The sequence below is a fragment of the Petaurus breviceps genome, unplaced genomic scaffold, assembly GCF_028583685.1.
Source record: "Petaurus breviceps papuanus isolate PSGF00001 unplaced genomic scaffold, PetGlider_PUasm1.0 582, whole genome shotgun sequence".
Lineage (NCBI taxonomy): Eukaryota > Metazoa > Chordata > Mammalia > Diprotodontia > Petauridae > Petaurus > Petaurus breviceps.
In genome coordinates, this window is record NW_027186390.1 from 3,677,825 (window position 1) to 3,749,913 (window position 72,089).

Genomic DNA, 72,089 nt, shown 5'->3' on the forward strand with positions numbered 1-72,089 from the left:
GAAATGATCAGTATCTTAAGAAAAACAGGGTGACAAAATAAATCAAGGATATTTAATTAAGTAGTCATACTTTTGGCACAAAAACCACATAGCTATCCTTACCAAATGATTGTTCCGAGGGACGGTGCACTACCCTCTCCCCACCTCCTGGCCTCTTGTACCCAAACTCACAGCCGTAGCTGTCAGAGGTCAGTATCTGCAGTGTCCTCTTTATTTAGATACTTCCCATGCCATTTTTCTGCAACAGTAAATCTTAGGAGCAAATCATAGCATAGACCCTAATTGAGCAAACTCTTCTCAGTACAGCAATGAGGGACCTTCAAGGAAAGTAAAAAACTCAGGGTAAGGGAAAATAGCATCGAGGCCACATATGTGCCCCTAGTTCGATTGCAGCCCTTTGACTGAAACCAAACTTCACAGATGTTTGATTCAATCAAAGGACTGCACTTGAAAACCTAGAGGGTCACACGTAACCTTGATGCCACAGGTCAAACTTCTGCCACCCACATTACACCCAACAATCATCTCTTCTTGTCTCCTCTTTCCCCCATGTCAACTTCCAAAACACTCCCCCCACCCCCACTGCTTAAAAAGCAAGAACATGAATTTCAAACCTACATATACCCAATTAAAATAAAGATGAATCTCTCCTCACAAAAACAGGACTCAGTGAAGAGGGAAGAAGCAAGTACTTGTTAAGCTCCTTCTATTATGTGTCAAGCATTGTGGGAAGCATTTTTCAAATACTATCTCATTAGACATCACAACCACCTAGGGAAGAAGATGCTATTATAATTCTTATTGTATAGTTGAGAAAACTCAGTTATGAGGAAGAGAAAAGTTAAGTGACTTGTCCAGGTTCACATAGCTTGTAAGTATCTGAGACCAGATTTGAAGTCAGGACTTCCTGACTCTAAGCCCAGTACTCTATCTACTTGTCTACCTAGCTATCTCTCTCTCTCTAGGAGGACATGCTGCAAAGAATGATAGTGAGAATTCATGGTTGACACTAGGAAAGGGACCACACTGCTCAAAGGAAGATGAGACAAGTATTTGGTAACTTTCTATAGAGGATACTGCAATAATCCTATCTATATAGAGACTGCAATGAAAAATGAAAAATTGGTAGGTATAAGGTATGAGGCATACTCTTGTTTTAGAATGCGTATCTGGTACCTGGTAGATAATCTTTAAACATTTGTGAAACCAAACTGTTACTCACTTTGGGTAACTGATGTAAAGAGTTGTCCTTAGTGACCTTTTTAAATTGGTCAATGTTTTGTGTGACTATTATGGATATCTTAGGATTTGAGGTGATTCTATGTATGTATTTAAATATGAAATAAACCTACAGAAGTAAATCTTAGTGATATAAAAGCCCCTGAATGGAATTAGATTCATTTATTTCTCATTTTATATTGAAAACACAAGAAAAACATTCAGTTAGGAGATTTCCATTTTTAGTACAAGAAATATTTGTATTAAGTATAATTTATTACAATCCTTTTTCTTGCATATTAAGACATAATTTCCTTTGAAGTATAATTCCTTATAATGTCAAAGTCTGCTTGCTAAAGATTTGACCAGTTTTTCTTTTATAATTTTTGCTTTGTAAAATCCTTACTAAGTCAACTTTATACCACCACCCCCAAGACAACAGTAGGTTCTTCAATTCAGGGCTTGATTTATTTTGTTGATCATCTAGACTTAATAAAGTGATAGAGAAAATGTTAATAATGAAGTTTAAACCTACAAAGGTGTTGTACATACTTTTGGTGGGGTGGGGGTAAGGGAAGAGGAGGGAAGGAGACCATTCAATTGTTAAACATTTACCAGCACATCAATGCATACATTTGCCAAGCCAGTTATCAGAGGAAGTATCATGTATAAAGAAAATCATTGAAGTGATTCACAGAGAATTCACAGGTGATAGTATCCAAGAACAAGGGCAGTAATAACACACTCTGATTCAGACATTTATATACAAATGATCAAAGTACAGATAATAAACAAAATGGCCTAAAGAGATAGATACAAAAAAGCAGAATTTACCTCCCCACTTTCACTGAGACATGGCAGGCTGTGATTTATGACTGGAATATAGTTGCAGAATCATGTGCTTTATTCAAAAGGAACATATTAGATGAAAAGAACCATAGATTATCATTCACAGGATCAAAGAATGTTAGAACTGGAAGGCACCTTAAAGATGATTTGGTGAAAATGCCCACATTTCAAAGAAAAAGAAACTGAGACCCAGAAGGGGAAGCAATTTGCCCAACACCATGCAAGAAGTTAGTAGCAAAAGGAAGGTTTAAATCCAGTTCTCCTTGACTTCCAGTCCAATGTTCTTTTTTTCTTATTTTTTCATTGTAAATTCAATACCTATCGACATAAATATTCATATAATGTTAAAAATAAAATCTTACATAGAATAATGAACATATTATGCTTCCATGATAACTGCCAAATATTTCATTCTATTTGATAAAGATAGGAGGATTTTAGTAGGATGAAAGCTTAATATGAATCAACTGTATAGTAGAACTGCCAAAATATAATGATTTCATGCTGTATTGATAGAAATCTAATATCCATAATGACAGAAGTAACAGTCCAATTGTATTCGGCTTTGGTCATACCATATCTTTAGCATTGTGTCTGCTTCTAGATGCTAGCAATGATAAACTAAGATAAATCCAAAAAAGAGGAGGTTGAGAAAGCCCTATATCTGGAGTATTTTCTTCAGCTCTGGGTCCCACAATCTCAGATGGACACTGATAGTCTGAACAGGTTCCAAAGGGACAGTAAAGAGCTGAAATTAATGTCACAGGAGGAGTAGTTTAAGAAATTGAGGAAGTACCCTAAATAAGGGAAGACTTGGGAGATATGATAGCTATCTTTAAAAGTCTAAAAAGCTGTCATACAAAAGAGAGATCAGATGTTTCCTGCTTGAGCCCAAAGGGTAGAATTAGGAACTATGACTTTTGTTGTTCAGTTGGGTCCAACTCTATGTGACCTCATGGACCTTGTCCATGAAGATTTTTTGGCAAAGATACTAGAGTAGTTTGCAATTCCTTCTCCAGCATGTCCTTATTTCACAGATGAAGAACTGAAGTAAATAGGGGTTAAGTGACTTGCCCAGGATTACACAGCTAGTAAGTATCTGAGGCTGGATATGAACCCAGGTCTTCCCAACTCTAGGCACAGTGTTCTATATACTTCCCCACCTTGCTGTCCCACGAGCTACAGTTAGAAGTGGCAAAAAGGCAAATTTATGCTTGATTTCAGAGAGAATTTCCTAACAATTAGAGATACTCAAAGGAAATGAGCTTCCTTAATAGGCAGTTTGGACTCTTTAAGCAAAGGCTAACTGACCATGTCATATATATAGTAATCCTTTTTTTTCCAAATTCTGTGAAATTTAAGGTATTGCATGATAAAATGAAATCAAAGGATTTGGGTTCCAATCCTACCTCTAATGCTTATTTTCTGTGTGATCCTGGGAAGTCATTTAATCAATCAAAAAGCCTTTACTAAGCACTTACCATATACCAGGTGCTGGGCACTAGAGATACAAAGAAAAGAAAAATGCAAAACACACACACACACACACACACACACACACCCCTAGCTTCCTTGGGCCTCAGTTTTCTCAACTATAGATGAGAGGGTTAGACTAGATGACCACTGAGGGCCTTCCCAGCTCTATATCTAGGACCATAAGATAATGAAGTTTCACTTGGAGAAGAGCAGACTTAGAGGAATGATCTGGTAGCTACCTTCAAGGGCAATCATGTAGATGAGATCATATAGAAGAATGACTGGAGCCAAGAAGAATAAATATAAAAGGCTGAAGAAGGAACAATGGATGGAGATTAAGGAAAATTGTAGGGCAAAGTAAAGAGAAATGTGTTAATAATTCGAAACCCTCAATGGAGGTAATGAAATTATTTATATGGTCACTCAATCCAAATGTTCTGAAGGGGATTTCTGGTCAGGCATGGATTGGATTTGATAACCTTGGCTATTCCTTTCAACTCTGATGATCTATGATTCTGTATTTATTTAAAGTAGATGTTTGTTAATGGAAAATTTAAAAAATAAACATGAATTTAGAAGAAAGAATTAATGATCAAGTAAACAAAAGGAAACAATTCCAATGAAAGAATAAAAAAAAAAGGAATAAACATTTATTAAGCACTTATTATACAATAGGCACAGAGCTAAATTCAGATAAAACCAAAAAGAAAGATAGTTTACAAAAAGCTTACATTCCAAGAGGGATAGGGTGGCAGGCAACATACAAGAGGGAGCCAAAAAGTTGAGGAGGGAAAGGCAGTTGCTAGCATAGGAACCTATTTATTGAGTCCGGAAACCAAGAACAAGGTCATCAGGAGAATGAAGGCTAACTTAAGTCCCTGAACAAGATGAAGGCTCCATGAGGAACTCATCAATGGGAGGAGACAGATCTTATAGAGGACAAACAGGGAGTTGTCTAAAAATATGACAGGTATGAGAAGGGGGAGGTGGGGCAAGGCGGGGGCAGGGTAGGGAAAAAAGTAAAAAGAACACAGCAGAGAACAAAAGAAAACCTAGAAGAAAGCAAAGAAAAACTGGATAGCTTTGAAAACAATGTGTATGTAGTATTCATTACTTGAAATGGAAATTTATTGTTTTATAGTGAATCCTCTCTTATGTTCTACTGTGTACATTGAAGTGTTCTTTTTTCCTTTTCTTATTTTGTATTTAAGTTTACTTTTTTTAAATCACCAAAAATGTATCATAAATTATAATTATAAATATATAATATTTAAAATTCTAATAATATATTATCATTTATTGTATCAGGTATTGTCTGAATTATTTCCTCTCTGCATTTTCATAGTATTTCTATTTCTTCATTCTCCTCCTACTTGTCTGACCATTCTTTTTCAGTCTCCTATTACTGGTTCTTTATCTATATCATAGCTACTATGGGTGCCCCCCAAGACAATATTCTGAGCCCTTTTCTCTTTTTTCTGTACTTGATGACTTCATAAACTCAATTGCCATCTCAAAGCAGACGCCTTCTAGCTCTAATCTCTCTCCTGAGTTCCTGTGCCATATTTTAAACTGCCTGTTAGACATTTCAATCTGGATGCTTCATTGAACATCTCAAACTCAACATGTCCAAAAGAATTTGTGATATTTTCCCCAAATCCTACCCCTCTTCCAAATTCTCATACTACTCTCCAAAGAACCAGCATAATCCCAAAGACCGGGCTTGCAACCTTATTATCATCTTTGATTGTCTACTGTAGCTGGTATTATGTATCCAACCAGTTGCCAAATCTTGCAGTTTCTATCCCTACAATATCTCTCCTCTACATTCCATTCCCTTCATTCACTCAGTCATGACCATAGTTAAGACCTTCTTCTCCTCTTGCCTAAACAATTGAAATAGCCTCCTGACTGTTCTCTCCCTACTCCACAAAGCTTGCACAGTAATTTCTCTTTTTTTTCTTTTTTCTTTTTGGAGGGTAATTGGGGTTAAGTGACTTGCCCAAGGTCACATGGCTAGGTGTGGTGTGTGTGTGTGTGTGTGTGTGTGTGTGTGTGTGTTTTGTCTGAGGCCAGATCTGAACCCAGTTCCTCCTAACTCCAGGGCAAGCCCTCTATTCGCTGCACCACCTAGCCTCCCCTACAGTAATTTTTCTAAAGTTCAGTCAACTACTGTGGATCCCTATTACCTCTGAGATCAAAGATAAACTCCTCTGTTAGGCATTTAAATCTCCTCTCAACCATGGCTTTTGCCACCTTTCAAGACATTACTCCCTACTTTACTTGCCCCTACACATTATGAAGTACAGTTACACTATTCTCCTTGATGTTCTTTACACATCACACCCCATCTCTTACCTCTGTACCTTTACACTGACCGTCCCCCATTCCTAGAATGCTGTACTCCCTTACCTCTGCCCCTTGTAGTTTCAGGGTATGCTGGGTTTCCAGACTCAGTTCAAGCACTGCCCTTTGTCAGGAGGTATTTCTAGTTCCCCTAGCCTCTACATCAGTACGTTCTCACTATGAAGCACATGGGTCTGGCTCCTCGCTCTAAGTGGATGGCTCTCCCAGAACCTCCATTTGAGAAGGGTGCCCAGGCCAGCAATGTCTCTTTCCTCTCCAGGCTACACTTTGGACCTCTTCTACAATTCCTCAGCTTTTCATCCTCACTCCAGCCTTGGAATTCATATATTATAAGTTCCTCTCCACCACCATCCAGTCAGGGAGTTAGCTTCTCACTCTGATTTGATGGCTCCTCTCAAAATCTCCATATAAGAACCATGGCCAGGTTGCCCTTCTTCCACTATGACCTCACCCCACTCCCATCCTTCTCCTTCCTCCTCACCTTTCAGCTCCCTTTTGTGTATTATTCTCCTGCATTAGAATGTAATTACCTGGAGAGCAAGGACTATCCGTTTTACTTTATGGTTCAGTCATTTTTTCAGTTGTTCCCCATTTGGTATTTGGGGGTTTTCTTGGGAAAGATACTGGAGTGGTTTGCCATTTCCTTCTCCAGCTCATTTTAAAGATGAGGAAACAGGTAAACAGGGTTTAGTGATATATCTTGCATATGTCCATATATTCACATGTTGCCTCACCTCTTTGGATGTAAGCTCTTTGAGGGCAAGAACAATTTCATTTTTATCTTAGTAGCCACTGCTTAGCACAATGTCTGACACATAGGATATGCTTAATAAATGTTTATTGATTGATTGATATAGGATTAGTATAGTAGCTATTTGCGAATATTTGAGGATTGTCAGGTTGAAAAAAAAAAGAATAAACTTGTTCTCTTTGGGCCCAGAGGGCAGAAGCAGGATTAACGCATGGAAGACAAAAAGAGGTCAATTTACTTTTAAACTCAAGGGGGAACTTGCTAACCTTTACAGCTATCCACAAAATGGCATGGGTTTTCTTTTGAAGTCTCTCATTGGAGTCATTCAAAAGGAAAACTGGATGACAACTTGTCAAATACATGTTGGCATAAAGGGTTACTGAGAGCTCTTCCAACTCAGAAATCCCAGGGTTCTAAGATTCTGTGAAGTGATAATGACTGGGTATTTTCCCACATGGCTCACTGAAGTTATATCTGTATTTTTATATGTACATAGTCTTCTTTCTCCACAATATACAATTCTTTATAGCCCTACCTTCATCATCTCACACCAAATATTAAATATTTTTTTAAAAACCTCATGGAACTCATTTTATATCCTTGCAACAAAATGCACAAGATCATCTCTTCTATTTCTTCTATTTGTCTCTACTTCTACTGTATTACAGACCTTGTTCTAAACCACCCTAAGCCCCAGTAGGGTTTTTGGTATCTTAAATCTGTTAATTCTGAAGCTTGAAAAAGTGACACATTCACTGAGTGACTGCCACATACATGACGCCCTCTACTAAGCATTATGTGGAAATAAAGAGCATGGAAAACTGGTGCCCTCAGGCTTCTTCCACTAGCCCCACCAAGTTTTACTTTTTCTTTTCCTTCCTTCCTTTTTCCCTTCTTTCTCACCTCTCCTCTTCTTCATTCCTCTCTTCTATTGCCTCCCTTCCTTCTTTTCTTTTCTTTTGCAATTTTATAGCACATGTTCTAGGACTACTACCCCAACTCCTGCTCCCACTGACAAATATAGCAGAGTAAGGCTAGTCCTAAGTGCTTAGGGGGGTCTTTCTAATGCCATAGCTCAGGAGCCCCCACTAGTGGGCTTGCCCCATAATGATCAGTTTTATCAATTAGTCTCCCTACCACTTAACTTTTAGAAAGAGGTATTTATTAAGGGGGTATAATAAGGACAGTTGGCATAAAAACAAGCTCCCAAAAGTCTGTGGCACACTCTCCCACCAGTACCTATAGAATCCAGTGGAAAGTGAGGTTCAAGCTTAAAGAGTACATATAGCAAAAAACCAAGACAAAACAAACAAACTCCTCACAACTTCTAGAGAATCAAATCTCTGAAGTGGCTTAATATTTTATAGAACTCACAAGACATGACCAAGTTTCCTCAGCCAGTCTGATATTTCCTGAGCACCATCATTTCACTTGATAAAGGTCTAAAGTCTTGATTAGTCTAAAGTCTATGATTGATTGATTGATCCATCGAGAAGTACTCTCATCAGGTTAAGATATAAATACTTAGTATCTTTATACTTAATTTAAGTGGGATGTGGTCATTTAATTGATCTACTCAGGTGATTCACATTATTAGACTTCAACTTCTTTCTTTGTCTTTTTTTTAACCTTCCTTTTCTTATTCCATTGTTTACCTCCTTAATATCTGTGAATCTTTTGTTCAAGAAGTTGGCTAAATCAGACATGGCTCAAAATATAATCATATGCCATAATTGCCCAGAGAATACATGTGATTGAAGATAAAAATACACTTTCATGACTTTCCACATATTACTACAATGTTTCAATGGATGTTATCTCATTAGTGTGAATACTCAGTCCAGCAATGTGGTATACTGAAAAGCTGGATTTGGATTCAAAGGATCTGCATTCAAATCATGGTTTTGTTCCTTCCTGACTTTGAAATCCTGGGCAAGTCACCTCACTTCTCTGTTACTTATTTTCCTCAGATGGGAAATTAGGGTGTTTGACTAGATGACTTATAAGATGCCTTCCAACTTTAGACCAAGGATCCAATAATCTATAATCAAAACCCACCCCTGCTTGCTCTTCCTGAAGGATTCATAACCCATATCTTTCCATAAGTCTTCCTTAGATGACATACTCAACATGTTGGGAGCCTTCCTCTAGGTCAAGGGTCTTAACCTGAGGTTTATGAACTTGTTTTTTTCTCATATCTTCATAACCGTATTTCAACATGATTGATTACCTTTGTAATCTTATTGTTTTATGCATTTAAAAATATTTTTCTGAGAAGAGCTCCATAGGTTCTACCAGAGTGCCAAAGAGTTACATGACACAAAAAAGTTTAAGAAACCTTTCTATAGGCTTCACACACATATACATATCACATATTATATACATATAACCTATATAATGCATATATGTATGTGTTTTAATAATATATGCACATATCATGTACATGTATACATAAATACATCTTTATATGTATATATGTTTTATCAGACCTTCAATTTATAGTTGTAGGAAGCTGACAATTAGGAATTTCCTAAACCAATGCATGTAGGAAGCTCATCTGCAATTTATAACTTTGGACAACTGCCTAGGACATTAAGAATTTAAATGACTTGGCCAGGCTCACACAGCTAGTATGTACCTAGATCTCCCTGATACCCAGGCCAGATAGTCTCCAGTCTCCATCCATAGCTGGTGGCACAGTGAATAGAGTGCTCCACTTGGTGTCAGGAAGACTTCAGTTCAAATCTGGCTTAGATAACTTACTAGCCGTATGTCCCTGGGCAAATCCCTTAATTTCTGTGTATCTCAATTTCCTCAAGTGTAGAACAGAGATACTAATACCATTTACCTTGCAGGGTTGTTGTGAGGATCAAAAGATATAGTTCTTTAAAAGCACTTACCACAGACCCTAGCACATAGTAGGCACCATATTAAAATGTATTCTCTTCCCTTCCCTACCATAATAGCTTCCTTTCCTTCCCAAATAAAGCAATGTTTCATTCTCACCCTCTCAGGATTGAATGTCCAGTGTTCCTTGTTGCCATAAAAGACTCCTGCCTAAAAGTATTCCAAAGTAATCTTTGAATATTTACTGGAAGAACAAGTGTTTAGACCCACCTAATAAGTTGTTAATATCTTTTTCTATTTATAATCATGGGCTGAAATTGTACATTTTAAACAGGGAAACAGGATGATGTGAATTCTGTCATTTTCTATTTATTTCAGCATTTTAAAATATCTAACCTTAATCCAAAACATTGAGTACCCTGAAAGCATTACAATGAAAAGCTTTAGAGATTAATTTCCTCATAGAAACTTTCCCAATAAATTCATTACTGAATCCTTTGTTACTCTTTCTGATTGTGGATAAGAGTTCTTGGTTCAGTGTTGTTGGTTAATTGGAGATTTTCTTTAAAAGTATGCAAGACAACCAGCAAATAGTGCATTTATGTATGTAATAGAAATGGTTAGTAATATATCATTAAGACACTCCAGGGCATGTTTTATTGGTTCATTAATACAGTACATGCCTCAGGTGCATTCAACCACTTGAGGCATATATTAATGGACCAATAAAATGTGCTGGGGAATGCCTTAATGCTACTCTAATATGGCTAAGTTTAAATTAATTTTTTTAGACTTGTCTTTTTAAAAATCATTTTTCCCTTCTTGGAAAGATATATTCGATTACATGAGGGGAAAGTTCATAGTGACAGAATAGAAGGAAGAAAGGTAATAAAATAAAAGCTTTTAATTCCATTAATTTACTTAAATGTTTAACTCTGTTCTATATTCGTTATTTTAATCTTCTATTTATTTTACTCCCATTCTCCTCTCCTCTTGCACCCTCTCTAGATGTTATCCCAAGCCCGGTTGCTTACAAAATTCTGCGGGGAATAAGCAAACCAGAAAAGGCAAGGCTCACCTCTTTTTGAAGGTCTTACACTACACTTAATATCCTACCACCAAAACAAACCAGTGTCAAAGGAAATCAACTCGCCCTCCATTCCAACAGACACTCACACAGAAGTACTGTTCTGGGCACTGGTGACACAAAACTAAAAAACAAAAACAAAAGTAGTTCTTGACTCATAGGAACTTATATTAAGTCAGAAAGCACATTGCAAAACAAAATTGAGGAGGAATAAATAGGAAGATAGACATCAATATTTTTGTAAAAATATATATGTAGATATATTTATATACTTACACACACAAAATACATATATGTATATGTGTACCTACATATTTATACATGCACACACATATATGTATAAGAGCATTTGTATATTTAAATATATGTGTAATTATAGATGTGTGGGTCTATGTACAGGTATATATATTTAGTTACATTTATCTACATACACATAGATAGATATCTCTCTATATACATATACATATATAAACAGGTCACAGCTATTTTAGCTACATCCATTTATCTGTAGATGAGCTACCGAAGATCCATTAAAAGGATAATTAATAACACGGGTTTGCAATGTAAGTGGGACGAACAAAAGTCACTGTAAGATTTCTCAAAGGGGAGAGATCCTGATAGTCTGGTGCCATTCGTAAATGAAGGTTTCTCAAAGGCAGTGGTACCTGAACCTGGCTTAGAAGAATGGATAGGATTTGGGTAACTGGAAAGAAAGGGAAAGGATAGGATAACATGAGCAAGGAAAAAAGAGAGAATACTTGCGATCCATTTCATAGCAGAGACATAGACTCAGAGATATATTTTCAAAATCAACATGCTGCCCGAATTAAAATATTGTGTCCCTCATATAAAACAGATACTGATGGTCTTGCCCAGAAATGTCATTTTGCAATAGCCTTCTTGTTTAGTTTATGTTCATAAAAATGTTTAGAAGTACATTCTACACTCAATTTTGTAGGTAATACCTACACAGAGATAGTCATGTTATTTTTAAATTTCAAGTTGGAGAGCCCAAGTTATTCACAGTTTCATCTGCATGCTTCAAAATTATCAAATGATTGCTACTTAAAGCCAGAAGTTCCTAAAAGTCCTTCATAGATTTCTGAGAATGAGCAAACTAGCTCTAATTCTGTAACTATTTAAAAGTCATGTTTATGTGAATGACATGAAAGCAGTGTAATTTAGTGGTGGGGGGGGGAGAATACTGGAAGGGAATCTTCTAAGAGACTCTAAACCCTGGGTTGTAGTCTTACCTATGACATTAATTTGTTTCTTACCTGGAACAACTTAGAAATTCTATGATGCTCGATTTCCTCATTTGTAAAACAAAAATTATGGGATGGATGATTTTTAGTGGGGAAGGTATGTCTTATTATCACCATTTTATAGTTGAGGAAACTGAGACAAACATCAGTTAAATGCCCAGGGTCACACAACTAGAACTCAGGTCTTCCTTCTACTGTCCCTGAGGCAGCCTGGGATAGATCAGCAAAGACTGATTTGGGATTGGATACTTGGGGGTCCCGGAGACCTTTCAGGAAATCTATGAGGGCAAAACTATTTTCATAATAATATCAAAACATTCTGATTTCTAACACTTTACATATATATACACATATACATATGCATATATATACATATATGTATGTATGTATATATATCTACATATAGATATAGACATATCAATAGATGTAGCCCACACAAACAAAAGTTCTTTGGGGTCCTCAATCATTTTTAAGAACACAGAGGGGTCCTGAAACCAATAAGTTTGAGAAATTCTTGTATAGGGGATAAAGTGCAGGAATGAAGTCAGGAAGACATGGATGCAAATCCTATACTTCTTTTTGTTTTTTTGCTTTTTGGAGGGCAATTGGAGTTAAATGACTTGCCCAAGGTCACACGGCTAGTTTTGTGTTAAGTGTCTGAGGCTGAATGTGAACTCAGGTCCTCCTGACTCCGGGGCCGGTGCTCTATTCACTGTGCCACCTAGTCACCCCAAATCCTACACTTCTAAGCTGAGTAACCATAGGTAAGCTATTTAACTTTTCTGGGCCTCAGTTTACTCATCTATAAAATGGGAATAAAAACACTTGCTGGATACTTCATACTGTGCTGTAACTGTGACCATAGGGAAGAATGCTGGATATGCAACTGGAGGACCTAGATACAAATCTCTCTTCTTCCACTTACTACCTGTTTGGCCTTAAACACCTCACTTCAGGTCTCTGGGCCTTTGTCTGCTCATCTTTGAAGATAAATGGGCTCAATGACCCTAAAAATCCCTTTGTGGTCTACATCTGTCATCCCATGAAAATGTTAATATGTTATCAGTTTCTTTTCTTGCTATAGCATGATATTCTCTGTTATGTGATTTGTGAATAGTGATTCATATTCATAATCATTCATATTCAAAGATATCTATTTACCTGAACTATTCAAATATTTGAGGGAGTGAAAGGAGCTTGAAATCTACAGATCAATAATATATCAACTCACCATTTCACCCACAGCATCTCTTTATTTAAATCAAGATTTACTATCACTATTAAATACTTTATGTTTAAATGGAATGCAGTACTCTAAGAGCATTTACTAAATGTACTTCAGAATAAAGCACATAAATGATAGGCAGGAAGTCACCAGTGTTGATGGTGAGAGGAATTTTGCCCTAAGTGAAGAAAATACTTCATAGATAACATATACTGGAAATAGGAATTTCAAGGGTCAGATCAGAAAAAAGAGATAACTTCAAAATAATGGAATGGATGCAAGGTTGTGTGAGAAGTGATTAAAAGAAACCTCTTTGTTTTATTCCTTTCTTGCACAGCCTTGAACTATGACAACAAAAAGTGTAGTTTCTACTTTTGTTCAGCTGTTTCAGTCATGTCTGACTCTTCATGGCTTCATTTGGGGGTTTTCTTGGCAAAGATATTGGAGTGGTTTGCCATTTCCATCTCATTTTACAGATGAGGAAGCTGGGGCAAATAGGCTTACGTGACTTGCCCAGGGTCACACAGTCAATAAGTGTCTGCGGCTGAATTTGAATTCAGGTCTTCCTGACTCCAGGCCTGGCATTCTATCCCTTGGGCTGCCTAGTTGCCCAGTGGTTTCTACTACAGCAGCCAATTTCAGAGAATATTGTTGTTACTCAGGCACATGATCCTCATCCTTTTTTTCATAGAATAAAAACTTATGTTAATGCTCGGGTTCTGCCTTCAATTCCATTAAATCTAACAAACATCTTTAAAGTACCTACTATGTATATGATGCTGTTCTAGACACTGGAGGTGTAAAGACAAAAATGAAAAGCAGTCTCTTCCCTCAGTAAAATTCCCTTTCTGGAGGCACATAATGTGTGCTCAGAGAGGTAAATAAAAGATACTTTGCAGAAGGGGGAGGTTCAGGGAGATGAAAGCAGAGACAAGTCCATGAGGAAGCAAGGTATTCTAAGAGGTGAGGGTGATAAGGATGTTTCTGGCAAGCATGGGGAACAACTTGGTCAAAGATCCACAAGCCAGAGATCGTGAATTATGTTGGAAAACAACCCAGTTCTCTCATCTCACCTTTCTGTATTCAAGCAGATAAAGGATACTTTAACTGGTTACCATGTCCTTCAGCTAGCCATGTAGATCAGGGGTGGAGAACATGCAGATTAAGGGTTTGTTCTGTGAAGTTTGAATTCAGTCAAACAGCAGCACTTGAGGACCTAGAGGGGCTATCTGTGGCCTCCAGGCCATAGGTTCTCCACCCCTGCTAGATATTAGCACAGTCCCTGGCACATAGTAGGCATTAAATAAAAAAAAAAAACAGTTGCCATTTTCTAAATGACAGTTAAAAAAAGTACCAGGTAACTTCTTTATTTAAAAGTGATCCTTAAGGGGCAGCTAGGTGGCACAAAAAATAGAGCACTGACCCTGAGTCAGGAGAACCTGAGTTCAAATTTGGTTTCAGATGCTTGACACACTTATTAGCTGTGTGACCTTGGGCAAGTCATTTAATCCCAATCGCCCTGCCTTCCCCCCTTCAAAGAAAAAAGAAAAAAAAGTGATCCTCAGCATTATTACCCAGTTCTGACTACATGCTAGTTTTTTTTTTTTTCTGGTATATTGAAAACCCTCTTAAGCATTAAACAGGAAAATAAACTTACCAAGTTTACTTGAAAACATCAGAATGAATTTCCTGCCACGGTTTAAATATCAGAATAACTTGAACCAATGCTGGTGGGATGTAAACTCCTACCTAAAATTTGTAGGTTTAATAAACGCTTGCCTTCTTAACTAAGGCACTAAGCTTATTTCCACTTCAGGAGAAAAAAAAAAGTACAAATAAGATACTTACCCTAGAAATTATCTGAATTGTTCAGTATGCAAGTGGGGCTTATTGACAGTATTTAGAGCTTCTTGTGATGCACCTGGCAGACAGTGAGAGCTGTTTCATAACCCAGGTGACTTGTAAATGAAGGAAACATAATAGCACTAGTGTGACTTCCAGCTCTTGACTTCTGTGGGCTCTGAAGAGATCCAGCCAAGAACAGCATTTCTTGTGGAATCACTTGAATTCACATTAGATTTATCTCACCCTATAAAAGCACAATTCATTAAACAGACTGATAAAACTAGTCTGTTTAAACTAAGGCAATTTTATCACAGTCATTTCAATTATTTAACACTGCTTTTTAAACTCACTACTTAAAGCTTTCTTTTGACAAGTATTCCTTTAAATAAATGAGTTGTAATTTAAAGGAGGGGGGGAGATCCAGGCCTATTACAATATATGCAATTAGCCTATGGGGAGATGTTTTTTTATAATAAAAAACTAACTTTTAGTTGAAAATGAGATTGAATAGCAAGCAATGGAGTCCTTCAAAGCCATTTTCCACTGGAAGTGAACAAGAAGTAACCAAATGGCATTATTCCAATTTCATGTTGGTTTGGTGAAGTAGTTCTTTCTTTGACTAGGCCTATGCTAGTAAACAATTAAAGTAAAGATGTCAATGAATCAGAATTTTAAAAGTCTTTTACCTGAAAGCTAAATTCTTTTTTTGTAACAAATGGGAAATTGCTTCAATTTTCTACTTCCTCTTCATATGTTCATTGGTAGTAGAGTTGTCCCTATGCATTTTCTATCTCCTCTACCTAGGAGCAAAAGTCGGGACCATTCGTCTTTTTTTTTTCCTATCTCTCCCCAACAACTAGTCAGTGCCACGAACAGAGTAGGGAAGTATTTATTGAATTAACAGACATTGTCTATATTGAAAAAGCAATTGAATGACCATCAAGCATGAAACATTCATCAAAGTGACTTCACCTGGAAGTTAATAGATATTATCAAAGGATATTAAATTTTCCAAAGAAAGTAAATGATCAACAACTACATGAAAAAAATGCTCCAAAACACTAATATATGATATGCAAACTAAATCAATTCTGAAGGGGGTGGGAGTAGGTGGGTCATACTACTACATTATTGGTAGAGCATTTAATAGGTCCAGCCACTCCAGAAAACAATTTTGATTTATCATTAAGCTATTCATATCCTTTGACCCATCAACCCTTTAGAAGTTGAATGATTGGCCCAAGGTCCCACCAGGCAGTAAGTATTAGATCTGGAATTTTAACTAAGATTCAGGAATTCCTAGGTCAGCACTCTCTTCAATGCACTGCATGACTCCTCTAGGTATATACACCAAAGAGGTCAATGACAAAAGAAAAGGTTCTATTCATGAAAAAAATCTTCATATCAGCACTCTTTGTGGTAGGAAAAAAATTATCATCAACTAAAAAAATGGCTGAACAAATTGTGTTATATAATTGAAATTAAATTTTTATTTATTATACCATAAGAAACAATGAATATAAGAAACTCAGAGACATGAGAATAGGCTTTCATGTAGTAATTCGGAGTAAAGAAAGCAAAGCTAATACAATGACCTATCACAATGATATAAATAAAAGCAAAACATTTTGTTCATTCATGTCCAGCTCTTTATGACCCCATTGGGGGTTTTCTTGGCAAAGACACTAGAGTGGTTTGCTATTTCCTTCTTCAGCCCATTTTACAGGTGAGGAAGTTGAGACAAACAGGAGGAAGTGTCCAAAGTCATACAGCTTGTAAGTGTCTGAGACCAGATTTGAACTCAGGAACATGTTTTCATGACTCCAGGTACCTCCCTCTAGTCACTGTACCACCTATCTGCCCCAAAGCAACACTACAGTGAGAAAAATCATAAATTTAAATTACAAAAAAAATGTTTTTTTGATCTGAGAAAACTAGATTCTTATGTCCAAGAAAAGCCAGTGGGTTAGTGAATAAGTACTTCACTTAGAGTCAGGAAGACCTGAGTTTATAATTTGTATTTATATATGTATATATAAATACATATATTATATATAATAAATATGTAATATATTCATATAAATTATATTTATAATTATAATTCCCATCTCTGTCACATGATCCATTTAACCCTGAGAGTGTTACTTAGCCTCTACCCCTAATTACCTTCATTTTTAAAAGAAGCAGGATTGCTGAATGGGGTGGTGCAATCCCTACTACTAGAAAGGCTTAAGCTTCGTGACGGCTTGGGCTTGGGAATTCTGAACTGCACTAGGACTAAAGCAGACTGAGTTTTCTCTCCTCAAGTATGACTTTGAAGGACCACAGATTTAGAGTGGGAAGGGTCATGAGAGGTCCAGGTCTAAGACTCTTTCTTAAATGCTTAAATACTCCCAAATTCTTGGCTCTCCCAATTTTGTTTATTTATTGCTATGAACTTTATTTTTACACTATGAAAATTAATGGAATTTATCAGCAAAAAACAATTGTTGTATTTTTAATTATATAGGGAGTGTGGCATAGTGAATAAAACCAACCTTGGATACAGGAATGACTGAAAAGCATTTATTAAGTGCTTACTAGGTGGCAAGCACTAAGTGATGGAGATACAAATAAAAACCTGACCCAGTCCTTGTTCTTAAGATACTCACACTCTGATTGAGAGACAAAAGACATAAATAAACAAACAAAAAAAGATCACCTCTGGGGAGGATGGAAAAGTTCTCAAGTATTTTTTTAAAAATTTATTTATTTACATTTAATTTACAACATTCAGTTCCACAATCCCTTGAATTCCAAATTTTTCCCCTTCTCTCTCATACCCTGTAATGGAAATGCAAATTTGAAGATCTTCCCTGCCCCTGGGCTGGAGTACACCTGGAGCCTGGGGTGGGAGGCTTGTTTTTCAGTAGATACTTCTTGATTGGCCAGTGGGTCAATGGGGTTGTTACATTCTCTGAGCCAAGAGAAGGCTATATAGGCCCTGATGTGTAGCTTTGTTTTGGGGGCTCACTTTGAGAAGTGTTCTGTGATTTGATCTGTATTCTGGGAAGCTGTTGTCCAGGGCCCCCCCGGCTTTGGAAAAACCCATATGTGGAAACCCAGATGTTGACTGGGTATGGATGTAATGGTTGGACAGTTTGGAAATCTGTCTACTTGATCTGTTTCTGTCTTGATAATTCTGCCTGTATACTTTGAAGTTCGGGGTGCTGACCTTTTTTCCCCTGACCAAGGTAAACGATATATGTCTGACTGATTAAAGTAAGCTTGTTAACCCCTTTTGAGTTGCTTTCCTTTATCAAAGCAGATCCAAGAACCTGTGGTAGCAGCAAACCCTGAGGACGCCGGGGTGCTTGCTGCTACATACCCCCACCCCCCCCATGGCAGCATGCAATCAGATATATGTTCTATAAATACCTTCACATTAAACATTAGTCAGGTTGTAAAGAAGGATTATAGCCAACGGAATGAACAATGAGAAAGAAGAAACGAAACCAAATAAATAAAACACTCAAAAGAGAGAGAGCAAGTAGTTTGCTTCACTCTGCATTCAGACTCTGTAGTTCTTTCTCTGGATGTGGATATCCCTTTCTATCATGAGTCTTTTGGAGCTGTCTTATAACCTTGCATTACTAAGAGGAGCCTAGTCTATTCAAAGTTAGTCATCACACATAGGCTGTGTCTATAATTGTGTACAAAGTTCTCCTGGTTCTGCTCTCCTCACTCAACATCAGTTTATATAAGTCTCTCCAGGTTATTATGAAGTCAGTCTGCTTCTCATTTCTTATAGCACAGTAGTATTCCATTACATTCATATATGACAACTTGTTCAGCCATTCCCCAATTGATGGGCATCCCCTTGATTTCCAATTCTTTGCCACTACAAAAAGAGCTGCTATAAATATTTTTGTACATACGGGTCCTTTTCCCATTTTTATGATCTCTTTGGGATACAGCCCTAGAAGTGGTATTGCTAGGTCAAAGGGTATGTACTTTTGTATAGCCCTTTGGGTATAGTTCCAAATTGCTCTCCAGAATGGTTGGATCCATTCACAACTCCACCAACAATGCATTAGTGTTACAATTTTTTCCACATCCTTTCCAGCATGTACCATTTTCCTGTTTTGTCATCTTAGCCAGTCTAACTGGTAAGATGTGGTAAGGTCCTAAAGTCTTAAGAGGGTACCAGTGGTGAGAAGGATGGCAAGGTACAGTGGTCATTAGGCTCCATCAGAGGATGAAATGACAGTGCTGAGGGTCTTTAGGCTATACAGGAAGGGCTCACAGTAAGACCTAGTGGTCTTCCTGGGTTCAAATACTGGCTCTGTTGCATACCTGTATGACCTTGGATATGTAACATATCCTCTCTAGCCCTCAGTTTCTTCATCTGTGAAATATAAGTCATCTTCCAGCTCACTAGCTAGGATCTCATGATCCCTAGTTTATAAAGATGGAAGAAGAAAATAATCTGGGAAAAACTTGAACAGTTAGGGGACTTTAACCTGGGGAAAAGTGGTTTCCCCCCACCTCTGTTTCTGTACCTGTGTCTAAAGGTGTGACTAAGCAATTCAGTCTGCTTCTCTCTTTATGGTCAATTCACATTACATAAGCATCACATTACATCCTACTACCATGCCAAGTACTGGGGATAGAAATAAGAAAAAGAATGTCCCAGTCTTCAAGGAGCTTACAATATAATGGGAGAAGAAGAAAACATGAAAGAAGGAACTTGGAAAGGGGAAGGGAAGATCACCAAGGGGTATCCCAGCACAAGGGCATCTTGTTTCACAGAGTTCAAACAAAGCTGAGATACAGAGAGAAAGCAGAGAGTGGAAAGTGAGGCATGAGAAGTTTCATGGTCTATAACCTAAGAGTAGCAGGATTTGTCCTGCCTACAGGGTTAAAACTTCCTTTGTAATAATTCTGGCTATAGCTGCACATGCAAAGTCAAAGGGAGAATTAAATACCATATTATTTGCATGATTTCTTCCCTTTTTTGAAAATCAAAATAGAGCAAGGTAATCATGCTACAAAATTAACTGTGCTACTGAAAGAATATAATAGTCTTTCAATATGAGGAAACACTTTCTAATAATCAGAGTTGTTCAAAAGAGGAATGGGTTACTTGTAGAGGTAAGGGATTCCTCACAACTGGGAACTGGATGACAATTTGTTAAGGGGGAATGTTGTTAACACTATTCATTCTTAGGGTAGGGATTGGACTAGATGGTGTCTGAAATATCTTCCAATTCTAAAATGCATCTGAGTACAATTTCCTATACTCTTACTAATGTTAGTGTCCCATGAGTCTGATAGAAGAGTGATTTGATCAAGTACTATTTAATGAAGAGGCAGCATGGTGGATGGAGAGCCAACCTTTCCAGGAAGAACTGGGTCCAAGTCTTACTTCTACTACTTACTGGCTAGGTGGTCTTTCACAGATCACCTAAATTTTTAAAAGGGTTTCTAGGGTCCTAAATAGCTCTGCACTGGCACAGGGAACTCATTCACCAGGGAGTGTCCTATGTCAGTGCAAGCACGAGTTTCATCCCTGTCCCTTGTGAAAATGCCATCAATCCCCTTTGATCAATTGTTTTGGTCAAAAAACAGGAGAGTGTGGGGTGATGACCCTAAACATACCTTCAATGAGCCTCAATATTTGAGATTGGCAGCACAATTGTTTCTTTTCAAATTGTTATTCGCTTTTGAGGGATGAACTTTTGTAACTTCTTTTCATAGTAAACATGGTAATTACATGATCTTCAGGAAGAGGATAGAGTACTAGACTTGGAATTAGGAAGACCTGAGTTCAAATTCTGCCTCAGACATTTATAAACTATATATGTATGACTGTACATGTATAACTATGGGCAAGTCATTTCATTTTTATCAGCCTGTTTCTTCAGCTGCAAATTGGGGATAATAATAGCATATGCTTCACAAGGTTATTGTCAAAATAATATAAATATAATATAATATAAAGTGTTTTATATATAATATATAATATAAAGTATTTCACAAACTTAATATAAAGTATTTTATAAACTTTAAAGTATGTTTAAAAATTCTAGCTTTTAATATTTTAAATTAACAAATCAAGGACATCTGAAATATGTAGACACCTATACTTGTGTTTTAATTCCTGAACTCCAGTGGTAATCTCTACTTGGCTTATGTGAACATTCCTGCTCATGACACGTCATAGTTCAGTAACAGTTATCCATCCATCAATTATTTTAAATTGCTATTCTTCTGAGAACTCTCATAATATTCTACTGATGGTACTTAGTTTGGTAATCTGCCTTTTCAAGTTCTCTATTCTTATTAATTAGGCATTAAACTTTTATTAATGGCATTACTTTGTACAGGTCACTTTTAGAAGCTATAAGAAATTGTATTTGTGTATGTGAGTGAGGTGGAAGAGAAGAACTCTAAATTTAAAAGGGAGGGATTCTAATCTACTGCATTTATTCATTTATTTACATATATTTCTCCTCCTTTAGGCATTCTACCCCCTGCAAAGAAAAAAATTCAGAAGAAAGTATCCGAAATTTCTCTTCTGCATGCTGTTTTACATATTAGTGACAATAGGAGTCTCTCAGAAGTCTTGCTAAGGGCAGTTAAGAGAAGCATAGGATTCAACTAGCTCAACACATTTATCTTATAAATGAGAGAGCTGAGAACTGATGAGGTTAAATGACTTACCCAAGGTCACAATGCAAAGTAGGAATTAAACCAGGTCCTTTAACTCCAAATCCAGTGTTCTTTTCAGTATATCACATCACCTATCAAAGAGGTATGCATAGATGTTTCCTAAATGGAAAAAAGAAAGAAAAAAAAGGAAAGAAATGTAATCACCACTCAGATTTCCCCATCAGCTTAGAAATTCTATTTGACAATGGTCCTTCCCATAGAGGTTGAATACTTAAGGTTTTCCTAGCATTTTGGAGAAATTCAACCACATAATTGTATTACACCTTTTCCCATTTCAGCACTAAAATAGCTTCTAAAAATAGAAGTTTAGGAAATAAATCTGATAAATTCATTCACTCATCAAGCAAACATTTATTGAGTTTTAATTAGTAAATATATGTAAAATATTATTCCAGCTCTGATGGTAGGGTGGAAAACAAAATAATAAATTATATAATTCCTGCTTTCAAAGAGTTTGCAACCTAGTAGGAGAGGTTAGAGATACACAAAAAGGATAATAAAAAGTACAGTGTGACTGGAACATGAGGGGTACCCCAAAAAGTGAGAGACAGAGGGGCAGAAAAGAAGATCCTATGAAGCAAGATGATGGCGAGATAGCATGTAAGCACTTGAAACTATTTGACAACAATTACAAAAAATATATATGTGTTTCAATATATCCTGTGTCTGTGAGTTGGGCAATGTGGGTACTTCTTCCATAATGCAGATGACAATGTCTCTGTAATTTAGTGCATTGTCTTCAAAAGTTGCTGTAGACAAAAAGTTTATGATCTAGCAATCTCTCCAACCTTACCTAAGCTGGTCATCAAATGGCAACCATATAATCCATCACTAAACCCACATTAGACTCCTTCCCAGTTTGGCCAAATTTGCCAAAACTTTCACTCTGTTAGCATAACCCTCAGGGTTACCCTAGGGTCACCTCTATGCCACTCACTATGTAAGAGAGTGGAATAGGAGTTTAATGTAGCACAAGTAATATAATACACCAAAAAGCAAGTATAGTAGTAGGGTGAAGACCCAGTAAGAGCAATTCAGGAAGACTGTATAGAAAAAAAGAGACGTTTTCATCTCTATCTTCAAAGAGTTAGTGATGGCAAAGAGAAGGGAAGGCACTCCATTGAGGAAAAATGGCATATGCAGAGATATAGTAATGGGCATTAATCAACAAGAAATGAGAAAAGTAACCTCTACTCTATGCCAGGCATTAAGTTATGTGTAAGAGATAACAATTACAAAGAATGAAATTGTTTTTATTGTTGTTGTGTTTGTCCTTCATTCTTGAGGAGGACCATGACATCAGGGATGATGACATGACCTGCAGTTGACTTTGATTTGAATGAGGGAGGACTGCACAAGGTCACCAGCCTCACTTTCTCCTCTAGAGCCATCTGGGTCCAGTGGCCAGATATTCATCAAGAGATGGCCCAGAATGCAATGGGAAACCCAGGCCCTTTTAGGCTAAGGTCTTTTCAGAGTCTCACTTTGAGTGAAATAAGCCCATTCAGTGAATAGGCCTCTTTAAGAAGTGAGTCAAAGAATGGTCCCTTTAGTAAAAAAATAAAAAAGATCAAACTGGGATGGGAAGACTCTCAGGGTTGCTGGTAAAAAGAGAAGCAGTTACCATTTACATTCAACTCTGAGCCTGGAGGGCCCAAAAAATAGCCATTAAGTGGTGCTTGGGCAGGCACATACTGTTGTCCAATCCATGAACTCCAGAGTGAAAGGGGTTTAAGGTTTGGTCTTTACCTTTCAAATAGCTTATTTATATTTTAATAGGTAAATGGCATATGTGTGTATGCATATATGTACAAATATATGTGTGTATGCATATATGCATACACACACACACACACATATATATATACATACAGAGAATAAACATAAAGAGAATAAACTCAAACAAAAGTATGGTATTTTAGAGAAGGAAGAAGGGATGTGATGGAACCAACTCTCAATGGCCCATGAAAGCTGGTTACTATATGTTCAGTGTGAGCATTTATACCTCAGAAATCAACAAACTCTATAAATTTGGGCTTAATTTATTATTTTGTTGATTGTCTAGGCTTAAAGTGATAGATAAACATTAATAATGCAGATTAAACTTCAAAATGTGTTAGGAGTACATTTATTTTGTACTCATATTAGTATATGAGTCCTAAATCCTTAGGAATTCAGATCAAAAAGGGACTTCATCTCATCTAACTCCCTCCTTTTTACAGATGAAGAAACTGAAGCCCAAAGAGTTTATGTGACTTGCCCAAGACTACATGAGTAGTAAGGGGAAAACATAGGATTTGAATACAAATCCTCTAACTCAAATGCGGTGACCTTTCAACTGGACTATGCTAGGGTTGAGTTCAATTAAATAAATATTAATTGCCTATTATGAGCAAGGTACTATTCAAAGATCTGGAGTGGGTAGGTGTACTGGCAAGGGAATTTGAAGATCTTCCCTACCCCATAATGGATCTCACTTAGAGCCCAACAAGAGAAGCTTGCTTAGGGGAGGCTTCTTTTTCAGGAAGGCCCACACCTTTTGTTACTTTATAATTAGACAGTAGGTCATGAAGGTTGTGATGTCCTCTGACAGAGGAAGAAACATATATATGTATATACATACTTTGAGGTAAGGTTTTGCTTTGGGGATCACTTATGGGAAGAGATGTGTGATTTGGTCAGATGAGACTCTGGGCAACCATTGAGCTCCCTGGCTTTGAAAATCAAGACATTGGTTCTTCTCTCTCTGGTAACTACGTATGTATATAATGGTCAGACAGCTAGAAGCCCTATCTGTTGGTCTGTTGAAACATGTTATTTTCTCTGTCTGTATTTTTTTTCTGCTTGTAATTTCTGTTTGCATTTTCTGAAATTCAGGGGGCTGACTTTTTCCCTTGAACTAAGTGAATGATATATATGTTTGATTAAAGTAAGATTGTTAACCTCTTTTGAGGTTAAATTTATTTTCCTTTAGAAAAGCAGATCAAAGAACCTGTGCTAGCAGCCATCCTGGGTATGCTAAGGTGCTTGCTATTGCGGTAGGCATCAGAAAGGAGGAAAGAAATGAGAGATACTGAAGAGAAAGAAATGGTTTGATGACTAATTCTAAAGGATAAAGAACATAAAAATTCTGAATATTGTGAATTAGAAGGGGTTACCCCTTTCATCAATGCCCAGGTCTTAAATGGCAGTTTTCTTCTCCTGTTATTTAAATTTGTGTGCCCTCCCACAATCATTTAAGAAAGAAATGAGTCTCATTAATACAAGGTTCTAACACATGACACTAGCAAATCATGTAGTTTAATCAAGATTTTGTTTGTCAAAGGAAGAGAAAGCATTTTTTCAAAGTGCTCCTACCTATTAAGGTAAACTTGGAAGCTGTTTAAGTCAAGTTCTGGTTTCAGTAGGGAAAGGAGATAAAATCAGTTTAGTTTCAGACTTTTAAATTTATATGTGTGTGTGTTTATATACATAAACACACACACACACAAAACCCTTTAATCCATTTTTGACCTTAGGTAAAGAATCAAACCTCCTGTTGTGGTCTAAATATTGTGCTAAAAATAGTGCTACTAAATTATGCCTTTTCTCTTAGTCCTAGAGGTATTATGTGGGAAAGAACAAAGTCTTCACTGTCTGAAAAGTATTATCAGTACTCAATTTAGCACTAAAGTTGGATTCAAATTTATAAATTAAAAACAAGATATTTTGTCAGGGGTTGTAATAATATTTGTTCTCCCCCATTAGAATGCAAGCTGCAGGGGTGACTAGTTGGAGCAGTGAATAGAGCACCAGCCCTGGAGTCAAGAGAACCTGAGTTCAAATCCAACCTCAGACACTTGACACACTTACTAGCCATGTGACTTTGGGCAAGTCAGTTAAGCCCAACTGCCCTGCCTGCCCTCCCCTCTCCACACACACACACACAAAGCAGAATGCAAGCTGCTTGTGAGGAGGGACAGCTTCATCCTTGCATTTACATCCCCAGCATCTAGTTCAGTGCCTAACACAAAGTGGTCACTTAATAAAAATTGATTGATTGATTGATTCAACCTTGTGAAAAATGGCAATGGTTTGACAAAATACTCCAGCAATTTTGCCTACACTTAACATGTATAATGGCCCAAATTCCAGTAAAAATCTACAAGTATTCCTTGAATAATGGCCTTTTAAAATATAGCACCATACTATACACTTCAATAAATATATGTTGTAGAATTATCAAAAGACAGAGCTGATAAAAATTAATGAAAACTGTTACTTTATTTTATTTTAGCTTCACTACCTGATTACCTTTAGAAAATTGAAATAATTACATGGGAGGTAAATGTTTCAAGTTGTGAACATAAGCAAAAAAAAAAAAACCACCAAGAATCTCCTAAATTGTGTTACATCAATTATGTTGCCAGAATTTATTGTTACTTAATCAGAATTTGGTTAAATTACTGTTTAGGCTCTATAAGTTTAAGGCATGAAAGTGAAGAACAGAATATGTTTTTATTTCAAGTAGAAATAAATGTTCCATGTATGCAATCATAGCCTGAAAAGTTTGAGGAATTGAATTTACACTGTTTTAGATACTTTAATTGTCCATCTCTTTCTTCTAGTTTCCGCTCAAACCAGCAGTTGGCCTTATAAAAAAAGATGCTTACTTAGACAAATGGAGTTAGCAGACAGAGAGAAATTTTAAACATATTTATTTATATATCATCACTTTCTAGTTATCCATTGTTTTTCTATGGCCTTCAAAAAAGAAGGATTTATGTAGGAATAATAATATGGGCCACTGGTGTGGTATAATATATATATATATATATATACACACGTATGCATATGTATGTAATATATATATACATATATGATATAACATATACACAATGACAAATAAACACAATACTAAGTCTTAGTTATACAAGAACTAAAGCAAAGACAATGCCTTCTGGCTTAACTGGGAAAATGTAATTCTATAATGAATCATTTTTTCTTTTGTCTTTGATACTATAGAAGCAGGCAATAAGACAGAACTTACAAAGAGACGAGGACTGGAACGGCCATTAGGAGCTGAATGGACCCCAAACCAATGAATGCTAAATAGTCAGGCATCATAATAAGGGAGGCAATTTTTTATTTAAAGCAACGTCATTTTCAACATTCATCAGTAGTGAGAGGAGCATCCATTAGTTTTTATTGATGGTAACTAGCTCTGCTTCTGTTAGTATTCCAAAGTCAGCGCCAGCTAGGGTAATGTTTGTCATTACTCTTAGTAGCTGTAGGGTTCTAAAGACTCACTATGTCTGTCTCTTTCTGATCATTTTAAAGAGATGAAACTCTAGGTAATGATCTTCTGGCACTGTTAACCTTATATTTGAACTTGCTGGTCCATCTGAGCAGAGATGAAAGGATATAGATATATAAGATTAACCTCTGAAAGTTTAGAAAGGAAGATTAAAAACTGGTTTCCTGATTTAACAATCTTTGACCCCTCACCAAAACAAGTTACTTTGTAGGAAGCTTTGTTCACCATTTATGATTTATCCCACCCCCATCATCACTACCACCTCCCCTAGGGTGATGCAATCTAAAAAGCATTGGATTTGGAATCCAAAAGTCTAGGTTAAAATCCCAGCCAAGGAATGTACTGCAGGTGCAGCCTTAAGTAAGTCATGCTACAGCTCTGGGTCTCAGTTTCTTGATTGATAAAATGAAAGGGTTCTCTAGATACCTTTGAAGCTATAAATCTATGATCCTATTGATGACAGTAAAAATGCCCCCCCCAACAAATTAAGATCATTCCAATAAAGTCACTGAGAGGATTTTTCTCTCCTCTGCCCTTAACAGGTTTCTAAAAAGGATTAGACTATGATGGAAAACAAGTTCTATTTTCACAGCAATTTATCTTTCTACATCACCTCTTTGTAAGTGATAAATATGCCACTTTCAAATTAGCTCAGCATTGTAAGGGAGTTAAATACTTTAGGAACAGCTATTTCAACAGAAATATAATGTTTTACCAATCAGAGTACAACCAGAAGTCCTCCTTTGTACAAAATTTTGCAGGCTGAAAATTTTTTGTTTCTTAATGTACATGGTCCTAAAAAGGAGCATTTCCTGAATAGAATGAATCCAGGAAAAAAATTTAACCTCAGTAACAAAAAAAAAAAATCACAAAAAAACTTTTTGGAATTAAAAGGAAAAATAACATTTTTCTATCTTCCTTGGTACACACAACAGAACTCTTAAACCATGTTACTTGTCCTCCTGCAACTTATAGCCTAAAATCAGTCATACAATGTCTTTACTTTTCTCTTTCTTTTTGATTCACATCAAAGCTACATAAATTTTATATTAATCCTAGTTGAAATCTACCAGTTCAATGTTGTCTGGTGAAAGTAAGACCTGCAAATTACCTATCTAATGATTCAGATTTCTCTGTCAATTTAGTCTTTCCTTCCAATTCAAAATGGTCCATTGTTTAAATCTCTAGTCAACTGGAAAAAAATAATATTGCTGAAATGCTCACAATTATAACACTAATAGCTGACAAAACTCTGGCAAAAAAATAAAGAGGTCATACTGTAAGTTTTATTTTTAGATTTAGTTAAAATACTCCTAAAATATGCATGCAATGACTTTGAAAAGAAGTAATTGTGATATTAAATTTTATTGAAATTTCTCAGGTCCTGATTTGTGTACAGGCTTCTGTTCCAAGTTCCCACGAAGCCGTAAAACGTTTAAAATACTGTCTGTGCAAATGCAAAATTTATGAATTCACACATCTCTGGTTGATTTATGTGAAATAATAATGCACTATTTAATGCTTAAACATGGCTAGGAGCAATGCCAGGCTATCAAGATGTACAATGGAATAATAGATTTATAAGACAGATAACCTTCCTGCCTAGAGAAGCTTGTTTAAAGGTGTTGTACAGATATATTAAACTATATGTAATTTTATACTAACTTAATGCTGTAGGCCTAGACTGCAAGCAATAAAAGATTACAGCCATGGTATTTGCAATAATAAAATGATCTGGCTATTCAATATAGGGTATCTCAGGATTAAAAAGAGACAAGGAACTTGAATTTCAAACTTTGGGCTTTTTCATTCATTGATCTTTTCAAATAATTTGTCATTTAAATTGTAGCCATACATAATCTAGCATTTGGAAAACTTCCTAGCTGCCTCTAATTTGAACTGGGGATGGTAGGAGAGAGGATGGAAGGTGTGGTTTTAAGGTCAGTGATTGAGAAGCTCCAAAAAGTTTTTAGAGATATTTAAAGGGCATGTAAATTGCTTTATTTAGCTCAGGAAAATAAAGCTACTTATTCTAGTACTGTATAGTGCCATGCCACATACACTTGTTAAGCACCTGTTATAAACAAGGTATTAGCTTGTTTCTCGCTACTGGGGCTATAAAAGTAAAAATAAAAGTATCTGCCCTCATAGATCTTACATTTTTAATAAAATATAAACAGGAATAAAAAAGTGAAAAACATATACAAAGTAATTGTAAGAGTAAAAATTACTGGGTGGTGGGGAAGGGAAGACAGACAAACAGACAGACAGAATATCAGAAATCGCCTCATGTAGACGGCAGCTCCTATGCTGTGCTTTAGAGGAAGTTGGATATTCTACAAGGTGGAAGAAAGAAGGGAGTGCATTCCAGACATATTGGGGCAGGGGGGAGGGATAATTGTAAGACTGGGACTTGTACAAAGAAAGGGATGGCATGTTGTAGGCAGAGAGCAGGTCAGTTTGACTGGAACAGGGAGTGCGATTTGGAGAGTGATATGAAAAATAGCTAGAAGGGTAGATAGGAACCAGATTTGTGGCAGGATTGAATTGCTATTCTAAGGATTTATGCTAGAGGTAATTAGGGAGCAATGAGGGGTGGTTTACGGGAGAGTTATAGTATCAGATTGGGGCTTTAAGAATATAAATTTGATGGCTGTGTGAATAGATTGGAAAGGGTAGAGACTAAGATGCAGGGAGACCCACTAGAAAGTGATTACAGTAGTCCAGGTAAAGGATGAAAGGGGTGAGGAGGACCCAGACTAAGATAGAGAACGAGCTGCATAAGGAGAGAGAAAAGGGCAGATGGAAGAGATGTGGGGGTAGGATCAATGAGACTTGGAAACCACTCGGATATGAGAGATTGAGGGAGAGGGAAGAGCTAGGGATCAAGTACCCAGAAATTTGTATGATCATCTCAAAGACCATTCATCAATGCTTATTCTTTGTAATAGTTTCATAGTAGATAGATATAGACACTATGTGTAAGTATATATATATGTGTGTGTGTGTGTGTGTGTGTGTGTATGTATTCTAGAGCAATATATAGAGATATATCCATACATCTATAACTATATACAGAGAAAGGTTAAGTATGAAGAGATCACTAAGAAATTGTTTCTAAAGCAATCATAATAGTTATATGTAGCTCCCGTACAAATATTTTGTTGTTGTTGTTTGTTTTTGCTTTTTTGGAGGGGGGAAGGGAGAGCAATTGGGGTTTAGTGACTTGTCCATGGTCACATGACTAGTAAGTGTTAAGTGTCTGAGATCGGATTTGAACTCAGGTCCTCCTGACTCCAGGATCAGTGCTCTATTCACCGTGTCACCTAGCCGCACCCCATACAAATATTTTGGTGTCATTTAGTCATTTTCATTTGTGTCTGACTTTTTGTGACCCCTTTAGGGGATTTCTTTGCAAAAATATGGGAGTGGTTTGCTATTTCCTTCTCTATCTATCTCAATTTGCAGATGAGGAAATTGAGGTAAATAGGATTAAGTAACTTGCCCAGCTAAGTGTCTTAGGATGGATTTGAACTCAGTGCTTCTTGAATACAGGCCTGTTCACATAAATAAATCTATATCTATACACACACATACATTTATGTTTATGTATGTATAGATTTGATTGTGTGTATGTATGTATGTATGTATGTATATTCCAAACCTGCGATTTTATCAGTATGAAGAACTCCCAATATGGAAACTCCCATCTGATGCTGATCAGTAACTCAACAGCTTACAACCTTATAAGATATTATATTAAAACAATGTCTATTATTTATAGTTCAGCAAAGTCAAGGGTTTCACTTTTGGTCCACACAGTATGTGTCAAAAGTAAGACTGCAACCCTGCTTATCCTGTCTCCAAGGACAACTCTTTCTCTACTAAGTCATGCTACTACTCTCAAATGTATTTAATTATAATATATTTTTAAATCATCTAAGTTTTAAATCACTGTTTTAAAGAAGATTCAGATTTTCACTTTGTTTTGGGAAGAAACTTTTTTTATTATTACAGAAACAAAGACAAGCATAACTGTACTTTTTTACCTTCCAAAGAATTTTTACCTTTGTACAAGTAATTGTACCTTTATTTGCAGAACCATCTTCACAATATCTCTGTGAAAGATAGATTTTTATACTGGACAGCAAAGCTATTATTGAGCAAATCTGAAAAATCACTTTCATTTGGATTACATTTTAGTCGAATGGAGCATATGCATGGACTTCACTTCATAATAGAATAGCATGTAATCACTCAAACAAAGCAATATAAGCAGGTAATGTTTAAAAACCAGAATTACTTTGAAATCATATTGAACATTTTAAAACACTCTATCTACCTTATGAACTTTGAATGAGACAGATCTCAACTTTTTATGACATCACTACATGCATATATTAAGAAAATAAAATTAAGGGGTGGCTAGGTGGCACAGTGAATAGAGCACCGGCCTTGGAGTCAGGAGGACCTGAGTTCAAATTTGACCTCAGACGCTTAACACAAAAACTAGCCATGTGACCTTGGGCATGTCGCTTAGCCCCAATTGCCCTCCAAAAAGCAAAAAAAAAAAAAAAAAAATTAAGAACAGACTTAACAAGTATAATCATAAACATATCATAAATGACTATGTATAAGAAAAGAACAATTCATAATAAACATTTAGCAAATCCTGTTGAATCTGTAACTGAAAATAAGTTAAGCTTTTTCAAAGAAATTTAAAAGAAGTCAATCAGAAACTCTCTTTCTTCTAGTTTCCACCTTTAACTCAAATTCCTAACCTGCATTGTCTATGAAAAGCAAAGCTTGAAGTTTGGAACCACTCCCATCTACAACTTATTTCGAGACAGCCCACCCACTTGCTAAATATAAAATGTTTAGCTTGTCCTCTGTCCCCCATGGATGCAAAAGTTTCTCTTCATTCTGGAGCTCTGAGCAGAAAATCTCACTAGCCACAGAAAGGAGTGTTAGCTCAACTTTAACCCCTCCCTACAAATATAGAAGAAATGCATATAATTGACAAAGTCTCATTCTGCTGAAATCACACATTTGCTGGGACACTAGCTGATGAAGGATTTTCAAAAGACAAGAGGCAACCTTGCCCTTAGGAGATGTGCGGCAGCTAAAGAATCTGAAATCCACTAAGCCTGTTGAAGCTTGTCAAAATGTTTGACCAATCAAGGTTAACAAAAGACAGAACCTAACGTGCCAGTTATTTAAGTACAGGGGCCACAGCTAGGTTAATGCATGATACAGCTGCTTACTTCACAGATGTACAACTGCTTCAAACAGCATTCAGACAAATCCCATAGACCCTTCATAAAAATCCGATGGAGACAGGGAAGGTGTGGAGTCAAAGGATGGCAGGAATGAATACTTTTGACTCCCAGCAAGATACAACATATTATTATCCATACAAATATAAATGCAAGAGTTTAGTTTTAGAAGATAAAATCATAATGATGCAGATAAATGTAGGGGTGTGATGGAGAGAACACAGTACTGGGAGTCAGTTCAATCCAACAAACATTTGTTAAATGCTTACTTTGTGCTCTACGCAAAGGAAACTTGGGTTTCTCATAGCCTCTCTTAAGTAGCTGTATGAACTAAGGCAAGTCACTTGAATGCTCTGTGACTCAGTTTTCTCCTTTGTAAAATGAATAATCCAGTCTATTTAACCTGTCTCTAAGGTTTTGGCTAGTCCTAAAATTATGATTCTAGTATATAAATTTGCCTTATAATTTACTAAAGATCTTTGTTCATGCAATCTATATCCAAATGTTTAGCCAAATATTAAGTTCACAAATGTTACTAATTATATTCCCTCTCAAGGGTCTAGGCTGTAGCAAGAACGTCAATTTCATATTATTACTTTTTAGTAATTAAATGTATTGTAAGCTCCCCTTATATAAAACATGTCAATGGTTTGAAAAAAATACATTTAAACATCAATGCTATACAAAAAAGTGTTTATACTAGATGCATTGTCAATTTTTTTCCTTGAGTTTTATAAAATATAAGTATTTGTATTCACCTTATCTTTAAAATGACTAGCTCCAACTTAAAGGTCTTAAGAGCCCAGGAACATAAGGATTTTTATCCCTTCTTGCTGCTTCTATATGGCAAGAGAAAGATAGATTTATTACTCTTTTCAGAATAGTCAATTTAATAAGCAACTATTAAGGACCTCCTCCAAACCCTGCTCCTGACTTTTTCTGGATTTTAGAATAATGTCCTTCCTACTGTTGGCTCATCCTGGAAATTCTCTTTCTACCTGGGGCATTTTTCACCCTGAAACAGCTTACCACCTCTATAACCCATTCACTATGGAATATCCCTCCAAAGATATCCCCTGCCCAAAGCCATTAACTTTGGTGAGTTCTTTCAGGAGCCTCCATTTTGAGGAAGGGATGAGAGGATAATCAGCTTTCCTTCATCCCTTCCTTTCTCCTTTCTTCTCTTCCTTCCTTAAATTTTTGTTTTCATATCACAAGAGTTTCCATTTGTATCCTTCCTGCCTCATCCCAACAGAACGCTTCTTGTAATTAAGAAAAATTTAGTCAAATTGAAAAATGTAGCAACTTTCTTTGCATGTATATGCCATATTTATCATATGTAGTTTTTTCTAGGAAAAGGAGGAAAGAATAGTTGATGATCTGTTTTCTGGAATCAATATTGATTTTTTGCATTTAATCTAAGTTCAAATGACTTTTGGGTTGTTTTATTTACCTTTATTGTAGTTTTGGGGTATATTGTTATATATAAGCTTTCCTATTTTCCCCTAAATTCTTCATATTCATCCTTTCTTAAGGTATATTATGATATTTATATACTGCCATTTGTTCAACCATTCTCTAATAAGTTTCCAGGTTTTTTTCTATCACAAAATATTATTTTTGGTATTAATTAAGAATAATCAAATATGTATGTAATCTTTAGGGCAGCTAAGTGGCTCAGTCAATAGAGTGTCAGGGCAGGAGTCAGGAAGAATTGAGCTCAAATCCATCCTAAGACTAACTGTGTGACCCTGGGCAAGTCATTAAACCTTGTTTATCTCAGTTTCCTCATCTGTAAAATGAGCTGAAGAAGTAAATGGCTAACTACTCCAGTATCTTTGCCAATAAAACTCCAAATGGGATCACAAAAACTTGGAAATGACTGAAAACGAAGGAACATAACATAACCTTTGACTCATATAGGTAGATTTCTACAATAGATCCTGAATTCATAGTGATTCTGCACTTAAAAGGTTAGTTATGAAATGGCTTCTACTAATGTCCTAGTTAGAGAGCTCAACTTTCTAACTGCACTGGAGATAAAATTGCCAACCTTGACCAAAGAAAGGCCTCTCTCTCCTGTGTGGCTCCCATGAGGTCCTCACACCAAAGACGAAGGGACAGCCAGAAGCATAAGAACAGGCCCAACCGAAACTGTTTATGAGAAATAATATTAAATTTGTCAAATATGTTATTTATTTTTTAAATTTTAATTTATTTTAATTTATGAAAAAACAAGTGTTTCCATAATATAATATAATAAAAAGATGATTGCACATGAAACTACAAATCTATTATATACAACTTGCTATTCATTTTAAAGATATGAGAGTTATCATGTTGATTTATTTTTTTTCCTTTTTCCCCTGCAATCCCCCAACCCCTCCACCCCATGGCTACCATTAGACACAAATATGTATACATATGTAAATCATTCTATACATACTTCTATTTATCAGTTCTTTCTCTGGATATAGGCAGTGTCTTCCTGTTCTTTGTATCAAATATGTTATGTAACAGAATAAGTTAAGAAAACACAAACAGAAGTAAGTCTGGGGCAGAGTATAACCTGTTGGTTCATCTCAGTTGTTTTTTTTTTCTCTCCTAGCTCCTATTCCAATAGAACATACTCAGTCACTATTACCTCCAGCATGTTTCACTGAGACTGAGGTCATCTTTCACGATCTTTTAGAAGGGACCTGCAGGCATGGCAGGTACCAGATGCTGATCTGGTTGTGCTGTTGCCATGGGACAACTACCACCTCCTCTCTCTTCTTTTTCCTTCTTCTCTTTGAGAATATTAAAATCCAGTCTCATGTCACTGTACATGAAAAAAACAAAATCAAACTCCATCCCTTCCTTGTCCAAGGGCTAATTTCACATTAGTTTCCTCTCTTCTAAAATTGGGAAGGACTACAAATCTCAGACGGGTTTTCTGGCCAGCTAATCCCTTGCCAGGAGCTGTTACATTCATATGGCCTTTATTTTTGTCTCTGTCTTCTTTGGGGAACATACCCAACAGAAGAATGACTGGATTAAAGAATATCAACAGTTAGGGAACTTTTCTCACATACTTCCAACTTATTTGAGGGAACATTTTCTTAGGTTCTTTCTACTCCTCAGTGTGTTGAGATGGTTGAGAGTGTGTTCCCAGGATTTTCTGAGACAGAGACTAATCATGTTCTCAATTGCTTTTTGATGATTATAAAATTGAAATATATAGATGTTCACCTGACAGTTATCAGCATGTAAGCTTAAAACATGAAACAGAAATCAGGCAAATATAATGATATAATAAGGAACTGTAAGGCCCAAGGGAATTGGCAAGGTCTTAATAATAGTCTTTAACAGCTACTATCTTCAAAGCTCTCAATAAACATTAACTAATTCTCATAACACTCCTATGAGGTAGGTCTTATTATTCCCATTTTACAGATGTGGAAGAAGTTTAAGTCATTTGCCCAAGGCCACACAGCAAGGTAAGACTGCTGGGGCAAGATGAGAATGAAAAGTTCCTGACTTAAAAATCTATTATTTCACTGGACAAAAACTAGATTTCACAAAGTCATAGAACTTCAGGGTTAGAAGAGACCTCAAAGACCATTTAGTCTAACCTTTGACCAAATCGATGTCTTCAACACTACCAAAAAGAGGTTCTAGGCTCTGCTCCTGTGATGAGAAACTCATGGGTTGCCAAAGCAACCCATCCCATTTTTGGATACTTCTAAAAGAAAGGTTTCCTTTCTTATCAAGCTGAAATATTACACTTTACAATTTTCACTCACTGATTCTAGTTCTGCCTTCTAGGGGGAAAAAAATCAAATTCTTCTTCCATATGACAATCTTTATATACTCAATCTTTTATACTCAAATATTGAATGCTTGAGCATAGTTATCCCCCCATTGATCTGCATCCTTAGAGGGAATGCCCACATCTGTTGAAGTCTCAAAATAATCATCCCTCTGTTTATCAACCAATCTTCAAGGTGGCATAATTTCATGATTCATGACATACTGCCTGTCCTTCTCATGATATGCTCTAGATTGCAATGTCCTTTCTAGAACGTCATACTCAAAGATTTACAAAATATTCCACTTGTGTATAGTTCAGGAAAGATCACAGTGGAATGAACAACTTCCTTTTTGTGGACATTATATATCTAGACACTACTGGATCATGAGCTTGCAGTCCACTGAATCTCCTGTGTATGTTTTGCATGACCTTTTTTCTTGCTATATCTCTTTATCTGGTACTCTGCCACTGATTTTTTTTAAATAAAGTCTAAGATTTGACTCAAATCCCTACTGAATTTCAGCTATTTCACTTCAGCTGCTCATTCCAAGCTTCTGAAAGCTATTTTGTCTCAACTCTGCCATCCAAATATTAGCTATCCATCCTAAATTAGTGTCATCCCAAAATTCAATGAGGGTGTCATTTATGCCTGCATCCAAGTCAGCAACAAAGGTGTTGAATTGAACAAAGCCAACCATAGAGTCATACACCATTTCTCCAAATTGGCATCAGTCCATTGATGAACAATTTGAGGAGCTAGTCATTCACTCTATTTTTTTTACCTTCCATCTTCATTTTTCTCAGAAGCCATAAGAGACTTTATTAAACAACTATTTGGCTAATAAATCTGTCAAGAAAAGGGAGAAAAATTTAGGCAGGCATGACTTATTAATAAATTCATGCTGGTTCATAGCGAGCACCTCTTCCCCTGCTAAAATTCTAAAATTCTAGGTTCTTTTTCCGTGATTCTCAGTTCCCATTCTAAATTCCTCAATTTCTTTTCTAACATTGGTTGACAGCTTTTCTGGAAAAGTTCAGCAATGAATCATCTTCCCCTAGTAGTGTCTGGTATTCTCAGTTATAGATAGGCATCTTGGGCCATTACTGTTCTGTGGCTGGCAATTTTGGTAGTTCATGCTTCTACCTCAGCTGTGCTGTCATGAGGCATATGGACATGAACGTGTCCATTACACAGTGTTTAGTGCCTTATATTTGAAACTAAGTATAGTTTTCATTCCATAGCTGTGAAATACCGCAATGAGCTATGTGACCTTGGACAAGCTACTTAATAATATATCTGGACTTCAGCTTCCTTGTCTGTAATATAAGGCAGTTGCATTAGTTGATCTCTAAGGTCTGTGGTATGATTCACTGATTTTTAACTTAAGGAACCAGTCAATTAATTTTAAAATTAGAGCCATCTGTAGGCAGATCGGTCTCCTACTGTGGGGAACTGGTGGCTGGAGCTGCAGGGAGGCAGGGATGGGGGAGAAGGATGTTCCTTTGCTAGCAGATGCTAACAAAAGCCTGGAGACACTCATATCCAGCATATAAATAGGTGGGAGAGGCAGAGTGAGGAAGGGTCTAGAACTAGTGGTTTAGCAAATATTCTTCTCTTCCCTTTCATACACTTTCTCTGGTGGCCATCACATTCAGGTTCAGACTGAATGATGTCCTTTTGTAACATCTTTTCTTCTGTTTGGTTGGTCTTCATGTCCCCTTTAACCAGACTTCACCATATTAAAATGAAAAGAGGGGAGAGTACAAATCCAATGTGATTTTCCCCTATGTCCCTAACTCCCTCCTAGAGATATATGCTTGATTTAAATATTAATTTTTATAAACTCAATAAAACAACAATAATCACTCTAACACACTTTTGTTTTTGTCTAGAACTGTTTTCTATGGCCAACAAAGTCTTGATGTCAGCTCCATTACTGACCTTAAATATGACCTTTCAATACAGTAAAGAATGAGAACCAAATATGCAGATACTCATGTACTTCTAGACTGTTAGAGTTGGGAAGTACTCATGAAGTCTCTGAGGAATGAAATGAACCAAACTAACTGACAGGGCAAGGTGGGACCTGGCTCAGCAATACTCATGTCTTACCTAGCCTTAATCACTGAATGTCAAACTGAAACTTGTTAAAGACCCTAGATTAAAAAAGCCTTTATCCAGGGCCATCTCCAGTCATCCTGATCTATATCTGGCCACTGGACCCAGATGGCTCTGGAGGAGAAAGTGAGGCTGGTGACTTTGCACAGCCTGGCCTCACTTAAATCCAATTCACTTGCATGTCATGGCATCACCTTCCTGATGTCATGGACCTCTTCAAGAACAAAGGACAAACAACAACAATAGCTAAAAAATAAGAGAGGATAAGAAAAGATATGTCTGTGTATTGCATTAGAGGCAAGGGCTGCAAGGGAAGAACAATTGCCTACATTGTCAGTCCTTGTATTAGTTTTCCTTGCTCAACTTTTTCCTTTGCCACAAGGGAGGCCTCAGTTTAGGGTCTGATTGAGTGCTTAATCTAAAAACAATTGTGAAGTAAGGAGAGAAGGCATTGATAAACTTAGTTTTTAAATTAAATGATGGATTTAATCAGGACAAAATATGTGTTGTATATCTGAATCTCTTTAAAGAAAAATATGTGTCTTTTAAGGCTTTATTGTCAAATTATGGAACATACCATGAAATTTATGATTTAAGTATTGTAGGATTTTATATATCATCAAAATAAAAATTGTTCATGTTTTATTCTACAAATATTATAATCAATACATTCAACTTTATTTGATGATCTAATATTGCTATTTTTGTAGACCAACATTTCCCCCTTTTTATAAAGGAAAATTGATCCCTGGAATTTACTGGGTAAATAAATTATGGCTCTAGCAGCTAGACAGCTCATTATTCAGATGTCCTGGTCCTCTTTCCTATTTTTTTGGGTGCTCACTCCCTAAGGTTTTACTCTCAACCCTTTTCACTTCTCTATTTGTATATTCTTGTTGACAATCCTATTCACTAGCATAGTTTCACCTGTGTTGTCTATGCTTATATAGAATCTCAATGCTATATATCTATGATCTTAGCATTATTCAGGTTCACATATATATCTACAACTACTTATATAGAGGTTCACTTAGGAGCCCCACTGACAAGTCAAGCTCTATGTGCTTCTCATAGAGCTTATTTTCTTTCTTTTTTTATTGTAACTTTTTTATTCTTGTCAATGGCACCATCATTCACTCAATCTCCCATTTTCAGAATCTTATAGTTGCCCACTTCTTCCCTTTCCCTAACCTTTCTTTTATCCAAACAGACCTGTCATTTCATGAATTATGGAAGTTTCCAGTTAGGAATTTCCTCCACTAACATAGGTTAGTATCTTCTCAGCAACTTATAGTAGAAAAGAGTTGCCTAGGACAGAGGTGGCAAACATACAGCTGGTAGCCACACTCCTTGAACTAAACCAGATTAAAATTGAGAAATACTCAACAAAATAAAAATAGAATATGATACAGATAATGTTAATATGTGGTTTTCTAAGTTGATATGTGGCCTGCAGGAATCCTTACAAACTGCTCACTGGCCCTCCTATTTGAGGCCTGATGCCACTGGCCTTAAAGCACTGAGAAGTTAAGTGACTTACCTGAAGTCACACAGCCAGTATGTGTCATAAGCAAGACTTGAACCCAAGTGTTCCTGACTCCAAGCCCAGCCCTCCAACTACTACATGATACAGCCTCTGCTACTGTCTTATTATATATTATTATTATCTATGTTTGTATTCTGGGAAGGAAAGAAGGAAGGAAGGAAGGAAGGAAGGAAGGAAGGAAGGAAGGAAGGAAGGAAGGAAGGAAGGAAGGAAGGAAGGAAGGAAGGAAGGAAGGAAGGAAGGAAGGAAAGGAGGTATTCAAACCCAGGTCTTCCTGACATCAAGTCAAGCAGTCTACCCACTATCCTATGCTACCTTTCTGGTCTCCTTCAGATTTATTATTAATCTATCATAAAAAGCAAAAGACCCAAACTTAGGCTAATGTCTATAAACAGGTGACAACCTAAATTAACTAGGGGCTTCTTTGAGATGATGATAGAAAGATTAATCATTGGATAACATAAACAAAAATCTGAGCATTGGTGTTAACTACATAAAAATACAGAGAAACACCTGATGAAAAATAGAGGATTTAAGTAATTTTCACATATGCTTTTGCAGTGATGTTGATCTGAGGAGTTTCTTCATTAGTTTCATGAGTTTACAGAGAAATAATTCTTTTGCTTAGGACTTTTGAAAGTCTCGCCTTCCGTGGGGTCTCTAAATATCCCTTTAATAGCTCCAGGAGGATGATTTTCAATGGCAAAGGCTATTCTCAAGAGGAATTGTTTGAACAGCAAAAGGGGTGACTCCCACATTACCTATCCTAAAAGAGTGCAAGGCAACCAGCTAATTTTGGAGGCAAGTCCCATCAGTGAAACACATTCTTCAGGAAGCACCAAGTGATGTGTGTCTAAAAATCCTCCATGCAGAAATGCTATCAAAAGTTACAAAGGCTCATCTCCCTATAAACTCAGTAAGTTGCTCAGGAAACTCTATAGATCCACCTTTCTACATTTATCTCATTTATGTGAAGCCTTCCTCCACCAATACAAATGCAATTCATTCAAACTTTCTCACCCTGTGTGAGTTTTGTGGATGCCTGTAAAGCCAATCATGAGCAGCTCTCTTAAGGACTGCTGCTGTGAATAACTTTAAGGATCTAATCACATACTATAGTCAATTTTCTTTATTCAGCAATAAACTAACACAAGACATTCAAGAAACTAAAGCACAACATTCACAACAATGTAACATAACAACTAATTACTAAGGCAGTCACATAGTCTTAAACAAAACATATCATTCAGTAAGTCACAATCTCCTCAATCAATATAGAGTAAACAAGTCTTCTTTCACCTAGATTCCAAGGGGGCTTCCAATCATACTTAAGCCAATCATGCTTAAGGATTAATGATCCTTAAGCCAATCATCCTTAAGGCATAGCAGAAAGTACAAGCACCATCCACCCCTAGCTCACAGCAAGTTACAATATGATCAGTCAGCACTGAGTACCCAAGTAAAGTCTTCTTTCATCTTAACTAGAGGTTGACTTCCAAACTCCAGGGCTCCTCTTCCACACTCCCAGCTCCTGCCTGAATTCACCTGACTATTGCCTGGATTCACAGGTAGGCAGCTATACCAGCTCTTGCCTGGATTCACACACTGGCAGCTCTCTGCTCCATTCTATATTCCACTGTAAGTGTTTGTAGTTTCTGTTTCTAGGAAGACAAAGCTTAACAGAGCTACAAAAAAAAACCACATTGCCAACACTATCATCTCAATTCACTTTCTGTCTGCCAAAGTAACACAAATCAACAGACAAAGCCTCTGTCTGAGAAATCAAATACAAATCAACATTAAAGTCCCAGGACTTCTGTAAACAGCAGTAAAGCCCTCTGTCAGTACTTCTGTAAACCACAGTAAAGTCCTCTTTCAGGGCTTCTGGTAAAATCCTCTTTCAACAGACAGAATGTTTTGTTCTGACAAAGTAACATCAACACTGACAGAAAAGACAGAGTGGCAGACATCTCAAACATTCTCCCTCTTAGTTCTGCTTGGTCCCAGCTCATGCTCAAGATTTTATCTGCTCTGCTCCTTCCTGTTCCACTCTTTGGGCAAGCTCCTCCCACCAGGTGCTCCATTTGATGACATCAGGCCTATTAAGAGCAGGGAAGTTCTCCAAACTCCCTTAGGCCTAGTAAGGACAACATATTGCATGCTGTTTCCAACAAAGACTTGACACCATCAAAGGTGAGGCTCAAAGGCACTTGAATAGCAGAAACATGCAGCAAAGTACTACTTTATTTGTCATTACAATGCCACTCCATAAATCCTCCACTGAGGACCTACCCAGGTCCTCCTGACTCCAGAGCTGGCACTCTATCCTCTGTGCTGCCTAGCTGAGGGTATTTTCCTGAATTCAAATCCAGTCTCAGACTCTTACTAGCTATGTGATCCTGGGCAAGTCACTTAACCCTATGTATCTCAGTGCCTCATCAGTAAAATGAGCTGGAAAAGTAAGTGGCAAACCATTCCAATATCTTTGCCAAGAAAACTCCAAATAAGATCACAAAGAGTTGGATACACCTAATTGACAATAATAATAATAATAAATGAATAGCTATTTGAAGATAGGTGTAGGAAATGGCAGAGTTTCAGGAGCAGAAAGCTATGAACTTCAAGAGAAGGTATTCTATAGTTTGAAAAGCCACCCAATTCTACTTCAAGCCACTCAATCCTACTTCAAGATAAAGTCTAAAGAAAACCAGCAACAACAAAACACAAAGATTCAAACTATACCAATTCATAATACACACACAGATGGATAGATTGATACGGAGATAGAAACAAACATATATATATATACATATTCGTCCAACCCCTCATTTTACATGAGGACAAAAAGGATTAAGTGCTTTTGTCTCAGTCACACAGAAAGTAAATAGTAGAGTCAGGATGAAAACATAGGTTCATTAATTTGAATTTAATTTCTTTTCCCATTACTCCATACTTTTCCAACTTCTCTCTTGAATGAAAATTTATAACCATATTTTAAAATTTATAACCATATTGTAAAAAATACAATAGGCTGAAATATGTGAAATTTCACTTGTACAATGGCTTGTAAGCAATGGTGTCCTCAAGCTAGGGCTGGAAAAATATTGTAGAATAGCGTGATCAGGGAAGAAATGTGGATCTGTGAATATTCTGATATTTTGATTTTACTATATATTCTTATTTTGACTATCTGTAGACCTAAGGTCCCTTTCACAGGTGGGTCCTTTAAAAAATCCCATAAGGCAGTTAGGTGGCACAGCAAATAGAATACCAGCCCTGGAGTCAGGAGGACCTGAGTTCAAATTTGGCCTCAGACACTTAACATACTTACTAGCTGTGTGACCTTGGACAAGCCACTTAACCCTAATTGCCCTGTCTTCCCCCCCCCAAAAAAAAATCCCAGGTCTGAGGCATTTTTTCTGGCTCAGCATCTACTCCAAGCCAGAGTTTGTGAACTCTTAATTGGTTGTGTTTCTTTTACTATATTAACAAGAAGACATACTGGCTTAGAGCAAAAGACATTTTTCAAAAACCTACAATGTTAAAAGTAAGTGATAAATGATCCCATACAACATACACAGAGGTATACTCTCCTACAGACTGTGGTTGTGGTTTGTCCTTCCTTCTTGAAGACAACCATGTCATCAAGAAGATGATGCCATGACTTGTAGTTGAATTGGATTTGAGGGAGGGAGGGCTGTGCAAAGTCACCAGTCTCACTTTCTCCTCCAGAGCCATCTGGGTCCAGTGGCCAGAAATAGATCAGGACAACTGGAGATGGCCCCCTCCCTGCCCCAGGCTACCAGTAGAAAAAGGACCCATGCAAGAAATATGGATAAAAGAACACATGTAGCAGGGAGACCTATAGTGGGGTACATACATGGCCAGGAATATGCATACTTACCATGCTGTGGAGTCAAGGCTTCCTTTTGGTGATGTCATCAAGAGAGCTGATTTCTCTGCAGCTCTGTTATCCTAGCTACCTTGCTTCCTGGGGTGAAATTCTGCTGTACTGATCTTCACCACCACCTACTGGGCTTTATCTGGTATGAAGCCTAATTAGCTCCTCTGGTACAACCTACAGACTGAATTGAAGCTTGAGAAATTTCTTTTTTTCCTTTGGATTCCCTTATTGTCTACCAAGTAACCTCCTCACCTTTAGGAAAAGTGTTAAGCTCTTTCAGTCAGTGCCCAGATCTATAGTAGCTTCACCCATTCAAACAGTCAACAAAAGCCAACAGCAGAACTCAGGCTTAGACTGCCTCTGTTTTGAATTCCTTTTCTCCTGCTACCATCTAGGGAACCTTAATCTAAACCAATGATACTTAACCTGGGGTCCATGACCTCCAAAGGGTCTGAGAACAGATTTCAGGCAGCCCATGACCTTGGTTAGGGAAAAAAATATATTTTATTTTCACTAACCTCTCACTGAAATTTAGTATTTCAGTTAGTGAAATTATGAGTTTAGGCAACAAACATTATTCTGAGAAGAGGTTTAGAGGCTAAACGAAATGTTAACACTACGATTCAAACTCAGAGATCCTGATTCTAAGATGAATACTCTTTCTACTAACACTAGTAAGCCCAATAGTGTCTTTGAACTAATGTGGTATTATTTCTTTATCATGTTTCTTATTGAAGGAAAATCCCTCCCTGATTAGATGTATCCCCTCCTGGGCCTGATTTTAAATTGTATCAACCATAACATTGTGGTTCATTGCTTGAAATGGTGCCTTCTTTCAAGCAAAGTCCCAGCAAATTTTGACAGATGTTAACACAAATAGGAAATAAAATTATAAGATCTCTTAAAAATAAAAATTAGACCAATGACATCTTGACACTTGAATTTTTTGAACTAAGTCAGAATATTTACTAAATACTTTGAAATTGATTATAGCATATTAAAATACTCTAATGTGCCTATGTGATAAAGGATTATTCTCTTCCTTTTGATTGGAAAGCAATTCTTGCCCCTGAGAAAGGTGAGTCAATGGCTGTGCTACTGACAGCTGACAGCTGAGTGGAGGACAAAAGTATTTCTGAAGAGAGTAGTTTTATGAAAACAAATGTCATCAATATTCCTGCTTACAGCGGTGGCCAGGTAGCACAGAGAGTAAGAGCACCGGCTCCAGTGTCAGGATGACCTAGGGATCAAATCCCAGGCTCAGATACTCAGCATCACACCTAGAAATAACTGGCCGTGTAACCTTGAGCAAGTTACTTAACCCCAATCGCTTTAAAAAAATATTCCTGCTACAGAGGATATTGACTTTGAGTCTCAGATACCTTGGTTACTTGGTAGACAATAAGGGAATCCAAAGAAAAAAAAGAAATTTCTCAAGCTTCAATTCAGTCTGGAGGTTTCATCTGGATTTTCACTGAAACAATAAAATGTGTGCCTATTTGAATGAACTTTTTTTAAATTAAAAATTTTCCAAAATGACTAGAGGCTTTAGAGCTAGAAGGGATGATATAATTATGATGATGATGATGATGATTAGTAATAAAAATAATAACATTAGTCAGTCAGTAAGTATTTCCTAAGCACTTATTAGGGCCCATTGATAAGTGGTGGGGGTACAAATAAAGACAAAACCATGGTCCCTGTCCTCAAGGAATGCACATACTAATAGAAGAAACAACATGAAAACCACTAGGTACATACAAGAAAAATACAATACAAAGGGAGGGAACTGAAGAGGGAAGTCAGAGAGAAGTGGAGGAAGGGAGGGAAGGGGTGGAAAAGAAAGCTTCCTGTAGAAGGTGGGAAATGAATGTGTCTTGAAGGAAGTCAGGTAAATCAGGAGGTAATGGTGATGAGGGAGAACATTGTGAACAGCTGACAAAAGGGCATGGAGTCAGGGGATGGAGTGTCCTGAACAAGAGGGTCAATGTCACTGGATCAAAAAATACCTGGATGGGAGTAAAGTCTGGGAAGGTAGGAAAAGGTCAGGTTTAAAGAACTTTAAATGCCAAAGAAAGGATTTAATATTTGTTCCTGGAGGTAACTGGGAGCAGTGGATGACTTTGGTGTCTTCAGTGTCTGACCAAACTCTTAGCACTCCAAAGCTACTTCAGCCACCTTCATAGCCACTAGAACAAATTGTTCTCATCTGTCGTTTCTGCCAAGAGAAGTCTTCATATGCTCAGGGTAGACATTCCCCTTAACTCACTGATAAATTTAAGGCCCATCTATTACCCTCACCCTGGCTTAGCACCTCTGCCAAGATGGTTTACTGGGGTGTTGTTGCTGCACACTCTACAGCTTCTTGGAGTTACAGGTGAGAATTGGGTGAAGGTAGACACCAAAGGTGGTTGAGCAGCCCTGAAAAGAACTCAGCAAGCCCTCACACTGGAGGTGCTAGTCCTCCAGGAACACGACATTCACTCCACTTAAGAAAATTATGGAGAAAGCATTAATAATGAAAATTAAACTTTAAAATATGTCCCGCAGCCTTTCCTTCCTCCCAGAGAGCTGGCTGTTAAGTGTTTGCCAGAATATCCCTATTTTTGTATCTTCTTGCTAAATCCTGCAGTCATAAGATGAGAAGATGAAACATGGTTCAGAGAAAGGAGCACCATATTTTGTGTCAGAGAACTTGAGTTCAAATCCCAGCTTTTCCACTTACTAACTGTAAAATCAAGCAAGTCTAAACTTAAGTTTTGTCATTTGCAAAGTGAAGGAATTGTAACAGATGACTAAAATCTCTTCTAAATCTGAATTTATTATCTGATTTCTAATCCATGCTCTGCAAGTGAGTTGTTTGTTGACATCAAACTTCTTACACTTTTCATAAAGCAAAGGTTTTCCAAGTGAAAAATAGTGATGGAAATAGAGCTACTTAGCTATTAATTAGCAGGCACTATGTATTTTTAATAGTAAGACTGTTCAATTGGCCAGTAGTACTATTAAATGATAGGATGGGCCTAGTCCTCCTTCACTAGGTACTCCTGAACAAAGTAGTCCCCCGATAAATATTTGTTTTGATGATGGTGGTGACCTGTATTGCTGTGTGTGGAGGGGTTTCTATATGTTAGAAAGACTAAAGGTTTTCTCCCAAGCAAACTGCCCTACAAAGTAAGCACCCACACTACTCCAGAGCCAAAAGGAGAAATGGTTTCTCAGAAGAAATTGGGAGGGGAGGCAGTGCTGAAGCAGACTTTTGTTAGAAGTTAACTCTAAGGAGATTTACATTTGGAGCTTGAAAATTGATTTTCACTGGGATGTGGTTGATTTAAAATCTGATAACTCAGGGAAAATTTTTGTCAACAGTATATTCAGTTAAAATAGAGAACTTCTCAATGCTTTGCACATAGTAGGGTCTAAATACATGTTCCTTGGATTGACTTTGAATAGAGAAAATAGAACAAATATTTAAGATCCAGCACTGGTAGGGAGGGGAATGGCGGAAGGGTAGAGGAGGGGGAGTAGAAAAGGAGAGGGATGAAGACAAGATGTCAGAAGATCAGATCAGGCATTTTTGTATATTCTTAAGAGATTTTAAAAAGCCTAAGAAATGGGATAAACTGGAACAAGGAGAGAATCTTTTATAAAATGAAAACATTTTTTCACATTGTTTATTGTGATTACATGTGGTGATGTTTGCTTTTCTTTTCCAACTTATACACAACAATCACAAGAGATTTTGAATGAAAAAAGACAAAAATTAAAGCTATTCACAAGGCAGAAAAAAGTATTTCAGTAAATCTTCAGAGTTAAGACACTTATTTGATATACTTAAAGCAGATACAACTTAAAGTTCTCTAACATGGTCAGACGTTTCCTTGTATTTCAATAGTCTAAGATGAAATACAAAATATAACTTTAATACCTTGCCTATTACTTGCAACTTTGACTTTGTCAGCTGGAAATATATAGGATGTTCCAAAAGTCAGTGCAGTTTTTAGCTTATCAAAGTTCCAGGATGTGCTGTTGGACAGCTAGAATTAGCTTGCCTAATTATCAAATTTCCAAGGTGAGCATATTCACATCTTGGGAAAGCAGCAAGTTACAAATCAGGGCTTGATTTATTGCTTTATTGATTGGTCTATACTTAAGAAAGTAATGAAGAAAAATTTAATAATGAAAATTCAAACTAAAAGTTTGTGTTGTTTATATCCATGCCCTCTCTGCCCCCCACCAACTCAGCTGTTAAACATTTACCAAGTCTACTATGCTTTCCTAAGATCATTGTACTCATCATTTCTTTTTTTCTTTTTGCCTCTTGGAGGGCAGTTGGAGTTAAGTAACTTGCCCAAGGTTACACGGCTAGTTTTTTGTGTGGGTGTTAAATGTCTGAGGCCGGAACCAAACTCAGGTCCTCCTGACTCCAGGGCTGGCACTTTACTCACTGCACCACCTAGCCGCCCCCATAGTCATCGTTTCTTATAGCACGATACTATTTCATCACAATCATATACAATTTGTTCAGCCATTCCCCAATTGACAGGCATCCCTGCAATTTCCAGTTCTTTGTGAAACGAACAAGTTTCAAAAACAACTTTGAATAACTAAGTCATTTTGACTATTATAAATACCCAAAATAACTACAAAGGATATCGGAAGAAAGACACTATCTGCATCCAGAGAAAGAACTGATAAATAGATGTATAAAATGGTTTTACATATGCATATGTATTTGTGCCTAATGGTGGCCAGCTGGGGGGCGGGGGAGAAAAAAAGAAAAAAAGTTATTACATGATAACTTTATTATATATTTAAAAGAAGTAGAAGTTACACATAATAGATATGCAGTTTCATGTATAATCTTTTTTTCTATTCTACTATGTTAAGAGGATGCTTCTTTTATTTCTTAAATCCAGAAGAAAAGAAAAATTTATCAGCATACTCACTGTAAATGAATATAAAGAAAAAATATATATATTCCTTTTTTACTCAGGATGTTTAGAGTCTAAGGAAGTGCAGGCGGTAGAGAAGGAAGGAGGATAAGGAAAGAATACAATGAAGTATGAAGCCAAGTAGAATGTGAAGAGGAGAATGGAGGCAACACCTGAGCTGAGCCTTGAAGGAAAACAAACAAACAAAAAGTATTTTCAAAGGCCCAGAACATGAAAGGATTAAGTTCCATGTATGGAGGATGCCCAGTACCAAAGGAGGCAGGATAAGCTGGAGAACAGTTCAGCTGTAACCAAGTCTATGAGGAGGAGTAAATTAAATAAGATGGTAAAGGTAGATAGTGCCTACCTTTGCCTACAGAATATTTACATTAACAAAGTGCTTTTCTGTGAGGTGGGAAGTGAAAACAGTCTTATGATCATTTTGTAAATAATACTGAGGTGGCAAGGCCTGAGGTTCAGCAAGAAGTAACTTGTCCAAGGTAACAGAGTTAGCAAATGACAGAACCAAGGTGGGCTCTTGGATGTCTTAATGCTTCCCATTAGGATTAATGTCTTTCGCCATACACTACACTGGTTGCTTCTCTGGCTGCCATTAAGCTGCTGGGAACCAGATTATGGATAGCCTTATATGCCAAGAACAGAAATTTGCATTTTATTCTGTCAATAACTGGTTGGCAGGGCAAGGTGAAGGTATAGTGTGAGAAGAGTTTTAGAGTATGGAAGTGACATAGTCATACTTACATATGTAGAAGATTATTTTGGCTACTGTGGTATAGCATAAATTGGAGAAGGGAGAAATTGAATGTTCCATGTTAGCTGAAAATTCTTTATTAACAAAATAAGTCACTCTTTGGGTCAAGTGGTAAACTGACATTGCACAGACAAAAGAAAGTGAGGGGAATTTTTGGAAAATGGTAGTAACAGCTAATATTTTAATACATCATATTACTTTTATATTTTTATATATTAACTTATTTGATCCTAACAAAGATCGAGTAGGGTCACATAATTATATCCGAGACAGGATTCAAGCTCAGATCTTCATAACACCAAGACCTATGTTATTATCCACTGTACTAACTAGCCACCTGTATGGTATGGGAGTTTCATCCTCTGGCCCCCTTCCCTTCAGGAAGCCCCTGTGGCTAGCCTGGAAAAGAGCCATAAAACTCTTCCATCACAACTAAAGGGGTCAACAGGGCCATTGTTTGCAGACTTTGTAGATGCCTCTGAAGGAGTCAAATCCAAGCCCTGGGTAAGACAAACCTTGACTTCACCAACCAGCATCCTATGGAGCAATGAAGGAACCAAGAAGGAAGAACAGTATGGGATTTGCCTAACAGACCATTTAAGCTAAACAATGGTTGGGTTGGTTTGATTGTTTGAACTGGAAAACTTCTAAATAAATAAAGGGACTAGATTTGTATATAAATAGAAAAAAATATGATTGCACATGAAACTGAAAATCCATTATGTACAACTTATATTTCTTTTAAATATATAATAAAGTTATCATGTAACAACTTTTTTCCATTTTCTCCCCCTCCCCCCAGATGGCTACCATTAGGCACAAATATTTATGCATATGTAAAATCATTCTATATGTCTATTTATCAGCTCTTTCTCTGGATGCAGATAGTGTCTTTCCTCCTATGTCCTTTGTAGTTAATTTGGGTATTTATACTAGTCAAAATGACTTAGTCATTCAGTCATTCTTAAAACTTTCTCATTTCTATATACACCTATATAATTCCTTTAATGGGGAAAGGGCTGTGTTTATTGTAGTTGTTTAGTTATTTTCTGTTGTGTCCAACTCTCTGTGACCCTTTTTGGGGTTTTCTTGGCAAAGATACTAAAGTGGTTTGCCATTTCCTTCTCCAGATCACTTTGCAGATGAGGAAACTGAGGCAAATAACTGAGTTACACTGCGAGGGTCATGATAGATTTGAATTTAGGTCTTCCTGACTCCAGGCCTGGCACTCTATCCACTGTACCACGTAGCTGTGGTAGACCTCCTGTAGCTTAAAGGTGGCAAGGGAAAGGCAGGAATTGGAGAATATTGTTTATTTTTAATGAGTTCCATTCTGTATGTAGATGGGACAATATTTAGCCTTAAGTCAACCTCTTTGGTTTATACTCTTAGAAAGCCAATGTAGAGGATTGAGATTCTGAATTTAAACTTAGATCTCCAAGTCCTAGTGAGGTGTGACCTGAAAATGGGAGATTACAAGTATTTATAAGACTCCTTAGCTTTGTGAATGCCTTTAACTTCCTTCAGCTTCAGTGGATTTGGTCCCATTTCCTACCCACCTCTCATAACTCCCTTCCTCAGCTGTGACAAGTCTTAGTTCTGTGACATGCCTTTATTTGCCAGAATGCTCCTCTCCCTGGCATTTGTTGACTTGTTTTGCAGTTGCTTTTACAATTCCCCATTTCCTATTTCATGCTGCTAGTATAACTGCCCCCATGTTTGCTCAGTACGTTCATCTAATTCATTTCCTTTTACTGCAGAGCAGTATCATAAGCTGGGTCATATTATTTTTACCTTTTTATATTCTCCTAATTCTGTATTTTATCACACTGAAATAAAAACAAGGATTGTATGGCACCATAAGCTGTTCTAAGGGCAGGTACTGTTGAAATGTTACCTTTTGCATCTGCTGGAAAGGATCCAACTCTTAACCTTTTTGCTGCCATATAATGTAATGATGGCTACATTGCCCTAGCTAGACAAAAATAACAATACATTTACATACATATGTATTGTATACACACATATACACACAGAGTATCCCACTTGACCCTTACAACAATCTTGATAATAAATAAGCAGAGCAAGTACAGCACCATTATCCTTATTTTACAGATAAGGAAGCCAAAGCTCAAAGAGACTTGTAAATTGTAAGATGTAACTTGTCCAAAGCTACATGACTACTTGAAAAATAGTCTGGAAGTGAGTCTAGGGCTTTCTCTCTCTCTCTCTTCTTTTTCCCTTCCTTCCTTCCTTTCTTTCTTTCTCTCTTTTCCTTCCTTCCTTTCTTTCTCTTCCTTTCTTTCTTTCTTCCATTTCTCTTTCATTCTCTCTGTCTCTGTCTCTGTCTCTGTCTCTCTCTGTGTGTCTCTGTCTCTCTGTCTCTGTCTCTGTCTCTGTCTGTCTCTGTCTGTCTGTCTGTCTGTCTGTCTCTCTCTCCTCTCTCTCTCTCTCTCTCTCTCTCTCTCTCTCTCTCTCTCTCTCTGTCTCTCTCTCTCTGTCTGTCTGTCCCTCTCTCTCTGTCCTTCTTTTACAAATCTAGTTCCTTACCAGGATATAGACCTGTGACAATGTATGATTTTAACATCAGGCTTTTGGATTAGGAATTTCTCTTTTCCCTCAAATGATATCCTTTTTTTAACATGGAATTTTAGAATGGGAAAAGATTGTGAATATCATCTAGTCCAACTGTCTTACTTTAACAAATGAAGAAACTGAGACCTAAAAGAAAAGAAAAATGATTTCCCCAAAATTACACAGGAATACTTGGGACTAGAAATCCATTCTACTAACTCATTAATTATTATACCTGGAAAAGCCCTTGGTTATCATCTACTTCAACCCCTATGTTTGACAGTTGAGACAAGTGAGATAAAATTATTTCCCCCAAATCATATAGATGGTAAGGGACAAATTCGAGACTTGGACATGGGTCTTCTGACTCTTGGACAAGGGCTCTTTCTACTACAAGATTAAAATATCCCATTTTTAATGAGGTACTACTCTTGGATACAGATACTAAATAACAATGCAGAGATCCCACTGAAAATAATATATTAAAAAGAATGGTCGAGGTTTGTGGCCCAAGCACTTTGCTTTACAGTCTAACCATTATAAAACGTATTCCTACTTAAGATAATGTCTACTGCATGAAGTGGTGCTTTATTTAACTTTGTCAATAGCCACATGGCCTACTTCTGATGGGACTAAGTTCCCAAATAAGAAACACTTAAGGCTTTATACAATGCTAGCCTCTTTTATGAAAGTAAAGCTTTTGACACTATAGAATTCTAGGGCAAACTTAAAGGCACATATTTGTCAGATCTATGGAATGTCTAATGCCCTAACAGACTCTGCCTGTAACCTTTCAAAAGTACTATCCATCTATCAAACATCTATAAAAGGCCTCCAGGACTTGTTTTACTTCTTAAAACTCTAATACACAGTGAAGAACATGAAATGTAGGGCTTTGGCCTTTAAAACAAGTTAGCCCATCCCTCTCTTTAACTTCTGTTCTCTGACTTTTCTGGTTCTTAAATAAACAATTTATAGAAATGAAAATGTAAGGAAATCAAGTTTACATAGGATGAGTGAGTCCAAAATGAAAACTGAGTGATGGTTGAAAAACATGTTCCTTTTCTTCATGCTTACTTTATAATTCAGTGATATGAACTTATAAACAGAAGCCTGAGAACAAAATACACTCACATGTGGGAGAAGGCATGCATGCACCTACAGACATACACACACACACACACACACACACCACACCTGACATAAGACACTACTGCATTCCGTTGTCATCAAATATGTAAAGCTTCATTGTCCTGAGGGCAAACTGAGTGAGTCCTCGAGCTCCTCATCTCTGTTCCAGTATGGCATCCTGACAAGTGGATAATCTCAAGCACACAAAGCAGCTCAACAAGTAAAAACCAGTTCAAAGACGCCTTTTGCAGAAAGTTAGTTTGGTATTTTGACACAAGCATTACTTAAGCTATGGATTAGGGTTTGAAGATTTGTGGAAGACATTACAGGGAAATGTTTCAGCTCCATTTTCAGGATTACATTGTTTGGAATTCTGAGGTATCATATACTATATACAGATGTGTGTACATCCTGATATATATATGTCATGATTTTTAAAAATACTGCCATTTGTCTTTCTTGTTGTGTTACTGAGTTTAGCAGAATTAATTGAAAAAAAATATTGAGCAAATTCTACCTACTCCAAGGAAATAAACAGTATGTGAAATCATTTTCTTCAACCAAGGAATTTTTATTTTTGTTTTAAGTATTTGCTACTTTTTTTTTCAGGTCCCACTCTTGCAATTAAATATACAAGAATGTGTTTGTTATGATGCTTTTCAACTTATGGAACAATCAAAGCAATGGATTTTGTCCTTGGAGAGGCTCAGATCCTATCCCAACCAAGTGGCCCACTGCTTCCTTTCAAGTCTTTATATTTTCTCTGAAAACAGCACCATTTTCATCATTTCTAATCCTCTCTCTAGCTTCCAAAATGATATCTGAAAAATTGCTCACTTCAAAATCGAGCTGCTTTTCTCTTTCTGAGAGGAACCAATTGGCTTGTGTTATTTTTTAGTCTTTTAGCTTGGGGAGGAGATTAATATTAGCAGTAGCTCTTCCCTTATTTCTCACACACTTCCCTATTTTATATATCTAATTTATCATCTGGGTAGCTGTGCCTCCACTTTTATTTCCTCTTCATTTTTACCTTCCCTCTTTGCTGCAGATAGTGAAAGGTTTGGGTTTTGTTTGTTTTTTCCCCTCTAGAGAAGGAAGCCAGTAATACTTTACACCAGCAATAATGTTCTCAAACAGAATTAAGGCAAGTGCAAGATTGGTGTGGTGTGTGAGGGCAGGGAAAGGGGAAGAAGGAGTATAGGGAAAGGGAAACAATTTATGCTAATCACTTGACATAATTCAGGTCAAAATAGAGATTTGACTTGATTGTGCAACTTTCCCAAGTGATCTTCTTCACTTTGGTCCATGGAGACCTGATCAGTCAGAATTTGAATTTGTGAATCTTAAGGACTCTTTAAAGTATAACCATAAAATTTCAAAATTAATATTCATTAATTTCATAAGTATTTAGTTAAGCATCTACTATATGCTGGCCTATCAGAGATATATAGACAATAAAATAGTCCTTGCCCTCAAGGAGCAGTGGGGGAATACTGCAAATCAAGGACTAAACTGGGAGTCTGAGAGACCTGAGCCTTGTCACTGCTTCTTCCACTAATTTGGTATTTATTCCTCTCCTAAGCCTACTGTTTCTTCGTTTGCCAAGTCAGAGTATCTCAAATTTTGCAAATACTGAAGTACAGTTATGAAAATGAAAGCAATCTTATTTGCTGAATTTTGAGCTTCTTTAGAAAGTAACCGATCTAAAGAACAAAATTGTTCACATAGATCTCTGATGGAAAAATGGCTTTAAGTTGCATGAATGCCCTGCACTCTGACTGGCTTTGATATATATTCAGTCATCTATGTAGCATGATTTAAGGTTTCCATAAAGATCCACTGCCCAAGAATTTCTCCTCCACTGCCCTGCCACGGTCAGCTGTTAGTATCTGCTTAGACTCTCTGCTTCTCTCCATGTTTACCAAGCCCCAAATATCTACAACTAAAAGTGAATAGTATAGTCTAAATAAAATCTAGGCACTATCTTCAGAAAGACACTTTAAAATACAAATACTATACATTATATGGGAGAGGAGAAATCTGGAGTTCCTTTAGATCTCTCCCATTAGCACATTTATAAACCTCCATGATCAAACTAACTAATTAACTATGGTTTTGGAAGGCACAAAGAACTAGATCCTGTGAGAGAATGGTATATAAGGAATAGCAACACAGTTTTAGTAAAGATAAGAAGGGATGTTATAGTGATGAGACATGGGTAGTCAGAAGGGTACATTAGGCACAGACTACAGAGAGTATTACTGGTCACCCCAGTAATGACAACTTGGGATTCAGCAGAAGCAATGGAAAGGTAAGGCTTCCAAAGTAGATAAGGTAGGCCCCAGAGGGTCAGATCTCCAGGACAGATTCTAGTAAGTGGATTGCATTAAAGGAGAAGATACCAAATCAGTATAGTCCTGGAAAGTATTGTGGTACTAGAAGGGGGCTGAAGACAAGCTTTTTTTTTACTTTACAACCATACCTAAAGTCATTCTTATTCACATTATCATTTCTATATAGTAAACACAATAATTTTGGTATCCAAATCTTCACTTCATTTTCATACATTAAAAACACGTGTCATTGAAGGAGCTAGGAATGGAACCTGGTCATTAGTTCTGTCTAATGGTCAGTGGGTTTGCTTCTCTTGGCATGTGGTCATCATTTGTCCTTAAGCCCTATAAGCTGACAGAGAGCAATTTGATAGCAGTTTGGGGATAAAGGAAAGCTGTTTCTCTTCACTGTTTTTTAGCATGTTCAGATTGGTTTTATATGATATGAATTATTTTTGAAAATGAATAATTCTATTGGAACATTTTTCTCTTGATACTTTATAAGTATTTCATCTACAGAATTGATCTGAGATCTTTAAGATAAGATAAATAGTCAAATATATATATTAAAATAATTAGTCAAATATAGAGAGGCAAAAGGGGGGGGGAAGGAGAGGGAGAAGATGGTGGGACAAACTGGTGGTACAGTGGATAGAAAACTACAGTGAGGAAGACCTAAATTCAAATCTGATCTCAGATACTTCTAGGCTGTGTGACCCTCTGCTCACCTCAGTTTCCTCACCTGTAAAATGGGGAAATAATGCCATCTACCTTGCAGGATTGTTATATGTATAAAAAGAGATAATATTTAAAAACTGCTTAGTCCAGTACCTGGCACATAGTAGGTGCTACATAAATGCTTGTTTTCTCTCTTTCCTTAAGTATTGGATCCCTGCTTATAGATTCACCATACATTCAAAATCTGTTCTTAGTTTTAGTACAGATTGATGACTTCAAATTGCCCTAGTAAGTACTCTCTCTGAACTCCTCTCTACTATTCCCATCAATCACAACTCCTCGCTGTCCCACACACCTCCTTAAAAATGTAGAATAAAAAAGAAAAACTTTTGAAGTATCCAGAAAAAATATGCTCCTCCATAACAAATAGTGACTTCCATCTATCAAGTAGAGCAGTATATCTATCTTTATCAATCTTAAAAATCATAGAATCAGAGGTTGGAATTATAGAATTTTAGATTTGGATCTAGCTTTTTTCAAAATTTTAGTTATTTAGTAATTTGATTATGGAATCTCTTCAGGGACAGTACTAAAGGAGACATCTTTAAATCCTTGTTGTCCAGGCCATATAAGCTAGCCCCCTACTCAGTGAGGAATCCCTTCTGTAGATGACAGGTGGCTATCCAGCCTTGGCTTCAATTCATCCAGTAAAGAAAAAAGAGAGAGTTATCCATCTTCCAGTGCTACCCATTCCATTGTCAGATAATTCTTCCTACTGAAAATTGTTTCCTTACATTTAGGGAAAATCTACTTTTCTATAACTTTTATAGTGACATAAAATAAATCTGCTCCCTTTCCTCCTATTGGAAAATTCTGTCTTTTCTCTCCCTAGTATTCTCTTCTCCAAGCTAAACATACGCAGCTCCTTCAAGTGCTCATCATAGGACATGAGTTTGAACAGAATTAAAAAAAAAAAAAGATTGTCTTGTCCTGAAGTCTTTTAGTAAAGATCTCTCTGGTAATTACATAGGCAAAAACCCCTTTCTGAATACTAAGCAAGGGCATTAGGGCAGCCCCTAGTGGATAAAAGCTAGAATGTGACTGGGAATCATTTCACTAACTCAGGTCCTGGGTCATAGAGTCCATTATTGGGGTAGAATTGTGAAACATTTGACCAGCTTGTCAGTATTTTATCTGGGAAACTACTACTGCCCTTATAGATATGTTGTGTTAATGACTGAAATTTGGGTTTTGTTTATCTTTTAGTTTTGGTTTTGGTAACCCTATTATTTATCATGAGAGAACAAATAAGGAGACACTAGATGTCTAACTTTCAGGAAATATCTAAATTGTAGTTCTGCTAGTAAAAATGTGTCTCTTTCTTCTAAAAAGTGGAGGAAACAACAGAGATTTGTGTTTCAAAGTTACTACTATATGTACCAAAGTGTACACTGCTGGTTAAAGGGAATAATTAATTTCTTGCCAGACAAAATTCATCATTTTTAGCGTGTATCTTCCAAAACATTAGAAACACCCTTCAAGGAGTCTCCCAGAGTTAGTCTACCGTTGTCCAAGAAAGAAAAGAGAGAAAAGGCTCAGTGTGCATTCCACTAGACCTTACTTTAATTATCCAATACTTACTAGGATTAATAGGAGTTGTGTTACTGTGTCCTTATGCAACTACACCTTTTTAAAAAAAATCCTACTTTTAAAAAGATAAGAACACTCTTTAAAGAAGAAATTCTCCTAAACCCCTTTCTGGCTACATATTCTATAATAAATAGTTCAGCTTTTCTTTTTCCCCAGTACAGCGATGGTATTTTATCAAAATTACATGCTTGGTACATTGGACAAATTCTAAATTTACTGACTGTTGCTCAGAAGAAATGAAGCAATTAACACTTCAATCCTGAAGTGGCATTGTAGAGTATGAGACTTATAGCTTGTCAGTAGTGTTCCTATTTTCCTTAACGATGATGACAAGACTATATTGCCTCATTTTCCCCTAACAGTATGAGAGGCTTCTGAGGACCAGATCATCAACTTTATAGCATTTATTGTGAACAAACTTCCTTGATGGGAGATGGTATGTACAAAATTGTTTATCCATTTGGATTATTAAAGTTCAGTTTCTGAGGGTTCATTTTTGGTATCATATTTATTAATATTTCCTTAGTAGCCATTGGGTAAATAGAGTGATCCTATGCACTATGAGGATATATTTCCAATATCAGAGAAATCCCAGTAGTGGAAAAATGAATGAAAAAACACAGAGCTCTAGTCTGCCACCACTACCACCAAATATAGATAAAAAATAAAGGATATGAACAAAAAAACCCCACATATGTAAGTAGATAAATATGAACAAATTGATGCTCTCCACCTACTTTTTTGTGGAGAAGGGCAAAATTAACATTGGATTTAGGTGGGAATCCTCATATTAATCTCTATTAAGACTATAGTTTATAGATATATATATATATGTATGTGCATATACATATATATATAATTAAGGCAGTCATAATGTAGCAGAACAGAAACATAGTGTTCACAAGTCACTCTAACCCATAGAGTAATACTATTTTTATGTGCCTCAGTCTAAGAAAATGTGTTATGGACCAAATGGATCAGTAAAAACAAAGAGGTAAGCCATTCCACAGTCTTCCCTTTGGACTAGGTATGAGCACAGCCTCTATAAGCATATATGGATTGAAAGAGAAAGTGGCACAGTATCTCCATAATTCAGAGGCTGATATTATCCTCCAATGTAGAATGTTTAGACCAAATCCTACAGAAAATTGACTTTGCCTTTGCAGACACATACTTAGACAAGAAAACTTGGTAAATATGCTGTAAATTAGGAGTATGGACTGAATCTGTGATTGCATCTAGTATAGGGAACTCCCAGGTAAGAAAACTCACTCACTCTCTCTCTCTCTCTCTCTCTCTCTCTCTCTCTATATATCTATATATATATATATATATATATATATATATATATATATGCAGTTTACAATATAATCTTAAAAGAGCTACACTTAAGGACTAAACTTAAGGAACATCGAATGGTTGCGTGGTTTTGCTCAGGATCACCCAACCAGTATGTATCAAAGGTAGAGCTTGAATCCAAGTCTTTCTGGCTTCCCTATCCACACTACATACAAAGAGATGCCTCTCATGTACTTTTAATTGGGGTCATTAACTATGCTACAGATGAAGTAAAAGCAAAAAGGAAAGCTGGCTAAATAAACTCTAAGTTCATGGAGAGAAAGGAGATAAATGCAATGAACACTGATTTATACTAGAAATAGAGAATCTATAATTTTAAAGATCCATGTGTTTTGTGTTTAACTATGGAAAGCAAAACTGAAAAGTAATGATGCCATGATTCACAAATGCTGTGCATTTATCAGAGGAGAAAAGTCATACTCTAAAGAAGTAGTATTTCTGGTTACTAGTTTTCAGAAAAATCCATTAGGATTTTTATTAAAAATAAAATTACATTTATATTTAAACTGTGAATAAGTATCAAATAATAATAGAACTCATAACCATAGCTTACATTTATATAGTGTTCTGAGTTTTAAGGTGCTTTATGGATATTATCTTTTTGGATAAATGCATATGTCTCAGAGAAAAACCCGGGTGGTTATTCATGCTAAACAAAAGAATGAAGGTAAATATGTTGTGGAGGCATCTATAATCAGGACAGGAAGACTTTGCTGGGTGACATATGAGAGATGGAGCCTGCCTTAACTTAGGTCTGATTTTATGAGGCCATAAGGGGAAGTCACAAAGTTGGTTGCAGTTCACAACATTCTCCTGATGCAGTCAATTGGTTCCCTCTTCTGGCCAAAGTTGGAGGAGAATCTGAACTTTCTGACTGCATCAGAACAGCTAGGATCCTCTCTGCCACAAAAATAATTCCTTAAACAATGCAACTTCAATTTGTTTTAGAGCTTTGTTTTTTTGGAATAGCAGAGCTGAAATCTGTATGTAACTGAGAAAGCGTAACTTAAAATTTCTTGGAACACTTTTGTGAGACAAAGCTATTGAGCTTTTCATTTGTAAAAACTTTTACAAGGAGTAACTGAATGAAATCAATGTCCACCAAGAAGACTTTCTTACTAGGAGACTATAGGTTTCCTTGCATGGAGGTCATTGGAGGTTAATATATTTTGATTTTCAACTAACAATATTTATAGACAGAGGAATACAGAATGATATTACTTACAAGAAAGAATGAGAAATTGCACAAATCAAATCCAGAAATTTTACCTCAGGTTCTAAAATGAAATACAATTCCCTTTTCTGAAATCTGTTTGGCACTGCCAGTAGTCTTGGGGGCAGACAAACAAACTATATTCCTGAACTCGAGAATATTTCTCTTAACCAGAATAATTTAAATAGTTTGAGTGTTCGTCAACATTTTCTGCCATTACACCTGACCATCATCCCCCCCCCCAAAAAAAAACATCATGCTGATGCTTTTTGACCAAGGAATTACAGAATTATATCATGTGCACTTAATACATAGGGTGGTTGTGAGACTCAAATGAGAAAACTCATACAAAAAGTTTTCTGAAGCACCAGATAAAAGTGTTTACACTTTTAATAACAACAAAAAAGCTCTTGTTGTTATTAAAAATGTTTATGGTACAAAGCGCAGGCTGCTGACAAAAGATGGCGTGCCTAAATTCAAGAACGCTTCCCTTACTCGGCAAAGTTAATAAAAAGTTCAAATAAACTTGTACATTACCAACCACTGCACCCTCCCCTACCTCAAGTGCCAATTGATGCTTTAGAAGAAATTAATTGTTCTAGTTGAGAAAATATCTAATAAAACTAAGTTCTCATGCTGTTGTAACCTTTTCTTTAAGTTTTCTATATGAATTCCATAATTGTGTATTTATTTGTTTAACAGGCAATCTTTAAATGGCTAAAGTTAATATGAATTGTACAAAATGAAACAAAACCAATTGCAATAAATAAAGCATGGACAGTCAGTCCTACATATGTGGATTTCAAAATACTGGTGGAGGCTAGGATGGTATTCTTTTGAATATTGTTAGTTGAAAATAAAAACATATTAGCCCCCAAGACCTCAATGCAAGGAAACCCACAATCTCCTATTAAGAAAGGCTGCGCAGTGAACATGTACTTAATTCTGTTACTCTGTAAAATTCCTTACAAAAGAAAAGGCACTTTTAAAGGAACTAAAATCTGGAATTTTGAAAATGTGGAGGGCAGACAAAAATTGTTGAAATTTCATTGAGTTTCTCATTTGGAGGGATCTGGATATAGCCTAAAATCTTCAAATGATTGATTAAAAAGGAAAACAAGATTACCTGAGTTTTCAAAAGTATGCCAATGATTATTGCCTAACACTCAACACACAACAAAATATGCATGCTTCTATGTTGCCTAAAACAGGTACTAACCTCGAGTGTTGTGTAAACCAATGAGAGTCTTTCAGGTCTCTGGAATTAAGCCCATATAAATGTTCTTACTATGTTGCCTTGAAGGTAGAACTTTTAGAAACTAATTTTTGGGGTTTTAAAAAACTGTTTAATACATTCAGAAAATCATACACATATGTATGCATTATAATTATATAGAAATGTCTTTCTGTTATATAATATACATGTAGTGGGAATGCCCAGGCATTATCTTGGGTCCTCATTTACCCCACTAATGGTTTTTGGTTGTAGCACAGATAAGAGAGTTGGACTAGATGACCTTTGAGGTACCTTCCAGCTCTAGATCTATGATCCTATATATCTCTTTATATAAAGCATAAAAGCCTTTGCTGCTACTCATCAATGAGGACTTTGTACTAGATTTAGAACTTATTACCATGTGCGGAGGTATCACTTGTTCCATATTACTTCACTGAACTTTATGAGAAAAGCATCTTGAACATCAAGCCTGACTAGGAGCCAAGCATGTGTCCAATGCAAGGCATCTTCTCATTGTGCATCATTCACTGCTACATTAGGGGAAAAGGCGAAGGAACAAATATTGCGTGTGAGCTTACCTAGATCCTTGGGGACCCAATCACTGGTGTTTACTCACACATATGCCTTATCCCATCTTCCTTCTTCCCTAGTATTTGAAAAAGACAATATACCCAAGACTGCTTTCTATAATCACAGGAATTTTTAGAGTGGGAAGCTCAATTAGATGATGATCCTCTATCTTATGGCTAACAAACACAGGATCACACAGCTAGTTAAGTGTCTGAAGTGAATTTGAATTCAGGGAATCATGACTTCAGGCCTACCACTGTATCCTCTTTGCCACATAATGAGAATCTCCTGATTCTCCCCTTATCTGACTGATTTCTCCATTACCTTTGGTTGTTTCATTTTCTGTTGACCAAGCCCCTAACAAAGAATATCCCTCATATTCATACAACTATAGTCCTAAGATCCTCTTCTTTTGATGATTTCGCCAGTTCCCGGGGATGCAATTGTCATTTCTCTGAAAGTAATATCTATATCAATACCTCGTCCTTATCACTCTCCTATATTCCACTCACCAACCATCTGCTGGGACAACCCTACCTGAATGTCCCATGGGCACGTCATACTCAATATGCTCAAAATAGAACTTATAATCTCGCTTCAACCTGTTGCTCTTCCAAATTTTCCTATTTCTATCGAGGGCACAATATCCATCCAGTCACCAACATTTATGTCCTCGGAGTCATCCTTTTCTCTCTTGCTAATCCCCCACTATCACCATTCAGTTATCACATCTTATTTATCCCCTTCATAACCATCTCTCACATCTTTCTTTCCCCTTCCCTCCATTCACAAACCAACCACTCTAGTTCAAATTTCTATCACTTCTTTCCCAGAGTATTGCAATAGTCTCCTCAATGGCCTTCTCATTTCCAGTTCTCCTTTCTCAGATTCCTCCCCTACACAGCTGCCAAAATAATCTTCTACATAGGTGTGATCATGTGATTCCTATGCTCAACTGGAACTAGTTCAGGAGAGCCTTTGTTAAATTTCAGTGTGATCACTGACACTTTAGAAATTGGCAGATGCTACAAATAGGGCTTGATTTATCATTGTTTTGTTGATTATCTAGAACTAAGAAAGTGATGGAGAAAATCATAATAATGTACATTAAACTTAAAACTGTTTTGTGCATACATTTCTCCTCCCCCCCACAGAGAACTGACTGTGAACCATTTGCCAGCACAACATTGGAGAGAACAGAAAAGTAGGGGCATCGGTAAAGTTGACCCTGGATGTTTGAAGGAAATTAGGGATCCTAAGAAGTGGAAGCTATGCATGCCAGGCATGGAAGACAGACTATCTATGAAGATGAAGAGATAGGAGATAGAATCATATGTGTTGAGTCAGTTTGTCTGGAATGGAGAACAATGAAAAGGAGTGCAATGAAATTAATGGCAAAAGATCAGCTGGAGCCAAATTATGAAGGACTTTAAATGTCTAACAGAGGAGTTTGTATTTTATCCTAAATGCAGTTAAGTGACTGGATTCACTGGAGTTACTGAAAATTCCTGAGCATAGGAAGTTCCCTGGAAAGAAGCTTGGTTGTTAATGTATTTAGATTGAAGTTTTTGTGTATTTTTGGAGGTGTTAAACACAGTCTTGATGATATAGTAGAAAAGATTTAGAATCCTGAAAAATCAAAGTTCAAATCCTGCTTCTGACACTTATTAACTAGGTGATCCCAGGCAAATCACTTAACCTCCCTCAGCATTCCTCATCTTCCTTATCTAGAAAATGGGCATAATAATAGTACCTAAGTCACAGTGTAGTGGTGAAGGTAAAATGGGGTCATGTATATAAAGTATTTTGTAAACCCTAAAGCACTATGTAAGTGTTAGTTATCATATTGTTTTATTACCTTGCGTATTTGTATAGGATCTGAGGATTATTTCCTTAAGTCATAGAGACTTGGATATAAGCCAAACTCTGATACTCCCAAAAGGAAACCTTGGGTAGTGGCAAAAGCCAGAGAAAGAATATATCTGTTTTTATATGTCCATAGCTTTATTTATCAACCATAGTATGCATATTCATGGATAGACTCCACAAGACCTTGTACTCACTGCAAGAGCTCCAACATATGCTACCATCTCCAGGAGTCACTTAAAGAATGTAGGAAAGAGTACACAGGATGCTATAAGAGATAACTTGACTTTTCCATCACTCAATCAATTGTCAGGTGACAAAAAGCTGGCTCTTCTGCCTCCTGCCCCTAGGCAGCTTCCTTCCTGGCCCTTGCTAGGGGAACCAGGGTACCTTCTAGGGTTGAAAAATATCTTTCCTTACCTATGGAATAGTGAAATTAAAAAAAAACTAACAATAAAGATAATATTTCACTGAGGATAAAATACTTTCCTTACACATATAGAAATAAAAGGCTTAAAATGCTAATTGAAGTAAACTAAATCACACAAAAGTATAATTAATTAGTCAGGAACCACAAATAGATAACAGATTCTCTCTTTTTTTGATAGAGCAGAAATGAACTAAATGGCACTGGGTATCTGAAATGGACAGAAAATTTGCCAGTGAGGAAGAAAAGTGGTACAGGAAAGAAAAGTTAACAATTCCAATAGCAAATCTCAACCTACTCCACATTTTTAAAGCACGCCCTATGTGCCTTCAATGGAGTGAGGACAAATAAAAACTATACCCAGAGACATCCTATTCATATTTGGCTGTCAATGCTTATAGTTATAGTTCCCATGATTTACCAAATTCTCTTTGATTTCTTAACACAGATTGGTTATTAAAGGTCTTTGTTACCAGAGGATTTATTATTAAATTGAGATTCATAAGGATGACTCTGAATCACTGAGAAAATGTTAAATAATGTTTTTCAAACTCTTTTAAGATGATAGAGAAGTGTATGTTTTAGAAAGATTTCTACCAAAAAAATGTCTAAAAGTTTTGAAATATATAGGTTATTTACAGAATAAGCTTCAATTATATTGAAAATTTCATTGCTATGGAAAATCCTAGTTCCATAGCAATGTAGCAAAAAAAAAATCAAGCTTACTAAAACTTAAGTACACACACACACACACACACACACACACACACATTATTCATGGGATAGTAAAAAAGAACTAGGGGCTACATTAGAAAATCTAGAGACCAGTCCTGCTTCCATCCCAAGCTAAAATACATGACCTTGGCCAATTTATATAATCCTTTTAAGCCTTAATTTCTTCCTTCATCTGTAAACTGAAGGGTTTTTTTTAAGAGATGATCTCTAAAGTTCTATGATTCTCTGCTGGTAACTTGCTTTATTGATCATATCATTATCCCATGATCAGCCTGCAGCTATCAGACAGTCACTTTCCTTTTTAGATAATTTGGGGCATTTTCAGGACAAGAAAATTCCTGACTCCACTCCAAACTTGGAAAGCTTGGGGGGAGGCTCATAAGGGCATTCTAAGCCTACCAATTCTGATCAGGTCAAAGCCAAGGGTATATTAAGATATGAAGTTTCCCAAGGGATTCATTGTAGGCCCAGATCAACCCTAGAAAGACTGACAATTTCTAGTGAGAAAGAATATTACCAAAGTCCCTCCTTCAGTGTATAGAAACACCAGTAGAACAGTCCCTCTAGAAAAGTCATCAACCATTTTCAATGATCTTCTATATCAAAAACTACTCTAGCTTTCCTTGACCTGCCCCAATTTCAGTCTAAATAACTAGAATGACACCAGGACCCTAAAAATCTCTAGGTCTGGCCCAGGATTTACAGCTTTGGCCTTGGGGTTTCTATTTTCCCCAAAATTTCAGGAACAGTTAAATGCCTGCTATATTTAGAGACACACAGAATTTAGTGAGAATAGGACTTGGCAACCCTTATAAGCCACTCAACTCTCCAAAATAATGCATTTGGTTATTGACCTACCCTAAACTGATGGAAACCTCTACTCATCTTTTTCTTTTTTTTTTTTTAAGGCAATCAGGGTTAAGTAACTTGCTCAAGGTTACACAGCCAGTTATTTCTGGGTGTGTTGCTAAGTATCTGAGCCCAGATTTGATCCCCAGGTCATCCCCACACGGGAGCCGGTGCTCTTACTCGCTGAGCCACCTGGCCCTCCCCTACTCATCTTTTTTCATGATTCAAAGATCCAGCTCTGAACTTCACATTCCAGGAGATATTTAATCAGAGAAAAAGGTAAAAGAAATGAAAAGAAAAGAAAACAGAATTACGATAAAAGGAGATGGAATTAAGGGGCCTGCCAGGAAATACCAGAGAATTTAAATATTAAATGGACAAAAAGAAAACCATTTTTTAAATGCCAAGTTTAATGGACACTAAGGGTTATGCAACTGACAAAAAGCATTCCTGGCATCATAGTCCATCAATCTAAAATAACAATAATGGCTCATGTGCACATTCTGCTTTAAGGTTTATAAAGCCTCTGCTTCACAATAGCCCTGTGAGGTAAGTGGCACAAAGAAAGATTTTACAATTTTACAAAAAAGGAATGGGACATTCAGGTTGGTTTAGTGACTTCTCCGTATCATACGCATAGTGTCAAAGCTTTGACTCAGAATCAGGTTTTTAACTCTCAAACCAATGTTCTCTCCATTATACAATATTGCTTCTCAAGGACAAGTAAATAAATATGGTTTTGAAGTATACTTTAAATGTACTAAACAGACTTTTGATCTTCCTTTCTCCCTCCAAATCTACTTAGTCACCAGATCTAAAGATCCGACCTTAGCTTATAGTGATTCACAGTGTCTTAGGTTTGAAAGGGACCACAGAGATCAGTAGAACTGTAAAATGTTAGAATTGAAAAGAAACTTGAATTCATTTTTCAGGTGAGGAAAACTAAACAACTCCCTGGTGGTGAGATACTACCACCACGGTGTCTCATACTAAATCAACACATTTTAATTCAATGCCTTATATACATACTATACATAAACCACACTGGTAGGCTCTGGGAATACAAAAGCAAATTATTAAATACCACCTGACCTTGAGTTTTCCTTCTGTTTAAGGCACTAAAGTTATATCTAGATAAGTGAACACCAGGCAAATTGAGTGAGGAGAGAACACTGGCTATTGGGAGGATCTGAGAAGACCTTGTGGAAGAAGTGACACTGGCCTTCTGTTACCGGTGCAAACACCTTATTTCAGTTTTTCTTTACCTTTTATAAATATCATGGGAAGACTAGTACCTTTCCTCTAGATATACCCTACCTGTCTCTAATATCTCCCCCACTATTAAAACACAACTTAATCATGTCATTTTCCTGCTCAGAAATTATATATGGTTCCTATTGCAGTATCTACCCCTAAAAAAATCAAGAGGGGAAGATAGGGAAATAAGCACTAAGTACCTACTATGTGTTGGGCACTATGCTAAGCACTTCATGGATATTATCTCATTTGATCCTCCCAACATCCCTGGGAGGTAGGTGCTACAATTATCCCCATTTTACAGATAAGGAAACTGAGGCAGAAAGAAGTTAAGTGACTTGCTCAGGATCACACAGCTAGTAAATATATGAGACTGAATTTGAACTCAGGGCTTCCTAACTCCAGGCCCAACATTTTATCCACTTCACCACCTAGCTACTTCTGATAGGAGCTACCTCATAGACTATTATAAGGACAACTGGACCGACCACAGCACAGTTAAGGCCCATATTTATTGTGAGCTTGTTATGTTCCACAAACACTGCTCCCATATTTTGGAGATTATTTTTGTGTCCCCCAGTACTTAGCACTCCTTTGGTACATAGTAGGTGCTAAATAAATGTTTGTTGGTTGACTAATTAATTGAAACCTAAATAATACATAATTATTGACCAAAGAGAAAGGTTATTTTTTAAAAAGACAAAGAAGGCAAAGAGAGACAAACACCAGTGTTAAAGGAAAAGCATGGACTCATGTTGCCATCTTTATTTTATATCATTGCTAGGGTTCATAAATTCATGCTACATTAATAATCTTCTTCAAGAAGCCTTTTCCAGTCCCCCAGCTTATTACTACATCCTGCTTCAGACCATCTGTCTTTTATCTGCTTGGTCTAGATCTTATTATGGACAGAGTTATTTGCATGTTGTCTCTTGCGTTGGAATGTATGTTGGGACTGTGTTTTGTCTCCCTTTATATCTCCAGCACTTAGCACATAGTGCCTAGCGAACAGTAAGTGCTTTATGAATGCTTGTTGACTGACTGACTATAATCACTCTCACTCTAGCAGTCCCTATTACCTATTTACCAGGTGCTTTGTTCCCAAATACTCTCACTACCTCCAACCCCACAGAAGCACTCAGATGGGGGCAGGGCATTCCATTCAACTCCCTTTCACCTTATTACATTCTGACTACTCCCACCGCCATTCACCTAAAACAACAGTCTTCTGTGCAACTTATAGGTGTGGGGTACTGGGAAGTTAAGTGAAATGCCCAGGTAACACAGCTAGTATGTATCAGAGGAAAGATCTAAACCCACGTCTTCCTGACTCTGAGGCTAGCTCTCTATCTACTCTTTCATGCTATTTCTCACGATATCTGATCTAGAACATTATACTAGTTGGAATAACTCTAGCTGTTAATTATAACAACTATTTTCTCAAACATTCTTATCCATGGTAGCATAGATGGCTCTGTAGCCTATCACTACCCACAGCCTGTCAAATAAAGTCCAAACTCATGAGTAAGTTTCTTTCCCCATACCCTCCCCTTATTCTCTTACACGTATCTTGTGCTTGGGCCTAGACTATTCCACAGACAAAGCTGCACTGTCTACACATCCCACCTTTGACTTGTTGTCACCTTTTATGCCCAGTAGAGCCCCTATCCAGCTCTGCCCATGGAGATACCATCCACCTTTTAAGATATCTCTTTTCACTTCCTCCACAAAGCCTTTCCTATTCCATCTAAGTAGAATACCACAGCATTTAGTATCTTTTCAATGACAGATTCTACTTTATTTATGCTATAGTTCCTTTATTGAAGAGGTAGTACCTTTACATAGTGAATAGAATCTTGAGCTTGGAGTCAGGAAGACTTGGGCAAGCCACTTAACCTTTATGTGCCATAGACAATTCCCTGTGATTTAACTACTAAGTCATAGACTAGCTGTGATATACATTTCACCTTGGCAGAAACTTCTACTGTATCACAAAGACTATTAGAGCTAAAAAAGACCTTAGCTATTAAGTAGTACAGCTCTCCCATTTTACAAAAGAGGAAACTTAGACCCACACAGGTAAAGTGATTGATCTAAAGTATTTAAATTCTGACTTGGTTACTCCCTATACTCTGTTTAATGACTCAGTCATAACCTCAGTGGTCCTCAGTTGCCTCATGTGTAAAATGAAGAGGTTAGATTTGATGACCTTTAAAGTCCCTTCCTATTCTAAATCTATAATCCTGTGTTTCCCTATTATATTGTAATTCAATTTTATCAAACATTATTATAAATTCTTTAAAGATAATGAGTATGTAACTTCCCCAAAGTACCTCACACAATAATAGCCTAAAAATAAGTAAGCACTTAATAAATGTCTGTTGTATCAAACAGAAATTCTGGGAAGAACTTAACAAGGATCTACTAACAGTCATGACATAACAGTTAAAAGTCCCAATATTAAAATGATCAATCAACTAGCATTTATTAAGCACCTACTGTGTGCCAGGCACTGTGCTAAGCACTAAGGACGCAAAAAAAGGGAAAAAGATAGTCCCTGTTCTCAATGAGCTCAGTCTAATGGGGGAGAAAACATGTAAACAACTATAGGCAAACTATATATGTGTGTATATGAGTATGTATGTATTATATATATATATGTATGTACATATGAGTATTATTATTATTCAGCTATATATGTTGTATAAGTAGGCATGTGTGTATGTTGTACAAATATGTGTATATGAATATATATACATAGTTAATTGTTGGTTTTTAGTTATTTCAGTCATGTCTGACTCTTCATGGCACCATTGGGGGTTTTCTTGGAAAAGATACTGGAGTGATTTGTCATTGCCTTTTCCAACTCTTTTTACAAATGAGGAAACTGAGGTAAACAAAGTTAAGTGACTTGCCCAAGGTAACACATCTACTAAGTGTCTGAGGCCAAATTTGAATTCAGGAAGAAGAATCTTCCTAACTCCATGCCTAGCACTCTCTTTAGTTCAAATCTGGCCTCCGACACTTACTAGCTATATGACTCTGGGCAAATCACTTAACCCTGTTTAACTCAGTTTCCTCATCTATAAAATGAGATGGAAAATGAAATGGCAAATCATTTCAGTATCTTTGCCAAGAAAACCCCAAATGGGGTCACAAAGAGTCAGACATTTGAAAAAAGACTAAACAACAAATATATAGCTATGTGTATATATTGGGAGTGTGTATATATAACAATAAATTCTTATGGAAATAACATGCAATACTCAGTTGTTGTTGTTGTTGTTTTTATACACACATTTTAAGACACTTCAACCAAAAAGTAAGTCTTTTTGTAAACATTCCACAATAAAATATTTTCGCCTTCATGATTTCATGACTATTGTTCCAAAAAACAAGTCACATGGTGTTCTTTTTATGTCATGCCCCACTGAGATACCACCTAAAATCAGCCACTGTTAAAATGTCATGGAATTAAACTTGATTTACCAGCTGTTGGAACTCCTCGCCATGAGTGACAACTGTCAGTCCCTGGATAACTACTTTCCAAAGGTGGAAAGTATGACATTTACCTCAGAGTCGAGATATGTTTTGTGTATACATGAATTCATGTATGTATATATGTATGCCTAAATATACACACATACATTCATACATATATTGTATACACATATACCTGCTCTGAGACTATCTCCAATTTAGCATATACATAATAATACGATATATGTATATATGGTAAATTGGAGATATTCTCAGAGGGAAGACAGTAAGAATAATCACAATAACATAGTATGTTATCTCTTAGCAAATTTAGTGCCCAAAGAAATATTCTTACTCTCCAGAAGGAACCCAGGAATCGTTCAAGGCTCCTGATAGTCTTTTGTGGTCTAAAATCTTTAACTAGTTACCCATTCATTGTGTGCACCAGAGGGTGCTATACAGCAAAAGTAAGTGTTTTTTATTCTCTTTCAAATCCTGTAACTTGCTTTTGAGTGTCATTGTTGCCCACGTGAGCCTTTTCTAGAAGGGAGGTTGCAGCAATAAGGCAGTCCTGCTTGTCCTTTGCCTGTTTACTTATACATGACAACAAGTGCCACTGAAAAAAATTCCAATGCCAAAATTGTGTTCACAAGTTATCAGTAATCAACTCTGAAACAAATACCATTCCCTCCACCTTTGGAAAGTAACTATCCAGGGATTAAGAACTATCACTCAGGGCATGGAGTACAAACAGCTGGTAAATCAAATGGTTTATTTCTATGGCATTTTGACAATGGCTGATTTTAGATGGTATGTCAGTGGGGTATGACATAAAAGGAACACCATATGACTTGGTTTGTGGAGCAATCACCATGGTGAAATCAGGAAAAGGAAAAATATTCTGTTCTGAAATCTTCACAAAAAGGCTTACTTTTTCTTAGTTTCTTTAAAATGTGCTTTTTAAAACTGAGTATAACACATCATTTCCATAAGAATTTATAGCTGTTGTTATAAAAAGAAACTTTTTGTTGTTGTTCTATGAAGATATGGATACAGACAACAGGTTCAGAGATATCAAGGGAATTCCATTCTAGATATTTCTTTGCCCCTATCCCAACCTGCTACAACTAATTTTTTTTTCAAAAAGTGTTTTCAATTACTAGATTAAGAAGATGAACTAAAAAGCTATCATCTCTTTGCTCCTCCACTTCCATTTTGGGAATGATCTACTATACGTCAAACTTGGATATGCCAAGCCATTATACTTCACCATCTGGTTAACCTTATCAGGAAAGCACTAGAAAATAGATCCAGAGCATTACAATTTCATCTGTGCTGCAGAGTTATCCTGGCCATAAAGAGTTACCCAAAACTGAGATAAATTGTTATGGAGACTGGAAATGGGTTGCATTAACTGCACATGATTGAATTCAAGCAAGAGTACTG